Source organism: Hyposmocoma kahamanoa, unplaced genomic scaffold (assembly GCF_003589595.1).
Source record: "Hyposmocoma kahamanoa isolate Upper Pololo Valley unplaced genomic scaffold, ASM358959v1 296, whole genome shotgun sequence".
In the NCBI taxonomy this organism is placed as follows: Eukaryota; Metazoa; Arthropoda; class Insecta; order Lepidoptera; family Cosmopterigidae; genus Hyposmocoma; species Hyposmocoma kahamanoa.
In genome coordinates, this window is record NW_020653780.1 from 4,913,204 (window position 1) to 4,983,253 (window position 70,050).

A 70,050-nucleotide genomic window follows, 5' to 3' on the forward strand; every position below is an offset into this window, starting at 1 on the left:
GTAGGATGTCCATGCACATACCTACCCTATAAAAGGAGTTTTATCTTAATCCGAGTTCAAACGTAAATAAGGCAAGAATTGCGCTTCACGCATGTGTTAACTAACCGCAGTAAAACAATTTTGTCGCGCCCCATTCGGACTGGTGAATTCTTACTGAACTTTTGTTACTTAGCGAATGCTAAGGAGCTAAAATATTTGCGTACAGCTTTGTAAGCATAATAGCAGCACAACCAACGAAACTCGTATTTGTAACCTCGATATAATGAAGATAAATATTTATGCATTACCTAAAACTATTTTTACTTAATACAAGCATGATATAAGTTGTATACACATAGTTAACAGATATTTGAACGCTATAAATGAGAAGTTGAGGGTAACTCGCAGATGTTTGCGAATTAAATTTAATATATTTTTGCAGCCCTGAACACGTTTTGTTATCACAGTGGCAAAAGTTTAGTCGAATCGAGGAAAGCCCAACTCAATAATAACTTCAAAACTATTATTATTTGTAGACACATTCCGTTCGTTGTTCAGCATTTTACTTTCCGAAATGCAAGAAAAACTTCGTTTGTGTCAATTTTTACACAATTTGGGTAAAAGTTAAGTTGTGATAAAACGCGACGCGCGACAGAGACAAAAACTGTCCATTCACAGATTGCGCGGTTTGTACTAAATAGTTGGCCAGATAAGATAATAGATAGAAATATAAAACCTTATTTCAATTGTAAGTTCGAATTGGCGGTCGACAGTTGTTTAGTGCGCGGCGCTAAGTTAATAGTACCCGAGATCTTGAGAGCGCAAACTATTAACGAATTGCATAGAGGTCACCTGTGAGTCGCTAAAATGAAAGCGGAAGCGCGCTCGCTCGTTCGTTCTGGTCGCCGGCGATGGCAGCGCAGCTTGAGCGCGCGGCTAACGCATGCACCATGTGCGCCCAGCTGCGCCCCGCGCCGCGTCGTCGTGCCCCCTTGACGCCCTGGCCCGTGCCGCCGGAGCCGTGGTACATGGTCCATTTAGTTTTTTTGGGCCCCATGAATAATAAAATTTACTTGGTGGCAGTCGATGCGTATTCAAAATGGGTAGAGAAGTTCGATGGTAATAACGGATATGGCTCCAGAATAGTAGTTGAGAAATTATGTGAATTAATGGCGAGGTTCGGTTTAATTAACAACATATGTAGCGACAATGGCACTTCATTCGTATCAAATGAGTTCGAGAATTTTTGATCAAAAAATGGAATCACACATCTAACTTCCCCCACTTACCATACGACTAGTAACGGTCAAGCTGAAAGTTATGTGAAAATTGTAAAAACGCGTTAAAATCAATTTTATTAGCGGGAACTAATAGTAAGGATATAAATGTAAAATTAAATGAATTCTTATTTAATTATAGGAACTCGTTACATTCCTCAACGGGTCAAACACCTGCACAGGTTCCATTAGGTAGGAATTTATGCAGTCGATTGGATCTTTTAAATCCTATGACGTTACCATCAACCAACACAATGCTTACAGAGGCAGTAAAAGAAAATCAGTGCTTACAGGTTAAATACTATCGAGCTAGAAGCAATATTGATTTTACCGTTGGTGAAGTCATTTTGGTAAAAATACACTATAATCACAATTCATTATGGACAAAGGCTATAATACAAAAAAAAACTTGGAAAATCAGTATACTTAGTAAAAGTTATTGGAGAGGACCGTGTTATAAAGAGGCATAAGAATCAAATTTATGAGTTAAGAGGGGAGAGAGAGGTGTCTTCTATCGGCGCTGCTCAAACTTCAGGTGGAATAACAAAAACTTCATTATTCCAGTAGTAGTAGACTATATTATTTCTTCGGCGCAAGTGCTCTTGCGACGAAGGAACTAAGGAAGGCCTGGAAAAGATTAATCCTCCAGTTTTACAGCGAATACGAACATCACAGCAGAGTCAGCACGATCTTTAGATCAATTAGAGCAAACTCCTGAGTGGACAATAGACGGAAACGGTCCTACTCCACAGACTGAGACTTGGCGGAGACCACGGACTCAGAAGAACAAATGCCAATCACGGAAACGATAGCAACTACATCATCAGTAGCGGCTGCGAAAACTGCAACAGCCACAAATTCGGTTAATATGCATGTGAAGCGTACTTTATGACCTCGAAAGCATATTAATTATAGAATTATTTCTAAAAACTAAGGAATTAATAGTAATATTTATATCATTAAGAAATTGGTGGAGGGATGTTAGTAATAAGCGGGTATTCTATACAATAATGTACTGGCGGCTGCGCCCGCTAATTAAGTGATTCGAAATATAGCTTTGAACCCACAAAGACGTGCGTTATTAATTTCGGAATTCTTTCCTATCTGTTACGGGTCTCGCCCCAAAATAACATTTTTTAATTAAACATTTTTGGTAAAGTGAACTTAACTTTCTAAATTGACTTTCAGTGTCGCCAAATGATATTAATCAAAAGGTAACAATTAAAAATAAAGGAATAAATGGAAATACATATATTTACAAAGAAAATTCGAGCGGAAAGAAAGAAGGCAAGAAATATGAGATTAATCAGTTGCAGAGTTAGGTGAGATGCTGACACATAAGCTGGAGAACACAGATACGAAGACAGTGGTACATGACTGAAGAATAATTGCTTAGCAATGGAAATAACATAATCTGTCCGTACCATAAAACACTTTGGAATATTTAAATTATAAACAGGAAATTACTAAAGAAACAACTAGACGGCATAAAGAATTGCCAGTGCTATAGGATGTGCATAGGTCTCGAAATCAGACGAAAAAAGTGAGTAGTCAGTCAATGTAAGTAAAAAATAGCTTATAATGAGAAACTTAAGTGTTTTACATATTTATGCTAAAGGAAAAAGAACTTAAAGCTCTTTTAGGAATCAGGAAAACTAAAGGTGTTTTGCTGGAACGAGTAATAAAATAAATGAGATTGACGAAAGGATTTATATAAGGTAGGTGCTTTCACTACAAAAAGTGCTTCTTGTATTGAAATTACAGAATAAAAAATACAAGTTCATCGGTAATAAAGTCTAAAATTAGGTGAGTAACTATTAACCTAAGTTACACGAGTAATCTTTCTTTAATGAATAGCATAAAAATCATCACATGTAAATACCCGCCCGTTAATTTTATGATGAATGAACGTGAATGGTAAGTTGAATAATTTGGGAAATTATTGAAATAATGGAAAGTAAAGTTATATGTTCAATATGCAATTATTCAACGACTAATAGAAAAAAATTATGAACACATTAAGTACTTAAAGTAGTACTTTCTTTTCTTAAATTTCTTTGCGTCGTATCCTGCCAGGTTCGCTTTATTTCAGGAGACTCGTTGAGCTGTGCTGATGCTGTAGTTGAGGTCTTGCGTTTGGGTATGGATTATTACATACTATACTCCGATGTACCCAATGGACTCCAAGCTCGTCCATGGTTTAGCGCTTACTGCAGTCGTGCTGAAGCACAAAAGCAGTCCGCGTACCAAGCATGGGCAGATGCTCGACTGCGCAAAGCTCCAAGTACTCGGAATCTGAAGAAAGCTTTCAATACAGCCGCCAAGAAGTGCTAAAGCGTGTTACGTAGAGCCAAGTTTGACCATGTGCGCCACATAGTGGCCAAGCTTGCCCGTTATCCAGCAGGTAGCAAATCCTTTTGGTCCCTGGCCAAAGCGGTCCAGAGTAACTTTTGTCGCCCATCTTTGTCACCTTTGCTGAGGCCGGATGACACCCTGGCGCATATTGCAGAAGAGAAGGCGAATATCTTTGCCTCACTCTTTGCAGAGAGTTCACGTTTGGATGCCACAGGGAACCTACCACCTAGCTTACTTCAGCCTGGCTGCACCAGAACTCTGCGGAATCTTGACGTGAATAAAGCTAGGCCAGATGGAATTACAGCGGTAGTCCTATGTAACTGCGCCCCTGAGTTGTCTCCTGTTCTCACACGCCTGTATTGCCTCTCACTTGATACTGGTATAGTTTCCAGGTCGTGGAAGCTTGCAAACGTGCAACATGTGCCCAAAAAAAGGAAGCAGAGCTCTCAATTATAGACCCATCTCAGTCATCTAGGTAGGCTTCCATGTGATGGGCTTCCCACTGACTTTTGCAATTAGATCTCGGATTTCTTGAGTGAACGTTCCATTCGAGTGGTCTTAGAAGGCTGCTCTTCCAAACATCGGACGATAGTTGCCGATAAAGTTCCTCAAGGTTCCGTACTGTCTGCAACACTCGTTCTGCAGCAAATCAATGACATGTTATGATAGGTACTTGACCAATGCAATGGCCAGTGGAGAGGAAATCTAATCTTGTCGAGAGTCTATGGTTAGCCGTTTGGATTTGACACTCAAGGCAGTCTCCAATTCCTCAAATCCAATTGGGGCGATGCCAATCTTGTCAAATTTAATGTTACCAAAGCGCAGGCGTGTCTATTCTCCAGAAAACGGAGTCCCTTTGAGCTGACTCCGACTTTTCGTGATATACCCATACCGATAGCCGACCGTTTCCAGCTACTTGGAATGGACCTGTCGTCCAACCTGAACTTCGACAGATACATTGAATCCATAACCAAAAATGCAGCCAGGAAGCTTGGCATCCTATCCAGGATGACGCGTTAATTCACACCGGGACAGTTGCTTCAGCTGTGTCAAGCATAAGTCCGGTCGTGTATGGAATACTGCTGCCACCTTTGGGATGGCTCTGTTACACACCAATTGACCGACTTGGATTCAATTGACAAGCATGCCAAGAGCCTTATAGGTGACTTGGAATTAGTAGAGGTAAAGCTGCAGAGCCTTAAACACCGCCGTAAAGTTGCCTGTTTATCGGTATTTTACAGGATATATCACGAAGAGTGTGCGATGGCATTACACGATTTAATTCCGCCTTCCCCTTTCCATCATTGGGGGAGGGGGCGTAGGCTTGGTTTCCACCCCTATGTTGTAGATATTCCAAAGATTCGCACGAATCGTTACGCTTCCACATTTATATGGCGAACGGCTATGAAGTGCACACTCAGGTTCAGGGAACAAGACTGCAGACTTGTTCCCTGAACGTTATAACTTTGTACCTTTTCAAGACGAGAGTGAATAGGCATTATTTAGGTGTGCATGCTCCACCATTGACCTCATTGTCACTTTCCGGCAGGTGAGACGGAGGTCAATGCACGCTTACATTTGAATAAAAAAATAACAGTAAATAGAACCAACTTTTATTTATTTAAGGACAGCCAGGGGTAAATACAATAAATCTTGGGAATAATGAAGACTTAAAAATACTTTTAATTCTAAATGCACTACCTGTAGGTGCCAGGTGCAAGTACAACATGCAAATAAAACAAAAAGGCAATTTAAGCAGTAAAAGGGGTATAAATGGAATAAATAAAATTGATTCTCATTGATATTAAGTAAATAAAAATAAACATTATGAGTTACGGCTAAATGGATTCCTTCGTATTTTAGATATAAAAACATGGAGCGAGTCCTTGAACACATGTATTGTTTGATTAAGCGCGTTAAAGTTTCTTGACAACCTAGTCATAGCGGAGTGATACTTAAGATTAGTCCTAGAAAGCGGCGGATGGAGCAGTGCGATCGAGTGTCGGGGCACCCGGCTAGGGACACGGATTTTAAATGATTGTAAAAGAGGAGAGCACTTAATAGCGTTTCTCAGGATTTTATACGTGAAAACCAATTCTAACATACGTCTGCGGTCAGTTACACTCTTCATTTTGAAATGCCCTAGTTTATCCAAATAGGTTGGGAGTTCATTACGCTTTCTACGTGCATTTGTGAATTGTGAGATGCCACAAGAATCACTTCTGTATCCCACGTTCCATTCGTAACTGGTGCACTGCATAGTGCGGCGACCATACAATACTGCAATATTCTAGAATACTTCTTACATATGCGTTGTAGATAGTTATTTTCGTACTGGGATTTTTAAAAACTATACCATATCTCATGAACATTTTGGAAGATTTGGCTATTATTTTATCGAGATGTGGTAGAAACGTACACTTTTTATCAAAAGTAATGCCCAAGTCGCGTATTTTATTGCATTTCTCCAGAACTTTACCATCAATACATTAGACCATGGCAATTATGTCATGTTTACGAGTGAATTTGATATGAGAACATTTGGTGCTATTAAGTGACATAACGTTATATTGACACAAATTAAGAATGTTATCAAAATCATTCTGCATTAACAAACTGTCCTCCAGTGTTTTAACTGCTTTACATAATTTAAGATCGTCTGCAAAAAGAAATACTTGGCTATTATTAACAACAGAGGGTACGTCACTTATGAACAAATTGAAAAGCCACGGACCGACATGTGATCCCTGAGGAACTCCCGAACCAACAGCGAAAGCCATTGATATGTAACCTTTTAAAACTATGTGCTGTTGGCAATTGCAAAGGTATGATTTAAACCAATCCAGCAACTCTCCACAAACACCATATTGCCTCGGCGTGCCAATCAGAATGTCATGAGGTACCCTGTCAAAAGCATTGGAGAAACCAGTATAAATAGCATCCACTTGGTGGCCTGCATCCACAACATTTACGAGATTGTCATGATAAGCAGCAAGATTAGTGCTGGATGACCTTATGACTTAATGTAGAAAAACTGGTCTTCATGCACCATAATTTGCCTTCATTGAAATTTGTGTACTAAATTTACAGATAACGTTATCTAACTTCATAGTTCTTTCAGTTACAAGCAATAAACAAATTGTCAACGATCCTATAGTTGCTGTTTATCCTATTACTATCATATTTAATCATAAATCAATGTAAATTGGCGTACTGGTTGTGATTTTTTCTCAGTTTTATGGTATTCGGTATCTAGCCGGATAGTAAAAATAGGACGGATAGGCCGGATACCGGATAACCGTTTTATCTCTAGAAAATATTGCTTCGATGGCAGTTTTCACCGATGTCGGTGGAAGCTTTTCTGAATTCGGTGGCATAAAATCCACTGAATCCAACTCCACGCGATTCAGAAAATATACATATTTTTGATATTACTCGAACGACATATATGTATATATAATATAAACGACAATACATGTAAAACCAATAAATTGTTATTATATTTTAGTTGTTACAACACATTTATTATAAAAAATATTACCTGAAACCATAAAATTTTGTTTTTGAAATATCGTATATACCGTTTTCAAAAATCAACCCGGACCAAATTACGTATTTACACGCAAAAGGTCCTAAAATCGGCAACAAATCATCTCTCCAGCCGCAAGGGCGTGATGGACGAGCAATACAGACAAATTACGAAGCTTTTAAAATAAACATTTTAGATGTGTACTACCACCGAATTCCGATATAGGTCTGCGACACGCAGCAATCTTGGTATTGAAACCTATTGTCTAGTTTATTGTGAAATTTAGATTACAAATACCATCATCTAATTTATTTTAAGTGAACTAAAGTCTAATACAGATACATGGTTTCAATTTTGAGAAAAATGACAATTTGTGTAGGGTTCTGCATTCGAGAGTTTCGAGACACGCCACTGTTGTCAGGTTTTAGGTATTTTGGATTTTTTTTCCATTAAGTCCGAAAGGTTTATTGGAAGCATTTTGTGCTCTCTAGTCAGCTTTCGACCTATATTATACACTCTTTTTTTGTAAATATTTAATTTGACAAATAAGCGGAGATTAGTGCATGGACGCAGAAAATCGCGGCTTTGGAGAAATGCCCTAATGATTACTTATTGGGAAAGAGCACGCAATTTCTGACCATATTACCTCTTTAAACAGACTATATTCTGTTCTGTTTTAGCGAATATTGAATTGCGTCGACTATATTGGCTATTCGACACGCGTGCGGGGCACAAATATTTGTTTACCATCCACTTTTAGCGGGGTGACAAGCTCAACAGACCGTGACTCGTTCAAAATAGTCATATGATAGTCTGTTCGTATTTTGAAGCTGTTTATACAAATATTTGTATAAACAGCTTTGTATATCCCAACACAAGCATACATTTGCTTAACGGGAGAACCTGATCTACCATTGTTGAACCAAATTGAGTAATAAATAAATTTTTAATTTTTTTTTATTGTTTGTCACGTAGAAAAAAAAATCGCATAAAGTTAAAAAATAAAATATTAGGGCGCAAAGATTTTGGCAAAGGCAATGGACCTATATGAAATAAATTATTTGGAAGACTGGGTTAAGTACTTGTCTATCAAATAATTTGTTTTCTATGTCTAATTCTATTTTGTGTCGAGAATTTTTCGAAAACAGTCATAATAGTCATTTTTGTTTAATCGGGCCGTATGTGCCAGTGTCAATTATACGCTTTGTATTTCGGTCATCAACTTAATTTCCAATTTAAATTTAAAATGTTTTCAAATTTATCAACAAACATGTAACGCGTTGGTGACTTGTCCATTTGAATTTCACCCAACTTATCAAATGCCTCCGAGGGTTAACTTATCATGAGGCTTATTTCGTCAAATGCCTCTAGGGCAATCATTTTAAATGAGGCCGAGGTTTCCTTCAAGCTTCGTTAAATTTGTAAACCAATATTTGCCAGCACGCAACGGTGCAAATTAACACAGGAATTCTGAGAGCAACAATTTTATTAGAAATTTGTTTAGCTTTGTACTCGTATAATGTCCGTCCGGTGAAGAGAGTTTCATAATGCGAATATTACATTTAATTTTCATGCCTTTGATTCCATTCATTTACGTTTGATTTAGATAAAATGTGGAATCACTGATCCTATAATAGTACGCAGTACCGTCCATGTTTGAAATTGAAACGGAAAGGTGAGTATTGTTGTTGTATGCATAAAATTTTTTTACCACTAACCCAAGCTAAGTTGTAAGCCAACAGCTTAAAAAAAGGTAAGTAAGTAGATTTTATATAAAGCAACATCTGTAGTAGCTGTAAAGACGACGCTACGGTAAAAAAAGTCGTTGAAACCCAAATACAAAAATTTTGCAACAAGGACATCGAAAAATTCACAAGGTCCGCAGATTCGTTCCGTGGCTTAGTTGGCATAGCGTCTGGCATGGTTTGCTGGAAGACGTGGTTCAAATCCAGCCGGATCGAAGGATTTTTTTCTAAGTGTTCGATCTTTGTATTCATAATTATAATTAACTTGTGGAGTAATTAAAAAAAATGTGAATATCATGATGATCAATCATCAATAAACATAAAAATACAATTATTAAAGCGACATCTCTAGTCAGCTGCTGGTAGCTGTGAAGGTATCTGGCTGAGCGTAGAAAAAGATTTCTCACAAATGGCGCTATGGCAAAAAAGTCGTTTAAAACCAAAAACAAATATCTGCAAAAAGCACATAGAAAAATTCGTAAGGTCCGCTAGTTCGTTCCGTGGCTTAGTTGGCATAGCGTCTGGCATGGTTTGCCAGAAGACGTTGGCTCGAATCCAGCCGGATTAAAGGAATTCTTTCTAAGTGTTGGATTTTTGTATTAATTATAACAAACTAGTGGAGTTATTTCACAAAAATAATTGAATATCATGGTGGTCAAATAGCGTAACATTCAATTTAAAAATGATGAGTAGATTTTATATTTAGATAGTAGAGCAACATCAAGTTTGATATTTACATAATCAATCAATGTGGTACCGTAAAATGCTGCAACTTTGCCCGTATTTTGAAGTTTTCTGTTGATATTTTTTATACCTAAGAAGAGCGCATGTAGTTCCACATTAAAATACAAGCTTGACCTTTAAACTATTATTAGTTATGTCTATAATAGCCCAAACCTAACACCATGCGTAGTTACGAATCTATAAATGCCCAGACGAAGTTGATGTCTCGAACTACAACTTTGCTTAGCCAATAATCTTGCAACAACATAGATTTATCGTTTAAATTATTGTTTTACATGTAAGCTACAAAAAAGGTTTATTTTCCATCCAGAAAATATTAGGAAACTATATAAGCGTAAAATATTTTTTTTAAATATTTTATATTTTTTTTATTTTTTTTTTAACTTAGGCAATGATGGACTTGCTTTCAGGAATCTTCCACACAAAAGTTAGGGTTGTCATGATACGGAAAAGTGTAATTTTGTGACAGGCGTGTCGTTTACCACCAGGTGCACGACTTGTTCGTTCCGTCACGTGATATCATAAAAAAGAACAATATCCGGGAAAAGAATACGAATTGAACTAACGTCTAGATTATCTTAATTAAAAAGCAAACCCAAACTACGCAAATTCGCATTAAGAAACAACTACCTTGTTCACATCGTCATGCTGATGTCTTTTAACTTTGTATAATAAGTACCTCATGTTAAATTCTTCCCAAGACACAAGTCTATTACAAACAAAAAACTTAAATATACTTAAAATAGAACTTTATGGACAGATACTTCATTTCACCTACTAGCGATGCCACCTGATGCGTTGCGTCGGCGTTACGACGACGACGTTGCGTGGTGATGCTGCGTTGTATTTACATATAAATGAGAACGACACCACATAGTGCGTTGAAATAGCGCGTCACCGCACTTAGTATGGTGAAATCATAGCGTTGCGACGACGCAACGCCCGTGTGACTAATGGTAAACGCCGTTGTGGTTAAAATCCATTCCCGACTAAAAAATGTCTGCGTTCTCGCCTTAAAAAGTTTCTCATTTTTGCTGTACGGTTAATGAACCATATTTATTTTTGTAATTATACTCGTACATGCACAGTTAAATTATGTTTTATTACTTTTTTGTAGGCAACGATACCAGTAAAATTTTTAAAAATACCTATATTATGTTACTGACCAAAGCCGTGAACAGTGTCTTGGGGAATATAAGAGCTATGTGACTTTCAGTTCATATATGGAATATTAATAATGCATGATTCCTGTATTCCACTGCGATTACGCAAAGTTTAGACTGCATTAGTGCAGATTAGTGTACGATCGAACATTGTTAATGAGCAACTGTTATCAAACTTCGATGTAGGCCGAAGTGAATTTAGGATCTGAAAGTAGAATTTAGTTCCCATACACGGGCGCATTAATCAATGGACAAAGCAGAGTCAATACCGCGGTATGCGGTACCTAGTGGCCAGGACAACCAGTTTAAAAAATTACACTATTAATTGCTGCCGACCCTTTGAACAAACGAAAGCGGAGAAGGGTATTAATAATGACTGTATTTATTTACGAATGATTCTTAAAATGACTTTTGTGTCGTTTTTGGGCCCCGAGCCCATTACTTACTTATTCCAAAACGAATAGCAGTTTGTCTCTACCATGAGATTACATAGACATTTATCGCTAGCGACCGCGTAAAATGTTTGTATACAAAACAAAACTTGTTTCTTCTTATGACCTGCTGTCACATAGCGACATCTGTCACATGAAACTCGTGGTATTTAGAATTTTGAATCTCTGATTGCATTACCTAACAGAGAACGGGTATTGTTTTTCGGTATCGATAACGGTAAAAAAGGTTGGGACGTCACTTCGCGACGAAGTTATAAAATTAATATAATTATTTTAATTTAATTCAAGTTTAATTGCCTCGTTCATTTATAAATGCAGGTCGGTAAGAAGTTAGACTATGCACTTTTGCAGATTGGGTGGTGGTGGTTTTGTGCGTTGGAATACGGGACTGTTGTCTGGTCCCCTTACCATTCATACTAAAAACATCGAAAGAGAAACGACGGATAGCACGGGGATTTTTAAGTTTCTCTCGCATCGGTAAAGGGAGGTACTTACCATTGGTGATTACGTGCAGAGGTGTTCTAGATACAAACTCCCAATTATGGAGCATCGTCAAAAGCAACATGACCTTGTATGCCACGGCGGCAATGGTCTTCGAATAACAACACTATGCACAGGTTCCAATCTCACCCAATTTTGCTCTGTTCATATATACAAAAGTAATAAAACATTATTTAATACTCTATTTATAATATGTCGCTTGTACAATGATTTAGCAATTTAGGCGAGCAACTTTATAGCACAGCGAGCATATTTATGCAGCGAGTTTCGGTATACACACGCAACATAAAATCAGTCCTCGTTTAACAGCACATAGTCATGGTATTTGTTGTATTCAGTTATCTATAAATATATAACATAAATATATAACTTTTATAACGCTTAATTTACATAGCGGCGAAACGGAATGGAATCGAATTTTTATAACAATATTGTACATAGCATAATGAGCTTTATGGTCAATTGTGTAACGTACAAATTAGTTACGAGCCAAAAATCACGTCTCGCGTCTTCCGCGAAATTCTCGCGCGTGATCGAAAATGCTCACGCATTCACAAGAATTCCGCAGCTGCCAACGGCGACGCCTGGCGAATACGCGAGAAGTGACGCGAAGGCTGGCGCAGTGTGACGTCAAACGTCGACGAAATACTACAGCCACAGATTACTCAATAGTTACTCCCTACAGCTTTAAAGCGCAGTCGCGAGAGAACCCGCGAATGCGCGCAGCGAGGCGAAATTGACGCTTCCGTTCCATTCCGTTAAGCGGGAATGTAAATTGAGCCTGAGTTTAATAGAAAAACATTTATTTTATTTAATGCTTAATTGTTCAATTTTATACACATACGTAATAAATGAATTTACCAGTTCGAAATGCTTTTTTTATGATACCTTGTTACGGGACGAACGAGTCGTGCGCCTGGTGGTAAGCAACACGCCTGTCCATAACAGTGCTACTCAAAGCTTTAAATCACAAAGATCTGAGCCACCCTGACCCACAAGCTGACAAGTACCTGTATCCTGTAATTTCACTAGCACCTTTACCCTTCAAAATCGAAACACAGTAAAATACTTACTTTTCTGCTTGGCAGCAGGAATAGGTAAGGTGGAAGTACTTCCCTAGAAGAACTCCTTCACATGGAGCTTCACTTCTAGTAAAACGCTAAAGCTATGTGACACTATATTGTATACATTGGTCTCGATCTGTTTTTGAGTACCTACCTGTAAAAAACATTCAGCATAGATTTTTTGTTACGTAATGTATTTTGGCTGTATCCGTTATCTTGTAATTTTGTAAGTACGGATTACCTCAAGAGCAACCACCACCGGGTGCGATCTGCGTAAGCCTGTGTGGTAGTTCTTAAATCGACTTCGCACTCAGGTAGGACGCTGCAGAGAGACGATGTGTAAATGGGGTTTCAGGAATGCGAATCTAACCCAATGTGACTGCGGTGCCCCAACACAGTCCACGCAGCACTTACTGTTGTGGCCCTTGTATCCTAATATCTTTACGAGGGAAGATCTCTACGCGGCCACGCACAGCGCAGTCAAGGTAGCATTACTATTTTGGGTCAATATAGTCCTAAAATAAAAAAAATATCGATACTAAGAAGAAGGATGGTAACTGTCCATTCCACACCTAATTACACCTATGTTGATAAGTGACCTAATTTATCTGATACCTATAACCCGAAGATAAAGTGTGAGTCTCTGAAGAAGGCTAATAAATCGGTTAAAAAACGGTACAGTAAGAAAATATCTCTATTTACCGACAAACAGCCGAATTTACAGCAAGTGTATCAGTTACCTGAAGATAAAAGATTTTTAGCTTGTTGGCCTCTTGTGCCCTGGGGAAAACCGACATAGAGGATTTGCAAGGAATTATATTTCCCTTTCCGATTTTCTGTTTTATTTATAAGGTTCGCTCTTGTATAATCTTTCACCTTGTTCCATAAAAACTGTGAACATTACGATACGGGTCTCAATCATGGACAGACTTCATGAAATATTAAATGAGAGGTATATTTCCAAAAAATAATTGAATTCAGTGTACATTGTTCCTAATTTCATAACTTTTTATTTTTAAACGCAGAAGCAGCTGTTCCCGCTTGTTTCGAACGGGAAAGCTGTTTTTGGAACCAACATCAGAATAAAAGCAAATAAAAACTATTTACACCCGGAAAAATAGTTTCATTTCCTATGTGTAACAATCGCGAAAACCTAAGAACTCAATAAAAACGAGAGTGTTTTCATCAGGCTTCATATATTTTCTACGTTACTGTACAAGCAATAAAATGAAAAGTCGCTAAAAAATCGAGGAGCATAAAAAGATATAGTTTCAGTAAAAATGGAAAGTACTTTTCGTTATAATACAAAATAAAAACTGCGTCTGTGGCCGAACAGTTGCCAAGCTGGTCTGTCACGCAGAGGTCCTGGGTCGATTCCCGGCCGGGAGAAATATTTGTATGGCCCACATTATTTTATTTCTCTCGTGAGTTTAGGTGTAATTTGTGGTTGTTTATGCTTTTGTTCATGGCAACCGCGATGGTAGTAAGAAAAGTAAGTTTACCAAATATTTTTTTTTATGATATCAGATGGAAAATTGCTGCTTGGCGGCAGAAGCAGGTAAAGTGGCAGTACTTCTCTGGACGAACTCTTTCACAAAGATCTCTCAAAGAGCTCTACTGCTACGATAATTCAAATACCGGATAGCCTCAGTATGCAGCTGAATTTACATGAACGGGCATAATCTAAAAGCGGACCACCGTGACTGACCCTACGATGATGAACCTTAAAAGCGAGCTTAAACAATCTCAAGCTATGATTACTTGTCGCATTCAGGATTGGTTCTTAAAATACCTATACAAAATGTTTTTGCTGTCTTCATTCTGAGTATTTTAAATAGTAACCTGATCTTAAAGATATTTTATTGAAAAGAAATGAAGTATTTCTGTTTTCAATTTATTTTCTTGAAAACTCCGGGTGGTCGGTCCACAATATAAGAGTATCGTATAGAAACATGTAGTGGTTACGTGTCCTGGTTCAGTTTTCATTAATCTTCGTTGGAACGTGTAAGCTTCAATGCGGTTATATAATACAGAATTTTGTTTGTAAAAGTTGTCAGTTTGTGTTGCAGGCAAACTAAATAGATGTAAAAAATTATGCTAGTTTATAAGTTAACCTTCGTATACCCGCGCATTGGTCTCTCAGGCCAACGATTATGGTTTGCCGTGTTTTTTGTAATGGAAAACGCGTTGGGCTCACTGCGAATGCAGCTCGTGGCTAACTCTTTAAAATTTTAAAAATTAAAATAAAATTTTAGCGTAACAGAAGTATTCGTATATACAACACATGTACAAATTTTATTATTCCTTTAAGATAAATGACAAACCGTTTAACATGTTAAAATACCTATGTAGTCAGTATGCCTGATATTTAAGTACTTTTTTTGACATGCCGCTAAAATAAAATATATTACGATATACATCAATAAATACAGACAAAATAAGTTGTTTGTACAGTTATCTAATAGTTTTAATAAACACTTACCGATAATTAACAAAATTACGACTAATAAATTCACTCAACTACTCACAATACTCGACATATATGTCTCTCGACATAGATGTACAATACACGACACCGGTCGGTCCCTTAAACCGACGCGGGTATAGGTGTCACAGTTTTAGGTAATTAATATTTTTAGTAATTCCTATAGATATGTATTATTTTTAATTATAATTAAATTTAATTAGTTTACATTAATGTGTTATATTTGTAAATTATTTTAGGTTATATTTTATTACTTATTACATATATGAGGAACGCATGAGAAGGTTTTTGGAAAAAGAGGACTCCGATTCCAACTATGAGAGCGAAAATAACAGTGAATTTTAGGAACATATAGAAGTGCAACAAGTAAGAATAGACACAGAGCAGGATATAGTTCTGAAAGTGAGGAGAAGTTTCTAGTTTACTACAGGCAAAGATAACTATCTTAAGTTAACTAATAATAATCTTAAATTAACTAATTTAAGTGGAATAAAAGTGCTCCATCGATGACAGGATCACTTTCGGTTTTAAGTTCTATCTACACAAATACACATATAAAAACATTGTAATTGTAATATTAATACATAGGATTTGCGATACAAAACAATACGTAGATATATACCTAACTAGCAGAAACTCTACATGAAACAAGAAAAATAGACGGATTTACTGATATGTTTCACCCTGTATAAGTAACGTAATAGATAATTAAATCAATTGCTACGAGTATGCAAGCATTACAACTAAATTGGCACTCGGCCACAATTCCAAGTCCCAGTGCGCGACAAAAACTCTGTGCAATAAAACACGCTAAAACTTTATCCACTGTTCTTCAACCATCTCCTTCACAACTTCAGATTAAAATTAAGAATTATTGTTCTAATATGAAGTAAAAACTTTGAGGCAAACGGTAAGAATTTTAAGAATTAGGTATTTCTTAATTTTCAAAAGGAATTCAGAAATGTTAATTAATTTTTTTCTGGCCTTTAATTAAACTCGTCATAAGAGACGTTATTCTCATTGTACCTAAATGTCTTAGTACTTGACGCTTTTAGACGGAAAATGTGTTTTGCAAAAAAAGTACTTAAATATCAGTCATACTGACTACATAGGTATTTTAACATGTTAAACGGTTTGTCATTTATCTTAAAGGAATAATAAAATTTAAAATAAGCATTTTAAATTTTAATTAAATTATAATTTTAATCATTATTAAAATATTCCCGTTTTTCGCTACCTCTAATATTGTACCAGTGTACGACAGACAAGATTTCTAATGTCCCAATAGTTTACTATGGCAAAATGAGATCAGTGTACTAGTATTTGACAGAACATTATGTTAAGATTTCATAGTTATTTAACTGAATTTATTACTTTATAACAATACATTTAAAGAAGAACAAAAGTCAAAATCAAACAAGATGCGTTTATAAAAATTAATAAGTACATCTACAATAAGATTGCAAAAAAACTTAACACAAAAATGAAGCTTGAATGTCACACGATCATAACATATTTATATAGTTTCAAATAACATCAAAAAATTTTTTCATCTAGCAGCGATAGGAATCTCTTTAGACACTTTATCATCATCTTAATGTGGTGGCATTTTCTCATTGCACAATACTTTCAGGTATCAATAGTTGACACTAGTTACACCCTAGTGTTTGACACCTCAATATACGACTGTCAAGTATTGGGTCCTCATAGTAAAACAGTCTTTGACACCCATGTCAAACTCTACTCAAACTACCTACATAAACTTGTCACTACCAGTAATCCAAACCTACATTGTCCGTCCTTACCAAATAGTGGAAATTAAGGTTTAAAAAATATTAATTTCTACGAGTGCTTGACAAATTTTGCACCAGTGTTTGACATGCCGCTAAAATAAAATATATTACGATATACATCAATAAATACAGACAAAATAAGTTGTTTGTACAGTTATCTAATAGTTTTAATAAACACTTACCAATAATTAACAAAATTACGACTAATAAATTCACTCAAACTACTCAGCCTTAATGATTCTTGGAAGAACACCAACGCGTTTTCAACTTGAATGACCTGTTCGCAAAAATTGTCGCCATACTACTGAAAAAATATTGAGTGAATCGAAGAAAGTTTCTAAACGGAATTCATATATGCCATTACTAGTACATTTAACACGGTTTTGGAGTTATATCTATATTTGTTTACTTATTTGTTAAAAAAAATTAAAAAGTGTCATACATTGGGATAGTGTCAAAGATTGGTACATTTACTTTAGATATTTGTTGATTACAATGTTAAAGTACAGCTCAGTGATCGTGTAATAGCGTTATCAGTATTATGAAAACCAAGAATGACTCGTGCCCAGGTTACTTTATACCAAGTGACGGGACGAACAAATCGTGCGCCTGATAGTAAGCGATACAGCTGTTCTAATAGTTTCAGTATCTCAGAGCTTTGAATCGCAAAGAACTGAGGGGTTGGCAGTACCCCGCCCGTCACCTTGAGATATAAGTTGACAAGTCCCAAGTGCCTGTGACTTCTCCAGCGCCCTTCAAAACCTTGCACGAATCTGGTTTAATACCCTCTTTTTGGAATATATAAATTTCAAATAAATATTAGACTATGTGCAATACTATCGAAGTTTAAAGTTCCAGTTTATCTTTTTGAAACTCTGGAACCAAAAAAACCGTCTTTCTTATTTAAGCTAAGTACCTATCTATACTGTTGCCGGGACTGTGGAATGTGGACTGTGGACCGTGTGTGTGTGTATTCCAAGCTGTGGAATATTTTGCCCCACCTGTGAGAGACTGTCATAATATGTTATCACTGGGTTCTTTCCGTAAGAAGTGTTTTAACTGGTTCTTATCTCGGGAATCCTTGGAGGTAGGCATTGTAGTGTAGTTATGGGATATTCCATAAGTGGTAGCGGGTCGGATAATCTGCAGGAGGTTTGATAGCCGATAGAGCAGACTTGTTCTGGAGTCGCAACCACGTCACGGCAAACATAGTATAGGACGCAAGACAGGCGGACGACTCTGGGCACCTACCAAAACTTTTCCAAAAACAATCTTATTTCAATATAAGCTTAAAGTAAGCTTATTATAATATTACTCATATTCGTACCATGACGAACCTGTCAACCAAGTAATGTATTATTGTAAAAGTGATTGAAAGAACAAATGATTTTCCAATATTGTTTATTCCTTACTAAAAATAGGAAAGAGATAACGCTAGGTGAACTATGTGTTAGCCTATTAAAACAATTAGTATTTTATTTTTTGTTTAATTCATTAAATAATGAATTATTTATCTTTATAAAAAGCCCAAAAGTAGAATACGGAAAACAGAAATTGTTTTGACTATCGTCCAAACATCTTCTTAATTGGCAATACTGACGCCCCACTGTGAACGTAAAGGAAATCCCCAATACTGACGCCCCACTTTGAGAGGAGGGGAAATCCGACTAAGGTGGAGAGGTGCGGATCGGTAATCGGGTGTTCGACACAGTCGAGGAGTGACGAAAGAACGTGTAGGGCGTCAATTGTTAGTGACTAATAATATTATGTAATTGGTGTGTTACTGGTGCCTCAATAAACGGCATTGAGAAAATACTTGGAAGTTTACCTTTATACCTGAGGTACCCCAATATATGTAATGCCATCTCTATGTTTTTTGATATTCCGAATCGTCTTGTCGTAGTATAAAAATTTTTAAGCACTTAATGTTATTTATATTCAGAGAATTTTTACTGTTAAAAAAAGAAAGGATTGTAATAATAAAATCTATTAAAATTACGTTGCTTACAATAATTTTTCTGCATTTTCATAAAGAAAAATAAATAAAACAAGTTCAGTCTTGATAGTCACGTTGTGAATTCGGAATTATAGTCTAGTGTCAACTGTTAGTTTCGCCAAGGAGCATATACATGGCACTGTCATAATTTTACGAAATCGCGTATATTTATTCAACGAGAAATTATTTCCTATGTGCTATTACATAAAAAATAAACGAAATATTGAAGTGATATATGTAAATAAGTAAGTTCAACTTAACTTTTAATCATTGCAAATCAATATTAAGACAATAAAACTGAATATAATATTGTTTCCATTGCATCCCTGTAACTATTTTAAGATTGCTAAATTTGACATAAGAGCAATATCACTTTAATGTCAAAGTTGTGTCATAGTACGAACTGTGTGAATGAATATATAATAACAATAAAAATGATAAAACATCAAAGTTTTTTAACATTACAATAAGCTTACTTTAAGCGCGTTATGGTACGAAAAGTTAAAGTAATATTGTTTTAAGATGTTCTAGTAGGCTCCCAGAACCAAGAATGGGTAGCGGACTCGGGGGAGTTCGCTGCCCAACATGGAAGGACCCGAGATGGAAGGCTCGTCTGGTGTTCGGCGAGCCTTACATTTGGAGTCGGGGGACCGTTGTGTCTCCCGTCTCGGGGAGGGGCAGCGCTGGGCGCGCCAACCGCTGGTGGAGGCGCGAACGAGTGATGGCGTACCCATGCCTCTACCTGCAGCGGAGAGGAGGAACACGTCGGGTTGCTCCCCTTCAGGATTCAGCCCGCCCACATAACCCCGTCTCTACCCCCGCAGTGCCGGGGTATCAATATCTCAGGTAATAAAAAAAGGCCCCCTGAAAAACTGACCAGCAGCTATTGGATGCGGGCGGCACAAGACCGGGAGAGTTGGCGTGCTTGGGGCGAAAACTTATGCTCAGTACTCGATACGCGTAAGCTGCTGATGATGGTGAGTCCCCTGAGTGTAATACTAGTATCTATATAAGAATACATTATTTTTTGCTATGAATTTATGAATCTGCTGCCAATAGCAATCTTAGAATAATATGTGTTATAGGAAATGAAACTATTTCTTAGTCATTGCACGGTTGACCGTGACCATTGGACCAGTAAAGGGCCCGAAACGTTGGTTTGTTTGAAGAAACAAATGTACGCGATTTAAATCCGGAAACATAGTTTCATTATCTATGTGTAATCTAAGAACTCGATATTACATGTGTTATTCCTTTGTGAACTTGGCAATGGCTCAGTTAAATACTCCATAATTTTGCAGATCTATAAGCTTTTTATCTCCCACCATTAATAACTCACTAAACTCTTCTACAAATATAGTTATATTTATTAATTAATGTGTTGATACAAAAAGTATTTTATTGTGGTTATCAATAGGTATATACTTGAAATGTTAAAGGGAAGATTCAATATTTTTTGTAATTTGTTGATATTGGTATGTTAATTTGTTTAAGGAATACGGGAAATAATTTCCGAAAAAGGAAATATAAAATGGCCAGTGTCAAACCTTACGTTCTTTCAAATCGTAATGTGGTTTACGATTGTCCGTCCCGTAATTGCTTCAAAGCCTTCCCTATCGTGAACAGGAAAATTCCTTCGACCTTTGCGACCTTCAACAACGTTCATTCTTCTTTTGTTTCAATGCCGACTGAAAATTCGAGCATTTTTATTCTAAAGTAAATTTTATTTAATAAAATTTGCCGTTTTAATTAAAACTTTGAAATGAAACTATTTTTTTTCAGATCTAATCGGCTGGACTCATTAGACCTGTAAAGGACCCGAAAGGTTGTTTTGTTTGAAAAAATGAATATACGCGATTGCCTTTTAATATTCATTTATATTATAAAAATAGTTTCATTTCCTACGTGTAACAATAGTGAAAACCTAAGAACTCGATAAAACTTTGAAATATAATAAAATTTTTGTTGTGTATGTACAAACTTAACATAAATGTAAATTAACTACCTGCTAATGCGACATTGATATTTTGCTGGTGCTTCAGATTTGCAAATAAATAGAAAACTAATTGGCGTTTTGTATTTATTACCTAAAAGTAATACTTTATCGTATTACTTTCATAGCATGAGCGTTGCATTTTTCCTTACCTACAATATACCAACTGCCCGTTATCCTTAGATTTATCCACATAATGTAAAAAATATAAATTTTATTCACAAAATGGTTTTCACAAATAATCCCAGTACAGAGTACTAAAAAACACCGACCTCAAAAGTACGTGGAATTACGTCTATTTGCTAAGTTTTATTGAAATACCCCCTAGTTCACCTCTATACGGGACTTGACACAGGAGATAATAAAAATCGGTTCTCATTACTTAAAGTACATTGAGAGAAAAACGCCTTGAATTGGAGAATAGCAAAACAACCATTAAAATAATTGCTCCTTAAGTAAAATGTTATTTATTCCGCCGCTATCTATAAAAATGAAGGTTCATGCGTGATCAGTCACCCCTAGAGATGGATGATTTTCTTCAAAATGAAATGGGACCACTATGGAGGTACCCACTTTCCAACAAATAAAGAATCATGAAAATCGCTTCACAAATACCTTAGTTATCACGTAACATACGTACAAAAAAAAGTCGAATGGGTTGTCCATTCGACTTTTTTTTTGTACGTACTCATGCTTTGTTTAAGTCGGTTAAAAAGACACTTAAAATCTTTTTTTAGTAACATTAATTACATTTTAAGGGATCGTTAAGAAAAACAACAGTAAAAAAAATTTTAACAACGATTTAACATGATGAAAAAAAAACGATTTAATATGCTTTTAAAGCTGTTTTACAATTATCTTAATCTTATTGAATTTAAAAAAATACTTTCTCCACAAAATAAACTGCGTATTGTCTCAACTGCTTATGTTCTGATGATAGAAATATAACAACACTTAATATGTATGATAAAGAGTGGCGACATACGGCGGCGATTTTTAGCAGGGATACGAGCAGCGTTTTTGAAAGGCGCAATTGGATCGCAAAACTAGCGATTCATAGGCGATTGCATTGATACAAACGTTCAATTACACCAATGCAAACGCGCGACTGTATCGATACAGCGGGCTATGTTTTTCTTTTTTTTTATAATATAAAGTGGCGGGACGAGCAAATCGTGCGTCTGGTGGTAAGCGACACGCCTATGCATAACAGTTCCAATGCCACTCAGAGCTTTGAATCGCAAAGATCTTAGGGATACTGCCACTGCGCCCATCACCCTGAGACAAAACTTGACAAGTCCCATGTGCCTGTAATTTCGCCAGTACCCTTCCCCTTCCAAACTGGATCGCAATAATGCTCACATTACCGCTTGGCGGCAGAAGTAGGTAATCTGTACGAACTCTTTCTCAAGGAGCTCAAAAGAAAATGTGTTACTACCTTTACACACACGCGCCATTTAGGCAGCGATACAATCGCGATGCAAACGCTTTGCACGTTTATGATTATTAATTAATTCATTATCTATTTACTAAATTATCTCACTTTTCAATTTATATTTAAAAAAACAAAACAATATGAATAAACTTACAAATTTTTCGCGAAGAATTCGGTGCAAACGCGCTGCTTAAAGTCGCCTTGTGTAACCGCTTTAAAGCTGCGGTCCCACCAGAGATAGAGTGACTAGGCGAGCCAAGATGTGTAGCGGCGCTGTGAAACGGTGTAATGATTTCCGCCAAAGTTGTGCGATGTATCTAGGGCATCGAGTATATAACCAGATATACTCGATGATCTAGGCGGTGTGAGGATGCATGCAAAGCTGTGAAACAGTATGTAGCTGAGCGGTGCGAGGATGACTCTTTTCTGTTATGCGCGGGTGGGATGCGGTGTGGTGGGGTGAGCGGAGGCGGCGCCGGGTTCGCTCACGTGTCTCGCACATATTCCTCGCTCCCGTACCTCGCACACATTCCTCGCTCGCGTACCTCGCACACATTTCTCCCTCGTATCCCTCGCACACATCTCTCGCTTTTCCACTAGAGCTGTGCTAAGCGAGTCTAGGAAAATGAAGTAATCGTAGTGGTGGGTTTTTTCCTCGCATCACCTAGCTACCTCGCACATCTCTGGTGGAAACGCAGCCTAAAAGTGAAAATACAGGTTATATTTGTGAGAATAGCCAAATCTTGTTAAACGTACTTATTTATTGATATAAAAGTGGCGTTCATCTCAATTACCACGCTATTCGGAAGGTTTTACAGTAGATTCATTATTACCCTAAATATAATTTATAGAGTTATAAACATAAATCTTTGAGGTAAATATAACTAAAACAATGTAACACGAAGACATACACGGTCAAAATACACAATACTGTAGCTGGCACACTTGTACAAGTCATCATGTGTGGAATTGATGTTACAAGAACCTGCACTTGCACCTTACACGTGTTTGTGGTAAAAGTATATGTATTTAGGTTCGAATTTTTCTTTCCAACAGAAATCATAATATATCTAACGAGGAAGAAAGTTCTTATAGGAAAATAAGAAGTCATTAACTAGGGATAAAACTTGGTAAACCTTTGCATCGAAATAGAGGTCGTGTAGGTACTTGTGTACCAGTAGCCAGCAATAGCAAAGTTTGTCGACATGAACGAAGTAAGTAGGTCGTATTTTTTCATAACCAGAAAGGAATAGTTTGCCAAGTTCCGTAAATACGGATACTGCTGGCAGTGATACGGATGTTGTGCAAAGCAGGTCTGCACTTGTTTTGCGCAACATCTACGTGCATTATTTTTACAATTATATGAATACAGAATTAAAAAAATGAGATCACTAAACTTGATTCTAATTTTAACTACGTGTTTCTCGCGAAAGTACAATTATATCTGTTGACAGAATTTCAAAAGAAGCGGTGGCGAGGCACAGTAGCCTCGGATTACAATGAAATGTTTTGTTAAAATTGGGATTAGGCAGCTTTTTAGAATACGATTTAAATATAATACAGTATAAAATATACAAAAAGCCATATTTAAGCGAGGAACATAGCATAATTATAAAAAATCCGTAAACATATTCAAAAATTTTCATATTAATGCTGGTGACTGTGGAGACTGACTGGACAAAAGTTGTGTAACGAAACATTATATCCGTCAACATTGACGCGAATAAAGTTATGACATCCAAGCTGGTGTGGAACACAAACAAGATGAATGCAATCTTATTCCATTTATAGCACATAGACAATCGATGTGAAGCACTTATACGAATAAGTTTAATTGCTAGATTTTCGTATACGTATTGTCTATATAATAATTATAATGTATTATGTGTACGGTAACGTAAACGCAATTAGTGGCCAAGCATCTTGAGGCGAATTAGCGGGAAAATAATGATGAGCATTCTCTCGTATAAAGGCGGTTTTATATTTGTCTGATGTGTATATATCATGATATCATGTCCTGACTACTCCTGACGCATCAAAACGGTAGAGATTTCATACATTTAATATGGTGACATTTATATTAGTGTGTCGCAATGTATTGTGATGGCTTGTGTTGTGTCACATCAAAAGCGATCCCGATCTGCGACGAGACAGGCGCGGCCGTGTCGCGATAGATCAGACAAGTGCGCACGCATCAGTACAGTGTTGTGACGCGTCAAACATTGGGAAAGTATTAACTATTCGAGAGCCATGACGGTATCTAAATATCGCCAGTAGGCGTAAGAACACGACGTATACATGTGAACGCTAACCATCACGTCAGAGCGCATCACGACACGACACGTCAGACAAATATAAATCCACCTTTACCAACATATTTAATTTTACCTGTACTTTAGCAAAGCTATGGGAAGCACTTCGCTACAGGGACTATTTAAATTAATATTTATGTATATCCTTTCCTACTGGTTTAAATAAGTAGAGCTATCTTCGGAAAGTCGAGGTCGGAACTGCTTATAACAATAAAAGAGTTTTCACTAGCTGCACGGAAAAGACCGTCTTACACAATTTTTCCAACTTACCTTTTATTAAATTGTTTTCACAAACACTTCCTAACTAGTTTCAAACAATAACAAACTCACTTCAGCCAAACTCTCTTGTGCAAATAGTTCAAAGATATCTTTCACAATAGTTTCGTAGTATCACGAGGAGGTACAAATATTATTTTTATTTTGGATTAATTAACTTTTACAATAGAGTTTATAATTGATCGTCACACAAGCGAGATGGTGAGTCCCTCTCTCCCCGAGGGTTCATTCTCACGGTATTCCCGTTGGTCAGCAGTTCAGTTGCGTTTGAGTCTGGAACAAACAAGTTACTTTCATTAATTGACGTTCGTTTTTGTGAACTCACCAAAGTCAAACTTTGCAAGGGTCTTTTGTTACACAAATGAAGATACTCGGCTGTCCATAATTTTTTAAATAAAATTACAAAATTGGCTTTGTCTGTAGTATAAATCAAACTCCTAAAAATTGTAAAAAAAATGTTAATTCTGTGTGATTGGTAATGCAGGAGACACAACTTCAAAATAATATTCCATAATCCTGCATATTTTCTTGAAATCTGATCATAACAAACATTATTGTATTATACATGAAAGAACTAATAAATTTATAACAACAAAACGTTTTTTTACGATAAGATCGTAATAAATTCTGGTAACGCATTAGTTACAGGCAAGGGAAAAAAATACTTTTTCATGAATAGTTTTAACAATAATTCATAAATGTAGCTGAATGTAAATTCAGATTAACATAATCAAATGCCATTTTTTTTATGATATTCACCACTGAGTAGGTAAAAAAAGTTGATTAATTATTTACGTAAATAAAAGAACATTGTTCTTCTAAATGTAAGTTAAGGAAACTTTCAATAATCTTTTTAGACGCCCGATCGAAGTGCCCAATTTCCAATATAGCTGTTCTTCAACCAATTTGCATGAAATTTGGAACAAGTATAAAAAATACAATTCTACAAGATGTGACGAAGCCGAAGGTTTTCGATCTGTAACCTATAAATAAGGTCAAAAGTCACCACGTTGTCTATAGGAATTAATTACAAAATTTTGCGCGTGCACTGTGACGTGAAAGAAAAGCAAAACTGATGTTTTTCGATACTGAACCTACATTCCGCCTAGTGTACAGGGTATGGCAATACAGAATCATCGAGAACCAATTTCCTTTTCTGTGACCTTGTTTGAAATTTCGAAACTAGTATGACAAAAACAAACTAATAAAACTTGCTACGACGCAGCCGACGCGTGATGACGCCGATATATCATAAATGGAATATAGGAGTTATTGAAACTAATAAAGCGGTTTTCCTCTTTGTTTGTGACTTTTATTTTGTGACAAAACGTGTTATTCTAGGGATTAAGTGTACTTGTTATTATCTAGGGTAGAAAGTTTTCTTAAGGAGCCTAGTTTAGTCGGCCTCTTAAATAATCGATCTTTAGCGATGAGAAGAAACATTGTGTTAAAATCTGCATATTGGACAAGGTTCACGAAGGTAGTGTAAGATGTGGCGAAGAAAGATCCAACAGGATCTCCGTCGTAGGAAGTGACTTGTCGCTGCCGGCCGTAGTCAATGCCTATATGGTCTATGGTCGACAGCGACAGAGCGTATAAATCAGTTTCAGCTTTTTGCGAGGCTGTAATAAGAGCGAAGACGATGTGTTCTCTAATCCGATCCGTCGCAGGAGAATTGGGCGCAGGCGGCAGGCACATATCCGTCGCATGCATCTATAACGAGGGCCTCCGGGCATCGGATGGGGGGGAAATTCGGTGCTCAAACGGAGATAGGTCCTCGAGAATAGGGCCAAGAGAGTCTACATAACCAAGATAACACAGAGCCCCACAACTCTAAACGGAAATGCGATAGACCACGTCTGCGATGGCGAGACGATTTATTTAGATTTCTTTTTAAAGAACTGGCTAAATGTGACCCAAAACAGGGACGAATCTAAAAAGATGGGGAGGCCTTTGACCTGCACTGAACCAGAACAGGTCCACAATGATATCATGTAAACTATGGCCTACAGTAGAGGAAACCCGTGCCTAGTCGTGACACATAGACGGTTGGATGATGATAATTTGAAATAGAAAATAGTTATTGAAATGCTACAAAACAAAAATACACAAAAAGAAGGAATAAAGAAGGTTTTAACAAAAGTAAGAAAAAAAGCAAAATAAAATAACGACGCAATCATATCAATTTACAAACCATCGACATAATTTGAAATACTGCCATGTATGTGGCTGTGACGATAATAGCTTCCTTCATTAGAGCACCACGAGCTCCATGGACACCCTAAGATACTAAATGCATCTTTTATTGCTTATGTACTCCATACATTGACTTGGTAGGTCAATGACTCCATAAAAGAAGTTTTTTTTAAGTGTGTCTTGTTATTTGTGTATGAAATTCCGTATATTATTCATATTCACTATTACTAAAAAATTTAGAGATTTGCATAATCAGAGGTTTGCTATGACTGAGTTCGGCATTCATGTAATAACTAAACTGTTTTAGGCAGCTCAATGGGTTTTTTGCTATTTATGCCATTACGCAATGATTCCTCTCAAGCGATATATTGTCTGATAATGTAATCAATCTTCCTGCCTTGCAGAGAAAGTGCTAATTATATTTTCTGGTCAATAAACTTGTCACATTTATATCGTTTATTTCCACATGTATAAAGGCCAAGGTTGCTCGTAGTTGATACAATTGAATAATTATACATTTTACTTCATTTATATTTTGTTCAGCTATATGGTTTTAATTTTGGACCTACTAGACAAGTTTGTAAGGATTTGGAAATTATTACTTATATGCATAGTATATGTGTGACAGGGTACACAAAGTATCCATTCATGCGTAAAATTGACTTGCAAATTGGGCCTAAGCCTGTTGTGCCGGCACGCGAGATTAATGACAGCCATCTTTCAAGACGCACAAATGAAGATCTCCTACTGTGTTGTTGTTGTACTGCTTTGGAGTTCAATAACCCCATGTCCATTAGTTTAATTAACTATGTTTTACAGGTATGTTTTAGTAGCAGTAGAGCTCCTTGTGAAAGAGTTCGTCAACGGAAGTACTGCCACCTTAGCTATTACAGCCTCCAAGCAGTAATGTGAGCGTTACTGCATTCCGGTTTCGAAGGGTAAGAGGTGCTAGTGAAATTACAGGCACAAGGGACGTCTCGACTTACGTCTCAGGGTGACAGGTGATCTTTGCGATTAAAAGTTCTGAGTGGCACTATTACTATACTATTACTATAACTATTATGGATAGGCGTGTCGCTTACCACCAAACGCACGACTTGTTCATCCCGTCGCTTGGTATTATAAAAGAAGGTACAAAATATGGTAGTACAGATAATTCATTTCGGAAAAATGACTTTTCAACGACCTTATACTGTGTATAAAATAGTGTCATTACCTAATTAATGCAATATACGCAAAAAAATCTAATGCAGGCTTCCCACGACTCGTGGTTTCACGCGAACCGCCGTGCGAGCTCACGCGCCCGTCGCCTTCCCACAGAGCATGCTGTAAGCATTGTCGTGAGCTCGCGCGGCGTATCTCGTGAAGCCACATACCGTGGGAAGCCATCATTAGAAAATAAGAAATGAAAACAAAAGAGAGCCGTAATTTGATTTAATAGACAAAAAACGTCTTATTGATATTTGATACAGATTGAACTCAGTTTTCGGAGCACCTATATATTTAACAACTCAAATTACACTCATGTGTAAGTGAGAATAATAATTTTAAAGTAAAAAAGGCAAAGAAATTGCACGCCGTAAAGCGCTTTCATTGTGCAAAACGATATGAAAAGATACATTTTGTCGGTTCACGCCTCGTGGAAATGTCATGAATACGAAAAAAAATATTGAATTTCAATCGTCGGTCGCGGTCGTTTCAAAATGGAAAACTTTTTAACTGGTTGATCACGTTTCCCCTGCCATTGTAATAAACACTTTGAGTGGCGCTTAAATAACTTGGTAATGCATTGAAATTAATTCTTGTAATCCCCTTTATAATCTATGTATATAAAAATGAATGCGTACCTATAATGTTTGTTGGATAAACACGTACGCATTCCATTACTATTGATCCAATTGCGATTTTTTTTTAGTTGTGCACCATGAATCTCATTTAAGGAGAGGTTTAAACCATTTCGTGTTGAAGATTCACACTTTTTTAGTGACATTACCATGAAACTGTACCCGGCGGTACGATAGTTTTTTAGTTTTTCCCATCTGTTGGAAAATGACGATTTTTTGGAGACGACGAGTTGGAGATCGACAATGGATTTCAGGCGCACCTTCTTCTTCTTATCGTGTCCGTGGCATACACTATAATGCTTGCCATCGTGGTGATAGGATTTGGCAATCGGCGTAAGATACTCGCTGAATGTTGCCCAGGTTAGGTTAAGGTCCTTTCGTGCCAACCTATATAATGCCTATGCACTTATACAAGAACTTATAGCGTTCAGGGAATAAATCTGCAGGCAGGGAAATCCAATCCAATGCCGTACGCGATATTTTTTTAACCGACTTCGAAAAAAGGAGGAGGTTCTTAATTCGACTGTATGTTTTTTTTATAGTTACGCGCTAACTCCAGTATTTGTGAACCGATTATCATGATTATTTTTTGTTGGAAAGAGGGTAGCTCCATAGTAGTCCCATTTAATTTTGAAGAAAATCATTCAACTCTAAGGGTGGCTGTTCACGCATAAAGATTCATTTCTAAACTATCGCCTAAATTTTATTATAAGGAGCAATTATTTTAATGGTTGATTTTGCTATTCTCCAATTCATGGCGGTTTTCTCTCTCAATATACTTTGAGTAGTGAGTACCGATTTTTATTACCTCCTGTGTCAAGTTCCGTATAGTGGCGAACTAAGGGATGAATCCGGGTTTGCGAACTTTCCCGTAACCGATTTCAATAAAACTTGGTACTATGTTTTATAATTAATATTATATGTAATTCCACGTACTTCTGAGGTCGGTTTTTTTAGTACTCTGTACTGACATTATTATAATACTAATTATTACTACGATATATAAGTATAGAAGCCTAACGCTTCGTGCACCGGTATGTTGTGGATATCAACAACATAAGGGTGAAACTCCAGCCTACTTCTAGTCCCCTGGTGACACAACCTGTAAATAGGATAAACAGGCAACTTTGCTTCGGTATACTTTGCAGCTTCCTAAGTACAATTCTCTCAGTTTAATATAAATGGATGATATAATTTTTTTATGTTTTCAAGAAATTATTAAGTTATAACTTTAACAACGTAATCAATAAGATGAACTGAAGTTAAACAACTCTTAAAGCTAACCTTATCGTATTTCAAACAAAAGTTATTTGATACGTAGGTACGTCGTCTCAAGTTTCACGATTTTATTAGTCAACACTTGTAAAACATTTAACTGCTTAAGGATCTATTAACTAAGAGTTAAATTTCTAATTATGGGCGATCGGGGTGAAGAATTTTCAATTTTACACAATTTTGTGTCTTTATTATTAAATCCGACTTACAGAGGTTTTCAATTCGTCTGTATTTTTTTGTGTGCATGTTACGCGATGAGTCCGACATTTGTGAACACATTTCAATGATTCTTATTTTTTGTTGAAAAGTAGGTACCTCAGTAGTGGTCTAATTTAAACTTGAAAAAGATATTCCTCTAAGGTTTTGAAATTAAGGGATGGATCCAATTTATCGAATCTCACCCATTTTCCATTAATCGATTTCAATAAAATTCGGCACGTATAGGTGAAAGCAAAATGTTATAGTGACCTAGAGTCTAGAGTTGATCTGATGATGGAAATGGTCGACAGATGAAAGGAACTCCCCAACAGTGTATAGCAGCTACATTGTGTTTGGGCACATATTATTCGTTTTGATAAGGATTTCCATACTATGCGTTTCAGTTATAGATATTACATAGCTCCTATAGGAGCTGCACGGTAATATTTCGGTAATATTTAATAAAAAAAAGTTATAATTATTTATGTTCTGAGTATAATTACCATTCTGCGCTAAGGAACGCGACTGTGGACTGCGTCTCTGCGAATGTCATGCTCTGCTGAACGATGATGCGTAGTGTTTCTGGCTCACTGCAACAAAATTCGTATTTAAAGCTTTGGGAAACAAACAGATTGGTGCACTATATACAGGGTTATTTTTAAAATACTACCAACCTTGCACGACCATATTACTAACATAATAAATAACAACTTTTGTTCCATGACTTTTAATAATTCATCAATTTTTACTTTCATACAAAAATAAAAATGTTTAAATCGATAGCTCTAAACAACGATACTCTGTGTTAGCCATTGGGACCTTCAAGATCAATTTACCAAAAACAAGCGCTACGATCGCGTAAGAGAATAGCGGGGATGAGGGGAGGGTGGTTTATCTAATCAAAAGGGGGCATTAGTTATCCTGCATTGCAGTTTGACTTGCCGTCTGCCGCGTAACGCAGGATTACGAATGTAATCACAGCGTGCAAACTATCAATGCAATGTGTCCTCCGAGGCTGCATACGTGGGCCATACGCAGGATAGTGTGTGAGCAGTCTCCTGCCTGCACGGCGGACTGCCATGCAAGTATTGAATGGGCCGTTTTACCTGTGCGATCACGATTAGTCGCTCCTGCGCGCGCGCGTCTCGTGGCCTTGTGTATGTATCGATACTACTGTAACGTTGAGTACATGGGAATGGTGCGAATACTGCTAGTGTGTTGATAATATACATATATGATAGAGATAGAAGATCCCTAACGTACCTACACTAAGCGTGTCAAACAATGTTACCCACAATTACGAGATCACGGGCAATTCCAGCCTAGATCCAGCGATCCTAGTGAAATACACGATTTATTCTTATTTTATTTTTAAATGTAGCCAACCCTAAGCCTGGTTAATGTTGATTCAGTGTGTAGAGGGCAGCCCATTAATTATGACACAGACGGATCTTGTTCAGTTGCACTGGAGGCGATATTCGAACAAAAGTTTATAGCTTGATGTGCTGTTGGCTTAGAAGACTTAAACTTTTATCAAGTGAAAATAAAAATACAACTTATCAATATCAAGAAATGTGCTAGTGAATACTTTGTTTTTATTTAGCTTAACTTAGTACTGTAAAAGATAATTTCGTTATAAAATATATTTATTACAGTAATCTACTCGAACCACTTATTCTGCGCAGACACAGTTGCGGGCACCAGTTAGTATTTTATAAAATAGTATGAATAGGCAGTAACAATATTGGCTTCTTTTCAACTTGTTTAATATATTGACTCGCTAGTTTTAAGACGTTTCAATAATTTTGTACTAAACTGCGTGAAAAACCGTCCTAATACTATTAAATATTTCTACTAAATAAGAAATTACAACAAAGTCTTAGGAAATAAATAAAGAAATTCTGTTGTATACCCGCCTAAATATGTACACATGCAAGCAGGAATCCCTAGGATGCCAGTAAACTAGCTGCTTTATAAGAGCACTGTTAAAAAAGAACATCGTTTTCTAGACAGTCGATAAACTCCGTACCTAAACTCTGATTTTTGCATTCTTATAGCAGATAGATATATGTATATCTGCAATCTAAATGTCGTAAGTAAATTTTTAAATAATATACCTGAAAATACTATAATCATGCTAATATATTCATAGTATTTATATTTTCATTGTCATTCAATAGAATCATGTTAGCATATCTTTTTCAGAAACAACATTTCTAGGAGAAATGCGTAATGCTTATCTTCTGACAAGCGTTTCCATTAAGCATTATCCGTACTTAACAATGACAGCATCTCCTTTAAAATTTGTGCTTTATTACATCGTCTTTTGAAATCTATACTTCAGACCATTGTTGAAAAAAAAAGAAGATACTACAATGGTTTGAGCTGGACATGGCGCAATATTATGCAGAATACATTACGTGATCGCTTTGCACTGGAACGAGCAAAGCATTTTACTTTTACAGTTCTCCTCGGCGCACAGTTCATTTGAATACATGATCGTCGTTCAGAAATACTGGATTATAGTAACTTCTTTACGGTTATTATTTGATGTTTAATTCGGGACTTAATCACGTATAAAACATATTTTATTTACCTCGACGTTTCGGACATTTTGCAATGTCCATGGTCTCGAAGGGACTGAAGAGGCGGGTGTCAGTATCTTCTAGCCGTGCGAGTTTTTCTAACTATCCGTACTTAATCTTCATTATTTATTTGTGCACTAGGGTACTCACTAGACCGACACACAATACTCACGATATCATCATTCTTTACGGTTGCTTAATACGAAATTTGAACGTTCGTGATTTTGTGAAATACGCTATATAATGGACGTAAATTTAAAGCAGAGTTTATCGACCTGAAGTGTTTCTCTCAGTACATTTCAACGATTAAAATTATTTAAATTTTATGGAGACAGTAAAATTGTCTTCATCATTCGTGCTTACAACCCATAGGAAGCAAAGTGATATAAATCACTGCCTCCAGCAAAAAATGGAATGACGACTTATATATTGCACCATTGGCTTTAGCGTGTCCGATTACATAACATATCAATAGAACATCTCTCTAGCAGTTTCCTAACGTCGTTTTTTGGTCTAATGTCGTTATTGCACTAAAGGCATAACTCACTGTTCGTAACGGCATAATTTTAGTTATCGGGCATATTTTATGAGTCTAACGGTACAAGTGTTCTCAACTCAAAAAATACATGCAAGTTTAACGAATAAGTACAGATATATTTTTACATAAAGACACTTTTCGTATTGTTCCATAATGACTGGGAAAAAGAGTAGGACTAAAAGCGACTATTGTCTTATTCCACAGTGTGCATAATGGTATAATTGAACATTCCGTTTGTTCCACTGGATACGATTGGTCATACCCGTGACTATACCGTGTTGCTATTGGTTAATAGTTTGCAACAGAAAACTTGTCGTTTTATTCCTTTAACGATTTTGTCTTTTATTAATGTGGTTAGTATGCTTCATCGCGTCTCGGTTTGGTCCCAAAGGTTTGGCATCAATGTCAACCCTTTTATGTATCAAGTCATCATTCTTGGAAGCTCACGTCTTGTTTCGTCTTGTGATAAGTCGTGCGAACTACCAATATTGTTTGAGAATGTAGTGATTCCTATGTCAAATCAGGTAAATAATCTGGGGCTTATTATTTACTAGACGGCGCCGGCGTACCGCCGCCGCCGGGTATTTCCTCGCGCCGCGGCTGCCGACAAATGCAATCGGCGCGCCGCGCGCCGTTCAGTTCGATCAGGCGCTCCAATCGTACTCACGCGCACGCTTCCGTATTGTATGTGAAAATGGTGACGCCAGAAAATGACTTTTTTAAGATAAAACTTTTTTTTTAAACTTATAAGGTTCCTGTGCACGCATTTAATGTGCAATCCTTCTCGTGTGCCCTCAGGGTAGGTAGGGAGGGTCACTACAATCAAAACTGACGTAGAAAGATATGGTGCTTATCCCTGTGTGCAGTAACGCCTCACCTTGGAAAGGATCCCAAGCTTCCTTGCTGCACGTTTGGCCATGGATTCAATGTATTTGCCATAGTACAAATTGGACGACAGGTCCATTCCAAGTAGTAGTAAGAGACAGTCGGCTATTGGTATAGATAGGTATATCACGAAAAGAAAAAAGAAGCAACCATGCGCTTAGAGGCACTTTGCACGCGCGCCACTTGGGTTGGTTTCGGCTCATCTCGAAAGACCTATACGCTCGATTGCTGTTTTGTTACTATAAATCCATGTTTCGTCATTTATTACTATGTCCTACACCAAATTTGACGTCCCTTCATCTGGTAAGCATGGCATTGCAGAGCACAGCTTTGTCACACCCAAATGTTTGTGTAGTATTGATTGTATTTGACTCATGCCTATGCCTAAAGATGATCGAATCTCATGGTATGTCACAATGCCTGTCTGTTTTGATCATACGGCGCACAACACCGATGTTTTTGTTGTTCACAGCAATGGACGGGCGACCATCACGAAATTCGTCACCATTCCGAATTCTGCAAACCAGCTACAAATAGTCGTCTTGCATGGTGCTTCATCGCCAAAAGCAGTTTGAATTACACTTAAAGTCGTAAAAAACGATACTACAAAAATTTTCAAGAGTTAAATCCATGATGATGTAGACAACCAATTTCAAAAATGACGCTAAAATGTAAAAACAAGTGATACTCAGATGAAACAAAATATATTCTACATCCAAAGAGTCCCATTTTCAAATGTTGTAATTACTTTTTAAGTAGTGTTTAACTGCCTCCGTGGCCGAACGGTTACCTTGCCGGACTGCCACGCAGAGGTCCCAGGTTCGATTCCCGGGCCGGGAGAAATAATTGTATGGCCTACAATTATTTATCTCGTGAGTTCGGGTGTAATTTGTGGTTGTCTATGTGTGTGTCCATGGCACCCGCGACACAGGGTTTCCCTAGTGCGAGCCAAGTTGAGTGTGTGAGTTGTTATTATTATGTAAGTGGCCAGTTCCGGAAACTTGTAGTGCGCCCTAAGTACAGTTAAGCATTTATAAAAACTCATGAACACAACTCGAAAAAAACTTCAAAAATATATAGAAAATATGAGTGAATACCCAACCAATACCTATTAAACGAAAAGCTAGAAATCATAAAAGTACTAATAATAAATGCGAACAACCAATAATCAGTAAAAGAGTGCTTTTTTGCCTCTAAAGTGTAACTGTAAAGTGTCGATTTTGAGATATTACTTTTTTCACTCGAAGCACTGATATTATGAATAAAACGGGAAACGACGACCATTAACAAAAAATATTCGCCAAAGGGTCGTTCGAGTAGTTAGAGTATCTAGTAGTTAGAATATGTGCCGCCTGTCAAAGAATTTTTCATTTCTAGTCTGTCGCGTATAGTAGGTTTGCGCCGTTATTCCCCAAAAATTTAAATTTTAGATTTAACTAACATGTTTTTTAATTCTTTTTATTAAGTATATCAAGTGACGGGACAAGTCGTGCGCCAATAAGTCGCATGTGATATATGATAAACCTCCCGTGACATATTTATTGCAGTCGATTTAATTATGTTGTCATATCAATTTTATTTTTATTGCGAATACTGAATCGGTAAGATACCGCACGTTCTTTTGTTTATTTGATAATGAACGATTGTTATATATTTTGAAGATCACGGATAGCGATATGAAATTGCGTAATTCTCTGTACATTACCTTAGCCATCGGCTGTACTTAACCATCGCTACGAAAATTGTAATCGTTTCCATTGCATCGTTGTAAAAAGACGAAACAAAAATGGCGGGTTTTTGTAGTTAAAGTTTTTACATAAATTAATTTTTTTTAGTTATTATTTACATATTTCGAATTACTCTCACGTAGTAAAATAATTGTTCTCCTCACCTTTTTCCAATAATGAATATGTCGATACCTCCAATTAACAAACAATAGTCTATGTGCTTGCGTCGTGTCTTTGTACTTGGTCTTTCAACGACTTTTTAGTCGTAGAGCCATCTATGAGAAATCTATTACAGATTTATCACCCAGTTAGTACCTTTACAGCTACCAGTCCTGGCGAGAGATGTCGCTATTCGCTGTATTTTAAACTTTTATTGAATTGATATTCAATTTTTTTTGTGAAATTACTCCACTAGTTTGTTATAATTATTAATACAAAGATCGAACACTCAGAAGAAATTCCTTCGATCCAGCCGGATTCGAACCGACGCCTTCTAGCTTACCGTGCCAGACGCTATACCAACTAAGGCACGGATCGAACCAACGGACCTCACGAATTATATTCATATTCATATAATCATTGCATTACATGGGTAGGTAGTAGTAGTAGGTATACAATTTGTTGTGATCTGCCATGTAACCCTGCAGGGCACCGCAACATTTACATTATTTACATAATACTACATAATATCATTACATAATATCCACTTGCAATTTAATAGTTTACATATCCTTACAAATAAAATTCTTACAAATACAGTCAAATAAGGTCAAGTGGAATAATTAATAAAATTGAAATATGTCAATGGTAAGATTAATTGTCAATAAAAAAGAGAAAAATAAATTACATTAATTAAATAGATTACAATAATTAAATCGATTCAAAAATTTAAACAACATTCAATATAATAACAATGACAATTAAATAAAATCTTAAATATAGGATAAACTTCCAAAAAACGCAATCAAAACTGTAAAATACTAAATAAAATTTATTTATTTTATTTTATTTAAATTTTTTAAATTTTATTTTTTATTATTTAAATCATGATTAACAACTCAATCTCTACTCTCAAAAAACTCTTGTAGTGTGTAGAAGGATTTTTGTATTAAGTATTTCCTTAAACTTTTTGTGAACTTATCAATGTTAATCTCATTCCTGATAATCGTTGGGACTTTGTTATATATTTTTAAACACATTATAAATGGGCCGGAGCTATGCATTATCAATTTTGAAAGTGGAACAGGTATTTTGTGTCTAGGTCGCAAAGGTCGCTTATCGGTCAGTGGCTGCTCGTTTGGGAAAAGGTGATTATGTTTTCTTATAAATTTGCTCATCTCTAAGATATAAATTGATGGCAAGGTGAGAATATTAAGTTTTTTGAAATATGGCCTGCAACTGTCTGTCGACCTAATGTTGGCCAATATTCTCACACATTTCTTTTGGCACACAAAAAGTTCGTTTGAACTCGAACTGTTTCCCCATAATGTCACTCCATATCGGAGTCGGAAATCAGCGAAAGCGTAGTATGCGCTCATTGCGGTTTTAAGATCTGTGACCTTTTTTAGTTCCAAGAGGTATGTAAAACTAGCCAACTAGGAGCATATTTTTTGGATATGCGCTTTCCACTTAATGTTAGAGTCGATATCTAAGCCAAGCAGTGTGTATGTGCTTACACATTCCAATGGTATATTATTATAAATGAAATCAATACTAAGACCACGCTTTTGCTGGGGATGATATTGCATAATTTTAGTTTTATCTATATTTAATTCTAGATTGTGATTATTTAGCCAGATATTTACTTTATTTAGGATAGCGCTAAGCATAGAGTTTAATGTATGTTCATCTGTTACCGGGAAAACAATTGATATATCGTCTGCAAAAAGGACGCAGTGTTCGTTAATAATTTTAGGTAAATCATTTATATAAATAATGAACAGCAAACAACCGAGCACACTGCCCTGTGGAATTGATCCTGTCATATGAACTTTGTCCGATTTTATGTTTTGGATCCATCTTGTTTGGGGATCATGGAAATCTATTTGGACATATTGTTCACGGTCGGCGATGGACGATTGAAACCATTTGTGTGTCGCTATTCGCTGTATTTTAAATTTTTATTGAATTGACATTCAATTATTTTTTGTGAAATTACGCCACTAGTTTGTTATAATTATTAATACAAAGATCGAACACTCAGAAAAAATTCCTTCGATCCGGCCGGATTCGAACCGACGCCTTCTAGCTTACCGTGCCAGAAGCTATACCAACTAAGCCACGGAACGAACCAGCGGACATCACGAACTTTTCTATGTGCTTGAGTCGTGTATTTGATTTTGTCAACGACTTATTAGTCGTAGCGTTTTATATATATTATTATGTCGAATTTTGTACAAATTCACTTAAAGAAGAATAAAGAGTTAAGCAAATACATACATACAAATATTACTACAAATGTGAAAGTAAGCGTGTACTATAAGAAATGTACCAATATTCCAATTAAACGTAAGCTCAAATATCCGTAATTCCGAAAACCGATTTACACTAAAACCGGTACACTTCGAGTAATTTTGATGCTTTTCACAAAGACAAAATTAGCTTTTGTTTTGTAATCTTCCTAAAAATTCGAAATTTGAAAAATTTGAAAATTCGAGCTAACGTTATTTCAGGCAAATGTTTTTTCTGAGTTCTGATAGGTAATCCCTAGCCATAAAACGAGTACAATAATATTTTGTTAGTTATTGCTAACGTTTAATAAAAATTCATTTTAAAAATAAGAGTAAAATCAAAGCGACTTTACATTTTCTTTGTTCTAAATATTTCAATCGCTTGTGGTTAGAACAATTGAAAATGACCATTTCTTTTTCTGAGGATTTTTTATGAGTGTTTGATCTTTGTATTAATAACTATAACAAACTAGTGGAGTAATTTCACAAAAAAATAATTGAATATCAATACAACAAAAATTTTAAATCACCGAGAAGTTTATATAAGTTTCTTGAAATTGACGTTACGGGTCTCTGTCCATCCATTGCGCATGCAATGTGTAGAAAAATGACAGTTAGCTATTTGATTATTTTGTGTGCTTTTGTAATTTATATTTACGAGTCATTTATATATAAATTAAATACTATACAACTGTACAAAATAACACTTTTATGAAATATGAATATAATATTAAAAATATGATACAAAATCTTGTTTTTACACTTTACTGCAGTAATTGTTACAAGTTATTAAACGAAGACTGTTGAGCGATTGACGCTCTGTATGCGATTTTAACGCCCTATAGGTGCGGACACTTTTTAGTACGAACCCGACGTCTCGCCTTGGACAGTCGATTTTATAAACACAAAAAAATAGAGGTGAAGAGCAAATTATTATAGTGATACAAAAAACCAATTGCGGAAAAAGACTAGAATCTTCCACAGTAAAATTGTTTTTTAAAATCTGTGTGTTCGATCTTTGTATTCAAAATCATAACAAAATTAGTGGAGTTATTTCACAAAAAAATGTCAATAAATCTTCTTTATGTACGTATACCACGAAAGGTTTTCTTGTTCTATACTATAATATTTAAATATTAATAAGTTAAAAACAAAACATTGTACGAGTAACTACACGATATATTCAAGCACAGACGTTAATCAGAAACATAAAACAATAAAGTTTCCTCGATAGATAAAAATCACGAAAACACATCTAATTTTCACATTTTTTCCATTTATTCTCGAAATGCTACGGGTTATTAGGACAAAAATTAGATAATTAATTATATTTATGCATGATCGACTACTGTTGTTACGGATTTTTTTAATATTAATATTATATATTTATAATAAGTCATGTAAAACATGTAAATGGTTTCGTCATACCAATCGAATAGCCCGCGAAAGCGGGAATAAACTAATTTAAATGTTATCCAGCACATAATAAGAACCAGAATCGTCTACACGGTCTTCGCTCTATTACCGATGAAGTTTCAATCCTATTACTGATGAAATCAAAATTCGTAAGTTCTAAGTGCGCTTATGCACATGAAAGTAATATTTTTTATTTTACCGTCCAACATAGGTAGGTAATTCACAAACTTACCTTCGACAATTAGCCATGAATATTGATAATTTACGATGAAATGATATTATTAATAAAGCGTAGGGTGGGTATAGATAGATTAACAAATCACAAAATCACTCTGCAGTTTGCATACGATCGATTCTTCTGTGATTACGCATTATATGAACAAGACTTACACCTTCTTACACCTATCCAGGGGTTAAAAACAAAAAAATACTATATTATATAGTCATAGCCAAATTTATTTTTAATGTTATTCGAACCAGGCTTGCCTCAACTTGCAAAGCAATCCATAAACGGCTAGGCCACGACGGCTTTACTACAGTTGGTTGAAATTTGTATTCTGTATTTAAGTAAGAACTATACGTTAAAGGTCAATTTGGCTTAAAAACTTTCTTACAATGTCATTCACTAATGGGACGACGACCAGGGAGTCATACCAAAATAAATTTTATGGATCACAAGTTAAAGTACCTACTTCGCATATCCAATGTATGCCATAAACGCTTTGTTGCCGCATTACGTTTCAGAACGCGCCCGGCTGTTATCGTAGTTAAAAGTCAGTCGAAAACGCGAAAAATGCCTACTGTGCTGTTAGAAACTGCAAAAACACCACAGCTGTGAGAAGATAAGTACACAGAGACGCTTCCTTCCATAGTTATGAATTTTGTAATCAGAATGTGAGTAATTTATTTTAAAATTACTTCGAAGTCTGCAATCGTATGCCAATAGGGTTGAGTACTTAAAGGTGCCGTTATTGGCAAAAAGGCGAGATTTTAATGAACTCATTTACTTACATAAAATCATACATTCTATGGTGGATTGTCCCGATCTTTTAAGCCAAATTAATTTTAATGCCAAAGTACCTACGTCTCCGGGTGCCGAGAATTTTTCGTCTTAAAGACTTATTTTATCATGCTGTGTACAATGTTTTTGGAATGAGGTCTAGGCTATTAATGTATCAAGCTGTATCTGTTACCATGTGATGATTACATTGTTTGTGTACCCATAATATAAAATAAATAAAAATAATATAAAGTCAATTATTTTCATTTTGAATGAATTTCGAAAAAACAAATACGCGAACGAGTGTATGCCGCGTGACTCGTAATACTAAATAAATAATTGCTCATGACAATTCTTAATACCTTCGAAAATGTTATAAAAATATTTTATAAACTTTATTGTTGTTTTTTTACTTTTTTTTTTCACAACATAATAATAAAGGACTTAATTATCCTATTCTGGTATCATTTTACTATATTAATATTTCACGGCTTCTTATAATCAACAAATACATGAAAAATCATTATTCTAAATACGTGCTGCGTCCGCGCCTTCGATTTAATCGATCGCTTTAGTGCCGAAGGAGGTTTCCCATCACTAAATAACTCTTGTAACGTCATTGGAGGTACAAAAAATGTTGCACGCTTGATTTTCACACAGATCGCTGTACTTGTGGTGTCTGTTTAGATATATGGTAGTCTGCATTGTCCTAGTTGCAGCTTCCGATCAAGGTTACAATATGGTAATGTGTATTGTAATGTCATCAGATATTCATGGTGTACTAAATTTCAAATCAATAGGACAAGTAGAAATAAAATAAATATTCATTTTTTGACAGATCCCTACACTAACAGAGAAAAGACCTGATGACCTTAAAACAGCTGAACAGAAGTTCGTCAATCATATTTAAGAACTGTCGTGATTAAATTAGCCTTGACAAAATACTGCTTTGCGATTATTTCATCCACTTGGACGTTACGATGCCACAAACAGACATAAAGGCAGACACAAATACACAGACAAAGGCATCAACAAACTGTTTCCAGTTTAGCGGGAGATAGACTTCTATAAAATGTATACTTTTTGAAAAATTAATATATTAAAAAAATATTGTTATCAACTCACCTTTTTGCGTTGGGGGTTAAAACTGAACCAAACGTACTAACTAATTGAAACTTAAAAGGTATCTTAGAACATAGATCGAAATTAATATTTACGGCTTTTTAATTTTTTCTGGAGAACAGCAATAACATTTGGAAGACAAAACGCTTCCAATCTAATTTTCTCATGAAATCCAATCGGTTAGATTTCCGCGAAAGCTGTCTGTTTATTGTTTTAGATGAAAGTTCTTAGATCTCCTCAAGTCGTTAGGCTTTGTGACAGCTTGTCAAAACATTTTCATGTAACATTTAAACAAATTTCGGGCTATATCATTTAACTTCTTTTAATTAACGTCAAACTTTTATAATGCTCATTATATTGTACATAATTACTAAACTTTATTTTTTGAATACCCTGATCCTTTATAGGTATTTAAAAAATGATTAAAAAAAATATTTTTCTAAATGTATCTTTTATGTGTCTATTTGTTCTTAAATTAATATCCTGTGTGTATATAGTAATTAATATATATATATATGTAATTAGACTTTGCATTAAATTTCGGTAAAGAACTTTTTCAATTTGAATCATATCCCAGAATCTAACTTTGCGTTAGATTAGCGTTCAAAAAAGAAATATTTCAATTCCACCATCTTTATTCTCTGTACTAATCAAGATTTATTGAGTTTCATTACGAATGCGGAATGTGCTATTTATGCGCTTAAGTATGTACGAATAAGGAAAATCTGAACCTGAGCTCAACGGCATGTTAGTGAGAAAAAGTCAAATATTTGCTACTATAATCGAGGGCTGTAGCTCAGATGCATTGCAAGAGGTACTTTTAATAATATAAAACGGGATTAACTTCAAACTTTGGTTTATTTCACCATTTTTACATAATTTTACTTTCAGGTTACAAAACAATCATCTTAATATTTATGTCAAGACCTTTCCTTGTTTTCTTAGCGTTCCAAATACAAAAACTATAATTATTATCTATGTTCAGCCAGCAGATTACTCATAGAGTACAGCCTCGTCTACATCCCTCTTCCTCACAGCTGAAGGGGTGAATATCCCTAGCTAGTGCTCTACCTATGATAGGCAACACACATAGTGATCAGCCTTTACTACAGACTAGCCACACACTGCTCGGAAGCTATCAACTTACCAAGTAAACCACCGAGGAGGCTATGGCTTTGGTCTGCCAAAAACCTATCTAAAAGGACAGACCATGATCACATCCTAAACAAACAAATCAAAATATTTTCACTAGTTAGCTATCCTATCTAATCAGGGAACCTGACTAAACCCTAACACTTTATTTTATCGACCCTAAACTGGCTGAACGACCCTAATAAAAATTCTAAACATCACTACAAGCTCCTAACTATCTCAGCCTAAGCTATCTCCAACGTGGATGCTGCCACAACGACGACACAGGCTTGAACATCCATCGGACGATCACTGGGTTACATCACTATTGATCTCCCAGCTGCCTTAGTCCTCATTTTACAGCTATCACGTTCCAACAGCTTCACTTACAATCTTTAAACAAACAAAAACCAACCCACGTATAACGTCAACAACATATTCTAACTACATATTCCAAGACACATATGGTATGAGGGTATACCACATGAAGAATTTCTAATAATTAAATAAATATATTTTCCCAGAATGCAGACAGTCCTTGATCAACTGGAGGATGAGCATGAACTATTCGCACATACAGGATAATATATCTATCAAATTGAAAAAGGAAAACAAAAGTAAATTTTATCTATATGATGGTGTATCTTCTCCTCCTTTCCTTCCAAGTCTGCATGTACAGGAAAATATCAATTTTTCTCCAAATAATCCTCATAACGTCAATGTAGTTTCACATGAAAAATAAATATAAAAAATTAATTAACCTAGTAGAAACAAACACATTAAATTCCCTCATATAGAACTTTTTCATCCTATTCACATGGAGTAGATTCTGCCTACACAACCTTTTCCTATTCATACCTAATCTGCACATAATACAATTAATCCTACTCAACCAATTCACTACCCTAATCTTCGCGTAACACACCTCTTAGATAAAGCAATCCTGTCTTTCTTGTCAAACATTCGCTTTTGCTTTAATTGTAAACCACCTACAAATTGTTTACGACAACTCATCGAAGCTGCTCGTTTTACGTAGTTACTTCGCAAATTCACCACATTACTTACGCGAACACGATTAGAAATGTCGCTTTCCGAATTGTATTTCATATATATTTTCGGCAGAGCATTTTTATAATTATTATTTACATCTATATCCCGTTTTTGACGCAATTGACACGTCTTGTCACTGACATCAACTTCGTTCATAATTCTCGACAAAACCGAAGAGTTTTCATACTCCGATCTATTTAGTGAGAAATTATCAAAACTTTTTGATACTAATTTCAAAGATTTTTCTTTCTTTGAGCCATTATCTGTCACGGACTTTGACGAAATTTGATTGTCAATTTCCACTTTTGACAACTCGTAATTACACTTTTCCAAAACCTCTCGACCTAGAACCAAATATTTTTCAAGATCGTCTACAACCAGCAACTTCGAAGGATATTCCCTTCCATTAATCATTAACGACACTTTGGTGGACGACTGCACATTTATTGGCGTTGCATCCACTGTGCGTAATGGAAAACTTGGACTATCATCGATACGTAAATGTAACTTTTCCGCAAAATACCGAGAAATTACTGAAACTGAAGCATTAGTATCCACCAACGCCTCGCAACATACATCATTAATAAAAACAGATATAAAAGGTGCCCTATCTACGCTAGAACTATCAATTGTAGACAAATTTTCTACATGTTCAGTTGCGCTTTTCTGACAATCACGTTGAGGAGATCCCGACGAAGATCCACTACTATGTGCTCGTGAATACCCTTGACTTGGCGTATCCTGCTGCACAACTGGTGCTTGCGGCACTTGATAATCCGACTGCTTAGACTCGGGTCTAATTATCGGTGTAGAGACATCCTGTGTTTGCCAACAGTGAGAATTCTCCGAGTGACAGTTTACTGGCAATACAATATCTTCTCTACTCACATTATAACTGTGATTAAATACATCATCTACTTGTGTAATTGTTTTTCTCAACTCTTCTTTAGATAAATACAAATTACTAGCCAGCATCCATTTAAAATTGGGTAACAAAGACTTCAAAAAATGCTTAACAAACTGAACATCTTGAATATTTGCTTTCATCGCTAACTCATTTAAACTATAAAAATAACTTATAAGCGATTCACTATGCCCCTGTCGCCTATAATAAAATTCTCGGGCGTAATCAATTTGTGAGGGAAATTCCTCTCTCAACCTCTGTGCAATCACATCATACGACACGTATGAAGAAGAATACGTTTTGTACCATTGCAGAGCTGGCCCCTCCAAATACAATGCAAACACGTATTTCTTCTGCACATCAGACCAATTATTTAATATACTAATGGTCTCAAATTGGTTCAAAAACTCATCTACGTCGTTGAATCCATTAAACTTTTGCGCCGACATATTATCATACATATTTTCTCCTCGCACTTTTTACTGGCACCAAATAAAAATTAATATTAAATAAGTATAAATATAAATTACGACCTTTTATTACGCATTCCTGGTGGCTTTGTCGTAACAACATATAAACATTTTTCCACGATGGACTTTTCTTCATCGGAATCCTTTCTTCATTAGTAAGCTTGCGTCTAACTTTTGCAGGCTTGAATTACATTATATTTCTTCTTCGTAAAAACATATAAAAATATTTTCCAACGGCGTTCGTGCCTCCACCATTTATAATCGAGGGCTGTAGCTCAGATGCATTGCAAGAGGTACTTTTAATAATATAAAACGGGATTAACTTCAAACTTTGGTTTATTTCACCATTTTTACATAATTTTACTTTCAGGTTACAAAACAATCATCTTAATATTTATGTCAAGACCTTTCCTTGTTTTCTTAGCGTTCCAAATACAAAAACTATAATTATTATCTATGTTCAGCCAGCAGATTACTCATAGAGTACAGCCTCGTCTACACTACTCTATTGTTTGGAACTGAGAGACTGATTGTCCGCTCACACTACGAGTAATCCCACATTTAAGTTTGTATGGGGATGATGACGGTTGGTGCTAACAAGAAATACATTAGCAGTTTGCGCTAGCTGACTTATATTCTTTATTTGAAGTAACAAATATCTGAAACATATTTTTTATGCTTAAAAACGAATTACCACAACGCACAATCAACGAAAGGGAAGATCTAAGCCGTGTTACGAATTCCATATATGTTTTTGGCATTAAATTTCCAATTATTCTTTCAATGACAGGGTACTTGATATTACTATAAAATTTACAAACTTTCTCAGTTTTGTTATTAATTTGTTATTATTTATCCATTAAGCTTAATCACAACGGGCAAGACCCCACTAGAATAATTAAGAAATACACACAAATAAAAAAAAATGAAATTTGTAGAAGAGTAAGAAATCTGTTTACTCTCAGCGGTAAAGGGAGATTCAGAATCCTACCAACATCTCTGCGGCATGAAACTTGGATGTATTCTGGAGCACCGTATTACCACATTGCAGAATAAATAAAAAAAAAACAAATCCATCTAAATCGCTAAGACATTCACGTGCTGGTTGCCGTTATGCCTGTCAGTTGACAGCTAATAAGGCAACTCGCTTAACTGATCCGCTATGAACTGGAAAGAATGGGTCTTTACAGTCCGTAGCGGATCGGCTATCACTCGGGTCTCGCGGTGTTGTCGAAGTTAAACGGGATCCGGGACCTGTAGCTTGAGACGATGGACAGCGTAATAAAAAGAGACCAGTAGGTATAAAAAAGTCTTCCCTATAACTTTATCAAGTTTATATTGTTATATATGCGGTTATATACATGTGTGTGTAGCTGCGGCCACCGTCCTCACTTTATAAGAATAAAGAGTGCGTTACCAGCCGGTGTTTGTCTCACTCGTTCCCCGTGCTCCCATACTTATCAGTGGCGACGAGTACCCACATTAGTTTTGTAAAAATGTCAAGTGCTCATTTTGGAATTTTGCCTACTTTTGATCACAATTTGCAGTCATGGAAGACGTATAAAAATAGATTGTGCCAGTGGTTCATTGCGAACGGCATTAGTGCAACGTCGGATTCGACAGGGGGAAAAAGACGAGCGATTTTGCTGAGCGCACTCACCGAGAGCTCATACAAGCTTGCGGCGAACTTGGCGCTGCCCAAGGAGGTCGACGACGTGCCCTACACTGATATCATCAACTTGTTCGATGAACATTTCACGCCGAAGCGTGTAGGGTTTTGTGAAAGGCACAATTTTTACAGCGCAACGCAATTACAAAACGAGTCTTACCCGCAATGAATAGAATAGAATAGAATAGAATAGAATAGAATAGAATAGAAGTCGTTTATTACTACGCCACAAAAATATACACAGTAATAAAATGAAGACAAAAAAAAAGATGAAGCTACATTAAAACAAAAAATTAAAATAAAAATAACTGGAAAAAAAAGGAATAAAAATAACATCATACACATCAACAAAGCAAACATGAAATATTTAACACAATTAGACTAAGTGTCATGTGCGCGGCTGTGGCGTAAGTAACAGGATCCCACTCAGCTATTGTCACCACCGACGAAAGGCTGTGACGCTGATTTTCAGTGGGCCCTAAAACCGAGTGAGTACCGGACGTGTGTGTCGCGAATATACGAGTAAACTTAAATAAATTACATAATTATTTCTATAATGTGGTGTGTTGTGTTCAGTTGTATGTATAGAATATTTAAATAAAGATTTTGATACATATATAAAGTGATAAGTGTATGTAGTGTAGTGTCCAACATTTACAACAGACAAAATAGATCTTATTTAGTTTAAAATGAAACCGATTGTGAGATTTGTTTCACGTGTACTACGCAAGAAGAGAGGGTAGGCGCGCGGGAGGGGTCCCCGGCTTACGAGCACGGGATACTGATTTCACGAGCCAGCAAAAGTGCAGCACACTCCATTGTAAACACTAAACAGGTTTTGTCATGCGTCGTAGGTAATTAGCTCGCATAATAGCGTACAGTCTCCTATACCATAAGAGGTACGTACTAATCTGTATAACTGATAAACTTTACAGGTTATCATGAATAATCTTATTGCATAATGAATTGTATATTGAATAAAAGTTTTAAAAAAATTAAATGATAATTGATTAATAAAAGATTAACAATGAAAAATAGTAATAATTAATAACAATTTTCAGGGAAAATAAACAATCAAATTTATTATTTATATCGCTTGCCCTATCCCGCATAACAATGATGACGATGTCCGCCGCGCACCCATGCCATAAGTCGAATAACAGTGCGGTAAGTGCCCATGTAAACTTATACGGTTTTTTTTTTAATGTCTAAAAGATATTGTTTATATTTGCTTTTAAACGTGTGCACTGATTGCAGACTACGGAGCGGCGGCGGCAGCAGTACATTCCATATCTTTGCTGCGGCGAATTTGAAACTGCCGCGGAACGCGGCGGTGCAACAGCGCGGCAGGACTAGCGACCAAGCTGACGCTCTGGTGAACGCTGCTTTCACGTCGCGGGACCACACCAACTCCTCAGCCAGATAAGACGGGACTCTGTATTTTATAACCCCAAAGAGAAGTGTAGCCAAGTGCAGATCTCTTCGCGTTTTCATTTTTAAAATATTAGCGTCGTTTATGTAAGGGGTTACGTGCGTGCGTGGTGGTATATTAAAATAAAACCTTGCGCAGGCGTTCTGCACACGTTTTATTATTTGTTGTGTGGGCTTCAACAGCCGCGATCCATACACCACATCCATATAATTAAATTGTGGGCAATGGGCAGCTAGACTGCGAGGTCTCGCAGCGCATTGTAATTTTTTAAATATTGAAGAAGCGCTGCGTGACCGTTTTGTAATGGGCATGCTACCGAGTGGTGAAAAAGAAAAAATATACGCTCAAGACATAACTCAGCTAACTTTATCCAAAGCAGTGGAACTCGCCGAGAACATTCGATGCGCGCGGGCAAGCGACGCCCGCCGCCGCGACCGCCGCCGGGCCCTATGGAGGCCCTGCTACAGCGCCCGCCGATCAGCTGTTCAAATTAAGTGCGAAGTGAGCCAAAAAGTGAACCGGTTAAATCCAAGTGCACAGCGTGCGGGTCTACCTTTCATAGTGTCTCAACATGTCGTTTCGCGAAGTATGTGTGCAAAAAGTGTAATAAAAAAGGACATCTGCGTAGGATGTGTAAACAAGTGAATTATATGAACACATATACGGAGGACGAGGACGGTAACGGTGATGACGGTGAGTTATTTCACATACGATCTGTTAGGGGTGAACCTATGGTCGAATCGGTAAGAGTAAACGGCATAATATTAACATTTGAAATTGACGGTGGATCAGCTGTAACGGTTATATCTGAAGTTATGTATAAAATGCATTTCAAAAACGTGCCATTGTCACCTACTAGAAAAAGGTTAATAACTTGCTCGGGAGACCGATTAATTTGTATGGGCAGTTTATTATTATCAGTGGAATTTGCAGGTAGCATTCGCTGCACTAAACGTGTTTGTCGTGCGTAACGGCGGTCCGCCACTACTGGGCCGCGACTTTTTGCGTTTAAATTGCAATTAATGCCTGTTAATTACTGTAATGGGTTAGATATTACTATTGAAAGGTTTCAGCAGCAATATCCGCTCTTATTCTCGAATACATTAGGATTGTTTAATAAATATAAAGTAAACTTAAAAGTAAAAGAAAATGCGCAACCGGTATTTCTCAAGACTCGTCCTATTGCTTTTTCCCTACGCGAGGCCGTCGGAAAAGAAATTGACCGATTGGTCAACTTAGGAGTTCTTCAACCGATAGAACATTCTGAATATGCCTCACCTATAGTCCCAGTTTTAAAGAAAAACGGTACGGTACGGTTATGTGCCGACTACTCCGTTAGTATTAATAATATAAGTCTACCTGTTAGCTACTTTGCGAGCAGTCGTGCCAATAAGCCAATCCTTGTACGCTTAACGCGGAAATCCATCGGTTCTCAAACTTTTGTAAGATTTCGCTATGTCTTTTTGTGGCATATGTAATGAAGATGTTGGTGACGGAGTACATTGCACATCCTGCGACCAGGTGCTACATTTTCATTGTGCAGGCATAACCGAGGGAGGCTACAGAAAACTGGGCGCTGATAGGAAACAAGCTTGGAAATGCGGCAAGTGTAAACTAACAGGCCAGAGATCGCCACAACCCACCGGAGAAGCAGCCATTATGGCAGAACTTAAAGCCTTGTCTGTGAAACTTGCTCCCCTGGACTCGCTTACTGCTGAGGTCAAAGCACTACGTGCCGAAATATCTGAGCTAAGAGCACAGGTCACCCTAACTAATACGTCAATAAAGGAATTTAATGACAGATGTGAGAAGATTGAAGACCGTCTTGCGCAAGTTGAAGGAGTTGGAGACCGGGTGACCATCCTTGAAGCTGAACTAAGCAAAGTTATATGTGAAGCAAACGATAAATATCAATTTTCTCGCATGAACAACGCAGAGATAAAAGGCATCCCTCAGTCCCAGAACGAGAATTTATTAGATATTATTAGCTCAGTTGGGTCTAAAATAAATTATCCCATAAATAGATCTCAGATGAACTTTGTTACCAGAGTTCCGAGGAAGGATAACACCCAACCAAAACCCATAATCGTGGCGTTTATTAGCCGATACGTGAAAGAGGATTTTGTTGCAGCTGCGAGAGCGAAATCAAGGGAAGTGAAGCTCAATGCTAGTATATTTGGTTTCAAATCAAATAACATGGTTTTCGTCAACGATCACTTGACACCGTCAAATAAGGATTTGCTCACCAAGGCGAAGAAAATCGCCAAAGACAAGGGGTTTCTCTATTCTTGGGTAAAACACTCCAAAATATATTTGAGGAAAAACGACACGTCCCCAGTTATACAGGTCAAATCAGAGAAGGACTTAATGAAAATTGTTTAAGTGAGTTTTGTATTTTTAAAGTGCGTGCTATTTATGTGTCCGAACTTGATATAATGTTGTTTTTATTTATATTTTTAATCGTCAACAGTTTGAGCATCTCCGGTAGTTGCTGTGTGAGTATTGAATTTCTTCTAAAGTTGTGTCTTCCTTGTTCAGAAACATTTAAACTGAGTAGTCGCTGTGCTAACGCTTCATGCCTGTATTTTACAACATACTGCTGTGGGCCTATTGTACTAGCGTTGAAAATTGTCTGTAGGATGGTACCGCTTAATACCTTTAATGTGATAAAGTCATTAGTTAATGACCCTATTGTTATGCTTATTGAATATACAAAGTGCATGTTATTTGAATTGAAATTTTGTGTCGCACTGTGTTTAAATGTGCGTGGGTATCTTTTAATTAATTTATTTTTTTCGGTTGTACTATCGTTTTCTTTTATTTTTTATTTGAATATTTTCGGTAATTTGTATGTTTTTAAGTATAAGTTAAATTATTGCGTAATACGTGAAATAGTATTAAATATTTACTTATTTTTTATACATTCTCGGTTCGATAGACTGATTTTAGAAATTTTTAGTTTAAATATAAGGGTTATACTTTAAAAATATACTACCAAAACGCCAGGGGATTACGTAAGAAGGTCAGTGAATTCTACAGAAACGTGTGTTTAAGTAATTACGATGTTATATGTATTTCGGAGACGTGGTTGTTGGATGGCATTATGGATAGTGAATTATTTGATGGTAGATACCTTGTCTTTCGACGCGATCGTGACTATGTTAGGTTAGGCCAAACTTTAGGCGGCGGAGTATTGATGGCAGTGAGGCACGACCTTGCCGTTATATGCATGCCTGAATGGAACAGTTCAGCGGAGGACATCTGGATTACTATTTTAATTAAATGTAAGAGGCCTGCGACAACTTTTAAAATGCATATTTGTACATTGTACTTATGTCGGGAAGAGGGTGGTAACTCATATAAGGAACAATTATGCAATTTTTCTGATAATCTTAGTAAAATAATTTACAGTCACCCGTTAGACAAATTTGTTGTTGTGGGTGATTTTAATTTCGGTAATGACGTGCAATGGTTAAGGTCAAATGGGGAAGCCGTAATGCTACCGGCCAACTATGCTGCTGGTTATTTATCTGATTTCTTTGATCTCATTGACACATGTAATTTAAGTCAGTTTAATGGTGAATTTAATCATAATAATAGGGTGTTGGATTTAGTGTTTTCTAATGGAATATTAAACGTAAAAAATTGTATCAAACCATTGGTCCCGGAGGATTTTCATCACAAATCCCTTGATATATATGCTGAATTTGTTCATATTCACGAATTGAAACAGTTGGGCCAAATGAAGTATATTTACAATCGAGGTGACTATTCTGCAATTTCAGCCGAGCTTAGTAAAATTAATTGGAGTCAGTGTTTAAGTACAGGCTCATTAGATGACGCGGTGGCCTATTTATATAAAAAAATATATGAGCTTCGTGACCAACATATACCTCGTAAATTGATTAAATCCAACTCTTACCCGCCATGGTACAATTCTAGTCTCATAAAAGCTTTGAAAGAAAAATCTAAATACCATTCTAAATATAAGACGTACGGTAACTTATCTGATTACCAATCTTTTTCTACACTGCGGAAAAGGGTCTTCGATCTTGAGAGGGACTGCTTTGAAAAGTACATTCAACACATCGAATCTTCAATTGTAGAGAACCCCAAAGCATTTTGGACGTTTGTAAAAATGAAAAGGAACAACTCGACTTTTCCTAGTGTAATGAATTACAAATCTGTGAGCGCTGACACTGGTGAAGATATAAGTAACCTATTTGCGGAGTACTTTCTTGAGACTTTCTTCGTGACTGGCCAATCGACGTGTTGCACTGTCAACATGAACTACGATAACGTTCTATGTAGCATAGGCGATATTCAAATTAATGCAATCAAGGTACATGATCTTTTAAAATCACTCGATTTAACAAAGTCGGGGGGACCTGATTTGATTCCTCCACTTTTAATTGTAAAATGTGCCGAAAGTTTGGCGGTTCTATTGAGTCTGTTGTACGGGCGATCATTGTCTGAGGGAATTGTACCTAAACTGTGGAAATCTGCCTTCATCACACCGGTCCATAAGAAAGGGAATAGATGTAATGTGGAAAACTATCGTCCCATATCCAAATTGTGTCTATTTGCCAAGGTATTGGAAAGGTTAGTTTATATAGAAGTTTATTCTAGTTTACAAAATTCATTTAGTGACGATCAACATGGTTTTCTTAGCCAACGTTCCACATCCTCAAACCTGATTATTGCAAACGATTTCATTACTAGTGGGATGGAAAGAGGAGCACAGGTTGATGTAGTATACACTGATTACAAAAAATGTTTTGACCGAATAGACCATTGTATATTGCTTTCTAAACTTCAAGCAGCAGGCATACATGGTAACTTGTATCGTTGGTTTGCGTCCTATATTGATAATCGTAATCAGGCTGTAGTCTTACGGCGTTTTTTGTCACAGTGGACTAAGATACCTTCTGGTGTACCCCAGGGGTCAATTTTGGGTCCACTTTTATTTATTATTTTCATAATGGACATTATGCTTTTTGGACATTATTAAGAAATGCTTTCGTTATTCAAAATCTGTACTTTTCGCAGATGATATGAAAATCCTAAAGGTTATCAACAATTCATCTGTATCCGTGATCTGCAGGAAGATCTCTTGCGGTTCGAACAATATTGCATTACGAATAAATTAGACCTAAATGTAACTAAGTGCTTCTGTATGACTTTCTCTCGTAAAAATAACAAAATAGAATCTAAATATATACTCCATAATCACAATTTAACTAGAGTCAATAATATTAAGGATTTGGGTGTCATACATGATAGTAAATTAATCTTTAAAGATCATATTGATCATATTGCAAGTAAGGCTTCAAAGGCCCTCGGGTTCGTTATCCGTATGTCCAACGATTTGAAATCTTTGAAAACTATTAAAGTTTTGTACTGCGCCTTCGTGCGTAGTCATCTTGAGTACGCTTCCTGTGTATGGAATCCCCAATACAACATCTATATCACGCGATTAGAGAATATACAAAAAAGATTTTTGCGATTTCTTGATTTTAAGACCAGACAACAGTCCGTGGATTACGAACACCGTTGCAAGCGGTATCATTTTCTGCCTCTTCAAGTGCGTCGTGAAGTGAATGATCTTTGTTTTCTATCCAAATTGGCTAATGCTGGCATTGACTGTCCGGAATTATTGTCTAAAATCGGTCTCCGTACTAACTCATTGACTTTGCGGAGTCGCCCGTTGCTTCACATTCCCATAGCTCACACAAATTATAGACAAAACACATTCATGATACGCGGCTGTAGTACCTATAACAGGTATGACACTGAATATGACTTTGATTTGTTTGAAACAAGCACAGCAACTATTCGAAGAACTATAACTTTGAATTATTTTGGACGGTATTAATTGCAGGTGTGCTCAAGCTGCATATTTCGTTATGTGTACATCATTGTTTAATTTACTATAATGGCTTAACATTGCAAAATTTTCCGGTTTTTCTTTTCTTTTCTTTGGTCTGTATAAATAGTAAACTATAAATAAAGCTCTTAATTTGCTATTTTTGATATGCATAAGTGGAGGTTTGTAATAGGCTCTTTGATGTTGTTTAGTTTGTATTTTATATTTTGTATTAATAGCTGTAAACCTTCCTAAAATAAATAAATAAATAAATAAATAAACAGCTGTTAGTCGAGCATTACCCACTTCCTACAGTGAATGAATTGTTTTCTAAACTGTACGGAGGCGAGAGATTTGAAGAGAACTGCCCTCGTGGCCGAACGGTTACCATACCGGACTGCCACGCAGAGGTCCCCGGGTTCGATTCCCGGGCCGGGAGAAATATTTGTATGGCCTACATTTATTTCTCTCGTGAGTTTGGGTGTAATTTGTGGTTGTCTATGTGTGTGTCCATGGCACCCGCGACACAGGGTTTCCCTAGTGCGGGGCTATGTTGAGTGTGTGCGTTATTATTTACGAAATTAGATCTGTCTATGGCGTACAACCAATTCGAGTTGGACGAGCAATCTCAGAATTTAACGTGCATTAACACGCATCGGGGCTTGTACAAATTTACAAGATTGGTGTTCGGGCTGGCGAGCGCGCCAGCTGTGTTTCAGCGTGCCTTGGAGTGTGTGTTGGCAGGCCTGGATGGCGTGCTCTGCCTACTCGACGACGTGCTCGTCACGGGTCGTGACACCGCTGAACACCTCACTCGCTTAAATGTAGTATTGCAACGTTTACAAGAAGCGGAATTAGTTTTGCAACGTGAAAAGTGTGAATTTTTTAAAGAAGAAATTAGCTATTTAGGCTACATTATTAACCGAGAGGGATTAAAAAAATCACCTGAAAAGGTAAAGGCTATAGTAGATGCGCCGGTGCCGACAAATCTCAATCAGCTGCAATCTTTTTTAGGACTAAGTAATTATTATAGGAATTTTGTGCCGTCGGCTTCAATTATACTCAGCCCTTTGTATGATTTATTAAAAAAAGGTAAGAAGTGGGAATGGACTGACGAACATAATAATGCTTTTCAAAAAATTAAAAGTTGCTTAGTATCAGACCAGGTTTTCACACATTTTAACCCAAACGCAAAATTGATTTTGACCGTAGACGCGTCCCCAACTGGGTTGGGCGCGGTTTTGTCATTAGAAGGCGCCGACGGCGTCGAGCGGCCGGTTGCGTTTGCCTCGCGCACCCTCAACGCCGCCGAAAAACGTTATGCACAAATACAAAAGGAGGCGACCGCTATCATTTACGGCGTTCGTCGCTTTCACCAGTACTTGTATGCCCGGTCAAAACCGTTTGTGCTTCGAACGGATCACAAGCCCCTTATTTCCATATTTGGTCCACATAAAGGTATCCCTGAAGTTACAGCAAACAGATTGCAAAGATACGCGCTATTTCTAAGTGGTTACAATTACGTAATAGAGTACGTTCGCAGCACAAACAACAGTGCGGACTACTTGTCGCGCGCTAGCCTGCCCGAGTGTACCGACGCCGCGCCGTGCCGAGCGGCGCGCGCGCCGATCCTGTTGCCGCCGCGCCCGTCGACAGGGCTACGTATGTATGTTTTGTCTCGGATGCTGGTAGTATGCCTGTGACGGTTCATGAACTTAGGAAAGAAACTGAAAGGGACGCGATTCTAAATATTGTAAGTAGGTATGAAATGAACGGTTGGCCTAAAAAAATTTCAAATTTTCAATTGAAACCATATTATATGTGCAGAACGCAGCTAGCAGTTGAAAACGGCGTTATTATGAGAGGGCACAAGGCAGTAATACCAGAAACATTACGTAACCAGGTTCTGACAGAGTTACACACTTCCCATTTGGGAATAGTCAAAACAAAAGCTGAAGCTCGGTCTAGGTTATGGTTCCCGGGGATCGATGAGGCTTTGGAAAAATATTTAGGTTCGTGCGAAATATGTTTACAACTGCGGCCCTCCCCACCGCGCGCCTCGCCCGCGCCGTGGACGCGACCCGATCAACCGTTTGAAAGACTACACTTGGACTTTCTCGGCCGTTTGTACGGTCAAACGTATTTGGTGATAGTAGATGCGTACACTAAATGGCTAGAAGTGTATCCAATGAGCACGACAACTTCCACTGCCACTGTAGATAAATTATGTGAATTTATTTCTAGGTTTGGACCACCAAAAACTGTAGTTAGTGACAATGGCACCGCTTTTTGTTCCCAAGAATTTGCCAAATTTGGCGAAGTTAATATTATAAAGCATATTACTTCGCCAGCTTACCACCCAGCCAGTAATGGTCAGGCGGAGAGCTTTGTGAAAATTGGAAAAAAGGGTATAAAGTCAAGTATTATGTCGGGTAAAAGTGAAAAACAGAAGCGGGTAGTATTGCTAAGATATTTAATGGATTATCGAAATTCAGTCAATTCGAGCACAGGGTTCACTCCGTCACAGTTAGTGTTCGGCCGTAAATTGAGGTGTAGACTTGACCTGTCAAATCCGTCATCCACGTTAACGCCATCGTCTTCAATAATTAAAATACATGTTCAACCCCAACAGTGTTTACGATCTAGTGAATCCAAATCAAGTAATTTTAAAAAAGGAGAATTTATTTTATATAAAAAATATGTAAACAATGTTAAGTTTAGTTGGTATAAAGGGGTAATTGAAAAACGTATCGGAAGAGTTTTGTATCTAATTAAGGACTTACAAACTTCAATATTTGTAAAAAGACATAAAAATCAAATGATTAAATTCAAGGGAACGCTACGCGATCTAAGCGCGTGGGATCCTAACCCACCTGTGCAGAAGACTCTTCGTTGCCATCACCGCCACCCGGCGGCGACGGCATACTCATCCCCGCGGCCACCGTTGCCACATTCACCGTCTCCGTCAACATCGCTCGTTACTCCGCCCGCAGACTATCATTTGAGAGGAAGGGAAGGACAAACGGAAGATGGTGAATTCGAACACGCTTCCTTATCACCCGATAGCAGTGGAAAGCAATCACCGGTGACTGCTAGTGATTCGGAATTCCAAGAGGCAGAGTCATACTCTGATGTGGTGGCCGAGCCGGACATTGAGAGAGTTCCGTCTGACATTGAACAAATAAATGACCAACGCACAGATTGGCGGAACAGGCTACGTAGTCGTTCCAAATTCAACATAGATTATAAGAAATACTATTAGTACCATTGACTTTATGTAAGTCAATGATTAGTACCTAATTTTAATTATTAAAATAGAGGGAGGAATTGTTATATATGCTGTTATATACATGTGTGTGTAGCTGCGGCCACCGTCCTCACTTTATAAAAATAAAGAGTGCGTTACCAGCCGGTGTTTGTCTCACTCGTTCCCCGTGCTCCCATACTTATCATATTTAAAAATTGGGGGTACATTCACAGAAGTTGGTAGAACAGGGTATGTATTGGTTTAAGTTAAAACTGCGGCTGCTCTATTCCAAATCGTCATATGGTCAATTCTATGTAGGAAAATATCATGATCATAATTTGGTAATACGAATTCGAATGAATTTATACCGCGACGTATTCCGTTACGCGCGTTGTAGAATTTAATGGTATTCTCGCATAGTCACCGACGTTTTCTTTCGCGCATGACGCAATACAATCCTCGAAACAGTCCTCGAGAAGTACGAGTTAAAACTTCCGGAGAAAAAGTAAGCAGAAATATATATAGATGACTTCGCAAATCTCCATTCTAAAATAGACACAGGGAAAAAGGATAATACAATAATACGCAAGATTAGATTGAAACCTAAAATGTTGTATAAGAAATTTTCCGATACCACTCTTGTCAGGTTCGTGAGAGAGTGATACACAAGCCCAATTTTTGTATGCTTGCAAGTTATCAATTATTGTTATATTTGACAGTAAGTAAGTAAATTCTTTATTTTACTCAATAGAAAAGGTATTTATTTATTCGATCTATCTTATTGTAGTATAATAATAATAATAGTAATAATAACAACAAATGATTATAAAGTATGGCCGTCGTGTAGTCGTTTCGCACAACACGCTTTTAGGCACGGCATTGCCAGTGTCTTGTCATATCAAAATACTTTGTAACTTTGCTTAAGTAAAATTTTGCAAACACTTTCACAACGTGTGCCATGATTATAGTGTATACGATACGATAAGAGGGAAAGAGAGAAGTAAAATTTTGCTTTAATGGATTTCCAAGCTGATGCCAAGGAGATGGTATAAGGCTCCAAATGCCCTTTACCACTAAGAGGAGGCAGAGTCCTCTCTATTTCTTTAAACTATTTTTTTTAACTTTATGTTTATTTCTTAATTAATTACTTTAATAGCATCTTGCCCATGATGATTAAGTTAAATTAATAAATAATAACAAATGAAAATCATAGCTGGGAAATTTTGACATTTTTAATACGTCAGCTACGCTCTTATCGAAAATAACTTTTAACTCCAAAAACACACATGGAACGCGTAACACGGTTTAGCTCTTCACTTTTGTACGAGTAGATTAACGAGTTTTCCCTTGTGGTAATTCGTTTTTAGACAAAGAAGTGTATCACATGTTTGTTTTAAATAAGAACATCTAGATCAACTAAGTATAACTAGCGTAAACTTCAAACGAAATATATTTATTCGACAGCTGTAGAAAATTTTAAACAAAGTTTAGGTTTTTTTATAATATCAAGTGACGGAACAAACAAGTCGTGCGCCTGATGGTAAGCGACTCGCCTGTCTATAACAGTTACAGTGCCACTCCAAGCTTTAAATCGCAAAGATCTGAGGGGCGCTGCCATTTCATCAGCACCCTTTTACTTCAAAACCAGACAGAACATACCAATGCTGACATTACTGCTTCTCGGCAGAAATAGGTAAACTTCCCTGGATGAACTCTTTCACAAGGAGCTCTTCTGCAACTAAATACACATTTACTCTCGCTACTCTCGCTTGAGACGATTTAGTTTCCAAGTCATGGAAGCTTGCTAATGACCAAATTGTTCTCAAGTGTGGTACTTGAGGGAACCTGACATTTATAGGCCAATCTCAGTCTTAACCACACTCTGCTAAACTATGGAGAATGTACTTAACAACCTTAATTATCTCCTTAACTACCTTAACGACAAAGTCCTCTTTACTAACCGCCAGAACAAATTTTGCCGAGGTCGATTCATTTTGAGACCTTCTTGTGCAAGCCTGCTCTTGGCGTATGATGTTTTCTTTCAAATTCAATTTGTTTGCGTATATTTTAAAACACGTTTTCATCACGTTTTATTTGAAAAATTAAAACACGTTATCTTGAAAAATGTTTCGAATTGGTGCTTTCGACACTTTAAACACCGACGATGATAATATAGACAAAGAAAATTAAACACCATAGAAAGGAAAAGTTAAACTTATTACACACAGTTGTATTTTTAGGTATAATGTTATTTGCTGAATTGCAATGGAGTTCACAATTGTGTACAGTAAAAAACTATACGTTGAAACCAGTGTATTGTCTTGTTTGAGTTTTCACAGTTTGTTGGCGTACGCCATATTACGGAAAATGTCACTGACGTTAATATATACGCTGTCTTGCCAAAGCTTATATGACAATTCACAACTTAGGCCCTTTGACAATTCACAAATTTGGCTTTGAAAGGCAGGTATGAATAAATAACAGTGAAGTCACTGAGCTCACGCTACTTTTTAATGAAATATAGTGATAGACATCATATGAATTTGAATAGATATTTAAACGTAATTGATTGATAGTTTAAAGAGATCTAATTTGACATTATATTTATTTCTGTGCGCTTACATTCCATTTGATACATTCCAGTGACGCGATATCTAGTATAATATGATGACCAGGAGAATGTTGTTGAAATGTTGAATGTTGAACAAGAAATTGGAAGCGGAGCTCAATGAACTGAGGGCACTGACAGACAGGCTTCTTGAAGAACGCGATGTAATATGAAATGGAAATGCAGGCGCTCAAGACTTCACGTATGACATTAAAAGGGAAATTTGATGAAATTCGACGATTTTGTGGAGAATTAGAAAAAGAGTGCCAACGAAAGGAATTAATTATAGAGAGCTTCCGAGAAAATCACCAAGAACACGAAGACGCCTTAGACCATATAAGATTTCTTGAAAGATATGTAAAGGAATCACATGCTGAAGTTGTATCATTACATGAACAAAGCGGAAGTGACGACCACCTAACGACCTTGTCACTCCGTGAATAACTAGCTCTGGGAGACAGGAATGTATGCGACAGTAAATTGCAAGACCCAAGATTTTCGTTCGTTCGTTTCGTTCGATTTTAGTTCGTAAGGAACTTCAAACTTTTTGAGGATAATTTACTTTTACCAATAAGGTATCTGAGACATGTAGCTAGTTTGCTATCTTTTGATATTAAGGACGCTGTTTTAGAAGATATAACACAGTCCCACGACAATGCTCCTACTTTAGGTAGCAACAGTATCCGCTCACGCGATGCGCTCCTCCTACCGCAAAATGGCGGCTATTTGGTTTCGCAAAATAGAAACGGATTCAGTTTAAATACATTTTTTTATAAATAAAAATTATTATTCTGCATTGCTAAATAAATACCCTCCGTACTACCAACAAAAACGTCTCAAATATAATGCAGTAATACACCGCCAATCCTGTACTTAAAAAGCACTAATGAAATTTTTGGTGTACTTGGATAAATATAATAATATTCCACTTGAGTGGTTCTAACGTTTACCATGAAATTACTCCTTAAAGTATAGCTTACAGACATTTATATTCAGGGTAAACTTAAAAAACGCTACTTACGGTATGTACGGTGTTTTCAATAAATAAACACCGAAATCACCAGCCCAAACAATAACACACACGATTGTCGTGACGTATTTATGAAGTTGTTTATTTTTTTTAAATGACAGACCCAGGCATTAAAAACTTTATGGTTTGCTAGAATAGTTACCGAAATGTAGTACATCAAAATATTCAAGGCTTTTCTGGCAAAACATTAGAAATAAGTCTTTTTGTTCCACGATATTTCCGTTAACGTGTTTTGTATTTAAGAACACTGGCTGAAAGACTACGAAGCAATTAACAACAAAGAAAATTATGTAATAGTCAGTTCGTTCATAAGAAAGAACTTAAGTAGTGGTGGATCCATGATTATTATTAAACGTAACTTAAAATTTAAAGAGCGTAAGGATATCATAGATCTTTCTACTGAACGAACTATTGAGATTTCATGTGTGGAATTGGATCAGTTTGTCATCTTATGTGTATATAGGCCCCCCTCTGCTAATTTTAACGAGTTTGAATTAATTATGGAAGATAGTTTAAAGCGGATTTTTGTAACCAAAAAAAAACCTAGTAATATGTGAAGATTTCAATGTAAACCTGTTGGAAAACTGTTCTACGTCTGTAAGACTCATTAATTTATTTACAAGTTTTAACTTGATTAATCTTTTCTTAGACCCAACATGCCTCCTCTTATACTTATAATGACAACATTTTTTGTAACACAGACGCAGTGTATAAATCAATAATAAATTGCTTAAGATCAGACCATAGTGGCCAATTGGCTTCTTTGATCTGTAAAATGAGCAAGGAGGTGGACCAATTTGTCTGCAGACCGATTACCACAGAACGAATCATTAGATTTCAAAATAATATCGGCAATAGTTTAAATTCTCTACCCAATATACCAGAGGTTCCAAATACTTTATATAGCACGATATTTGGTTTAATTAAAAATGAATTTGATAATGTATTTAAATCTAAAAAAATAACTTTCCATACAGAGACTAAATTCAAGGACTGGGCAACAGTAAGTATTCATAATTGTAGGTCTCGTTTGTATGAGCTATATGCTATGAGAACTTATGATACTCATTCCAATTTCATTGAATATGTTAGAAATTATTCAAAAATATTTAAAAAAGTATGTGTAGCTGCTAAAGTTAAGTTTCACAGCGACAAAATCAGACAATCGATAAATAAATCTAAAACTACTTGGAGCATAATAAATAAAGAGTCAGGCAGGGTTAAACAACACAATAGAGGTATAATTTTAGAATTAGACAGCAAACATATAAAATCTAAACACAAAGTAGCTTGGGCTTTTGAATAGTTCTTTTCGGATATTGCTGTGAACACTACAGAATCATTAAATTCCTCCCCTTCTTTTGCTATTGATCTCCTAATGGAAAATGTTAACGTTTGTGGCAGTTTATTTAATTTCCGTCATATTAATCCACAAGACATCATAAAACCTTTTAAATCAATACATGTTAAAAAAAACTGAAGATCTCTGGGGTATATCAACTAAAGTTATAGACTCAGTTATTGATCTAATTTCCCCACATTTAGCTATAGCTTTCAATAGGTGCATTGACGAAGGTGTTTTTCCCGATTTAATGAAATACGGCAAGGTTATTCCCTTATTCAAAAGCGATAGGAAAGTTGATCCTAGCAACTATAGGCCCATTTCAATTTTACCAGCTTTAAATAAAATGTTCGAAAAGGTTATGCTGACTCAATTACTGTCCTATTTCGGTAGGAATCATATTTTTTATAGTGAAGAATACGGGTTTACTAGTGGTAGATCGACTAGCGATGCGGGTGTAGCGTTACTAAAACACATCTTTGATGCTTGGGAATGGGCCCAGAACGCTTTTGGTGTTTTCGGTGACCTTTCAAAGGTATTTGAATGCGTTGATCATATTACTCTTATTAGGAAGCTGGAACATTACGATGTAAATGGCAAGGCGTCGAAACTTGTCTCGTCATATCTCAAGGGTAGAATTCAGAAAGTAGACATAAATGGAGTGACTTCTTTGGGTTCTCCGGTAAAAATGGGTGTCCCGCAGGGCTCAATACTTGGACCTTTCTTGTTTCTGATTTATATTAATGATCTGCCATTCTTTGTTAAGGACCATTGCGAACTAGTGTTGTTTGCTGATGACACAATCTTGATTTTTAAAACAGACAGACATGACATTAACTATGACCATATTAATGATACCCTCTCTAAGGTAGTTCATTGGATTAATGCTAACAATTTATTGCTTAAGGCCAAGAAGACAAAATGTGTTAAATTTGAATTACCTAACTTAAAATCGACTAGTCCAACCATAGAAATAAACGGAGAAAAATTAGACCTTGTTAATAAAGCAGTCTTCTTCGGAGCGACCTTAGATAGTAAACTTCACTGGTTTCCACATATATCTTCCCTGGCCAGCAGATTAAGCTCCACTGCTTACGCAGTCCGCAGAATACGTGAGCTTACCGATGTTAGTACTGTTAGACTAGTTTACTTTAGTTACTACTTCCATAGTATAATGTCCTACGGGACTCTCATGTGCGGTAAAGCGGCAGATATTCAAACCATATTTGTATTGCAAAAACGAGCGATTCATTCTGTGTACCGTCTAGGCTCTCGGGTTTCTCTCAGAGAAAAGTTTAAGGAGACTGGTATCATGACTGTGGCATCACATTACATTTACTCAAATATTTTATATGCCCGTAAAAATATACATAATTTCGATAAGAAAGAAGATATCCATAATATTAACCTTATAGCTAAGTCCAAACTCATGGTATCACGATTTCGTTTAACCAAAGTAAACAACTCTTTTATGGGGAACTGTATACGTTTTTACATTAAGATTCCGGAGCATATATTAAGTTTATCATTTCCTAAGTTCAAAAACTACATTAAAAATATTTTGATCGAAAAATCATATTACAAAATTGAGGACTACGTGTTAGATAAAAATGTATGGAAAAACGACACGGCTCCAGAATCCACACAAATTTGATTCAAAGTGTATTCTACAGCATTTAAGTTTATTTGAAAAGAGCAATCCCTAGAGTTTCTTGCTCGTTCTTCTCAGGGAGGTCAGCGTAGTGAACGAGCAGTAAGTAGCTTAAATGTGACGTTTTCAAGTGTAAATTTATTTTACCTATGGAATAAATAATCTTTGACTTTGACTTTGACTTTGATTTATTATTACATATTCAAAGTCAAATAATCGTTTATTTCATAAGTAAAATTTTTACAATTGAAAAGTCATTTTTTCAGCTACTGCTCGTTCACTGTGCCAACTTCCATGAGAAGAACGAGCGAGAAACTCTAGTGATTGCTTTTATTCAAATAAACTTAAGTAACGTAAATGTCCCAGTGGTTGACGCTTTTAGACGGAAAAACACGTATTTTGTCAAAAAAAGTACTTAATTCTCAGTCATACTGGCTACCTAGGTATGTTAACATATTAAACGGTTTGTCATTTATCTTCTAGGAACTATAAAATTGAAAATAATCATAGCCATTATTATATTCCAGGTTTCCGCTACCTCTAAAATTGTACCAGTGTATGATAGGCAGAAGTTCTAATGTCCCAATAGTTGACTATGGCTCAGGAGATCGGAGTACCAGTATTTGACAGGACGTTATGTTAAGATTTCATAGTTATTTCAACGCATTAATCACTTGATAACAATAAATTTAAAAAATAAGAAAAACCTTAATCAATCGAGATGCTTTTATTACAATTAATTAATGTTTACTTACCTTTATAGTCAAGGTAACTAAGTGCGCGCAAAAACCATACAAAATAGAAAGTAGAAATAGAAAATATACTGATTTAACAGAAAGGTGTAGTTATATTAAAGGACCCAAAATAATGCGTAATTTAATTAGTCTCTGTGCAAAATTTCAAATGAAAATGAGTTACTAAAATGATATAAATATCAAGAAATTTTAAGTTAGTAAAATTTTATACAGTAAAATAATCCGCGGTATCCCATATTTTCTCGCAGCTTTTGCGGTAAGAATTCATCTTGATACTTCGTCTACCGCCTTCAATACGTCATCATCAGAATAGAAGAAGAATCATCGCCTTATTAGGTGACAACCTTAGTGGCATTTTTCATTGAACAATACCCGTAACCAATAGTTGACACTAGTTACGCCCTAGTGTTTGACACCTCAATATACAACTGTCAATTATTGGGTCCCCACACACAGACAGTCTTTGACACCCATGTCAAACTCTACTCAAACTACCCATAGAAACTTGTCTCTAACAGAGTAATCCAAACTTATGTTCTCCGTCCTTACCAAATGGGTCCTTACCATATGTCTCGTACATATGAATAATGCTTGACATGGATGTACTGATGAACTACTAGTAAACATTCAAATTTTGCACCAGTGTTTGACATGCCTCTAAAATAAAATATAAACGATATACATAAATAAATACACAAAAAATTAATTGTTTTTACAGTTATCTAATAGTTTTAATAAACACTTACAGGTAATTAATAATATTCCGCCTGATAAATTCAATTAAACTATTCAAAGTCTTAACGATTTCTATAACAAGAGCGACGTACGTTACGGCTCCCACAAGAGATATAGGCAACTCATACATTAGATTCAAAGAATAAACGTACACACACAAATTTTAATATGTATTTGTCATTTACGTTGTAGGCACAATCCCCTCTGACATTACCAAAACTTTCTTTCTTAAGAATTCATCTTGATACTTCGTCTACCGCCTTCAATACGTCATCATTACACTCCGATCACCTGCTCGCAAAGACTTTCGCCATATTAAAAAATTATTGAATGAGTCTATCTATATTTGTTTGAATGAATCTATCTATATATCTATAAATCTTTTAAATTAAATCCATAGATGTCGTTACTAGTACATTTAACACGGTTTTGGAGTAATATTAATATTTGTTAACTTATTTTTTGAGAAAAATGCAAAAGTGTCATACATTGGGACAGTGTCAACCACTGAGACATTTACCTTACTATAGAATACCCTTTCAATCATATTTGTGTGGAATCTAATATAATAATCATGTTGTCTTTTTCTTACATCTTTATCTAACACGTAGTCTACAATTTTGTAATATGACTTTTCAATTAAGATACTTTTAATGTAAGTTTGAGAATCCCGTAGGACATTATACTATGGAAGTAACTAGTGTAAACTAGTCTAGCAGTAGCAACATCGGTAAGCTTACGCATTCTATGAACTGTAGCAGCAGAGCTTAATCTGCTGGCCAAGGAAAGTATAAGTGGAAACCATTGAAGTTTATTATCTAAAGTCACTCCCAAAATGACAGCTTTATTAACATGGTCTAACTTTACTCCATTTATTTATGTGATTGGGCTAGTCGATTTTACATTAGGTAATTCAAATTAAACACACTTTGTCTTCTTGGCATTGAGCAATAAATTGTTAACATTAAACCAATAAACTACCTACTTAATATTGTCGTAGTCAACGTCATGTCTGTCTATTTTAGAAATCAATGATGTGTCGTCAGCAAACAATACTATTTCACAAAGGTCCTTAACTAAGAATAATAGAGAGAGAAATAGATAGAAGAGAGAGATAGAATAGAATGAGAAATAAGAAAGGTCCAAGTATTGAGCCCTGCCGAACACCCATTTTTACCGGAGATTCAATTATTATTATTATTATTTTTGTCTTCTTATAAATACGACATATTTTGGAAATATGACTATTTCTCAGGCGAATCTATTTTTTTACACACAGGAAAATGCGTTACCCATACCCCGCCGCGTGCGAAGACGGGTTATGTGAGACTCTCCTCCGTTGGCCCACCTGGCGATACAAGCTCGCCCGATGTATCCTCGGAGTTTATCAGGGGAATGTGAGTTAGGGTATAAATAGTGATAATGAAGCTAAGTTTAAAGTCACACAATCCCTTACTCCCTTATGTTGTTGTGTAACAAAACTTGTAAGTACGTAAGAACTAGTTTGGACAAACTTTGGCAAGATGTCACGTATCAGCTATCTATGGTCTGTGTCGGTACTATCTCGTCGATTGTAAGTACCCAACTTTTCTTATTTCTTCGAAAGAAGTTCTTGTGAATTGATATTGATGGATTTTTTAGAATTTCTAATTCGGATAAATGTATCTCTTGAAGATAAAAAATATAAAAACTGTCTTGAGCCATATCTTTTTTTGGTATGATAGAATACTTATTAAGAAAGAAAGTTTTGGTAATGTCAGAGGGGATTGTGCCTACAACGTAAATAACAAATACATATTAAAATTTGTGTGTGTACGTTTATTCCTTGAATCAATGTGTGAGTTGCCTATATCTCTTGTGGGAGCCGTAAGTAACTTCATGAATAACATCTATTTTCTTTATATACTAAGCGGCGCCACGCTGCATCGGCTGCGTTCCATCAAACAAAAATAGGTAAGGTATTACATGGAGCAGCGGGTACGACCAAACTATACATATCTTAGAAGATTATAACACAATTTTACTTTTTCTGTCTTTTTTATGATACTTAGAAAGGGGACGAATAAGTCGTTCGCCTGGAGGTAAGCGTCACGCCTGTCCATAACAGTTGCAATACCGCTCAAAGGGCACTGCTGCTGCTCCCGTCACCCTGAGATATATGTTGAAAAGTCTCATGTGCGCGTAAATTCACCAGTACCCTTACCATTACATGTGTTCTAGAATGATATTGCGTAATGACTTTGAGGTTTTCATTGGTCGCCGATAGTACGGAGACGTAGATGTAGTACCTACGGAACAGCTATCAACAGGGTGTTGGAGTGGTGAGCACCAGAGTCGAAGAACGTTCATGATGCCAATTTCAGCAAAGACGCTAATGATGTAGGTTATGCATGATAAGTCGCATCAAACAGTCAAACCGTGTAAAGTCTCACTTTGTTTCTAAGGGAGTACTAGCTCTGCTTTATTACAATTTTTTTTTATTTATAGGTTACAAATCCGTACTTGAGAAGCATTACACTGTAAGTGCTATATTATACGTATAGGTCTGGTTACAAATCCGTACTTGAGAAGCATTACACTGTAAGTGCTATTTTGGTAATTTTACAGGGGACGCGATTTTGTGTAGAAATGCAGCATGTACAACATTTAGAATGGCTTGAAATAAAACTAATTGAGTTTTAATAACATTTCAAACTACCCTAAATGTCGTACAAACTGCTTTTCGACACAAAATCCCTTCCCCCGTAAAATTACAAAAATGGCGCTTACAGTGGAATGCTTCTCAGGTACGGAAATACTCTTAAATACATACTTTATAGTAAGCCGACCGCACGTTTCAGTGTGGTTCATATGAACTCGTACATTACAAAACGGCCGCGAGTTTCAGTGTGGCAGGATTCATATGAACTCATACATCACAAAAACTCCCGCGCCCGGAACGCTTCCGCGGCTGCCTCTGTGTGGCCTAATCATAAAACAGTAATTACTAAATTATTGCCCGGCAATGGGATACATTAGGCTAATTGTAAATAATTATTTGCACGTATTGTCTGCGACGTGTGGCGCAACATGGGTATCCGGTAGCCAAACTCGGAAACGTCGGTACATGACGCTCTTCGGCCTAAACTCATCCCTCATGAAGTGTAACAGATGTTGAGTAGGTACTCTCACCACAAATGAATTAAAATTCACATTGTGGCGGGACCCCAACTGCTCGACCCTCAAGGTAGCATTGGCTTTCATATGATAATACAACCACACACAATATCCGCAGACTTTGTGGAATAATGAAGCTGTGTCATGTATAACAACATCGTCACTATCGCTGGACGCAGTGAATGATTAGGGCCAGTCGGGGTGGTGCCACTAAAGTTTTGGTTGGTGTACTTCTTTATCCGTGTCCGGACGATGTGAACAATGCTATATCTAAAGTAGTTGATTGGTTTGCTGTTAATAACCTACTTCTTAATGAGAAAAAAACAAATTGTGTGAAATTTACATCATCCAATGTTAGAGAGACGGTTACAAACATTGTAGTTAGAAACTAAAAATTGAATCTTATGGATACAGTTGTATTTCTAGGTATAACGTTAGATGCTAAATTGCAATGGGGTCCCCATATAAGTAAGTTATCAAAACGGCTCGGCTCTGCAGTGTACGCGATTAAAAAAGAAAGGAAACTTTCAGACGTCGAAACCGCTAGATTGGTTTACTTCAGCTACTTTCACAGTCTAATGACATACGGCATTTTGCTTTGGGGTAAAGCCGCCGATATCAGTAGAATCTTTGTCCTGCAGAAACGTGCAGTTAGGGCAATTTACAATC

At 36.5% G+C, this 70,050-nt stretch overlaps 1 long non-coding RNA gene and 1 pseudogene across 1 annotated transcript; both read left to right on the forward strand.

Annotated features, from left to right (window-relative positions):
• The first annotated feature begins 47,272 nt into the window (after positions 1 to 47,272).
• On the forward strand, positions 47,273 to 58,119 carry LOC113229248 (annotated as a pseudogene).
• LOC113229271 lies at positions 48,351 to 49,178 on the forward strand. The gene is made up of 3 exons (XR_003310396.1): positions 48,351 to 48,458; positions 48,621 to 48,726; positions 48,817 to 49,178. It is a non-coding gene; the product is annotated as an uncharacterized LOC113229271 (long non-coding RNA).
• Positions 58,120 to 70,050: the final 11,931 nt, after the last annotated feature.